The sequence below is a fragment of the Anopheles bellator genome, chromosome 2 (assembly GCF_943735745.2).
Source record: "Anopheles bellator chromosome 2, idAnoBellAS_SP24_06.2, whole genome shotgun sequence".
NCBI classification, from domain to species: Eukaryota; Metazoa; Arthropoda; class Insecta; order Diptera; family Culicidae; genus Anopheles; species Anopheles bellator.
The window spans coordinates 80060545-80130786 of NC_071286.1; the positions used below are offsets into that span (position 1 = coordinate 80060545).

Genomic DNA, 70242 nt, shown 5'->3' on the forward strand with positions numbered 1-70242 from the left:
ACTGGTTCGCCCGAGAAAGAGGTATTTTTTATGGCGTGAAATCAGACACCCTCCCACGGGGTGTCGGGACAAAGAATCGGGACCGAGAACATCAATGAAATTCTTTGGTTTTTGTCCTCCCCGTATTTATTGTGTCACCGCCGGGCAGGAAATCGATCCGGTTTTATCGATCAAACATAAAGACATCATTAAGATTATCGGCCCAAAAAAGGAGCGAGGCTCACCCTTTTGTTTATTGTCTCTTTTGTGTTATAAAATTCTTGATAGAGCGGGCGTTTTAAACGCATTTTTTAAGCGGTTAGATTATTTAGATATTCCAACCTTTTGATACCATCGAATGTGTCTGTGTTGAAATATTTAAATTCTAGTGAAGAATGTTCCTTCACCTTAGATTTATTCGATGAACTAGATTAATCTTTGGGACTCATTTTAGATTCCTTTGAAGTCGATTTTCTTAGTTCCGACCAGTAAAGTGGTCGGAACTCCAGAGCTCCAGAACCTAACGCGCAACGCCAACAACTGACCGGCTTCGCCAGGGTACAAGCAAAGTAGAGCAGCTATCAAACGAAATTCAACTAAGTTCCGGAAGAACCGAAAATGACTTGGCAGTTCACCAGCAACGGTCGAGGAAATCGATTCCGCAGCCTGCGCGGGCCGCGTTCCGAAACCTGCAATCCGCTAGATCAAATTTCAGACGCCAACGGTTTATCGATCCACCATTAGGGTGGCCCGGAAAAGCAGTGCCCGAGAAAAGCTCCACAGTGGCCCCATCTGGCTCAGTTCTATTGCTTCCGCTCGAGGCCGCGAGCAACTCGATTAAGGTGGCCAGGGTTGAGGTCCAGCCCGTTTCGCCCATGTTACAGATTGGATCAGACCATACGACGCAACCTCACCGGCCCAGGCCGGGTGCATCGGCCACCTGAGACCTCAGATGGCGGTTGGCTTCCGGGTTTTCGTTTGGCCAGCGAGCGACCCGGGCTTACATCGCCCCGGAGCATGCGGTCGCCGATGGTCGTCACGAATTTCTTCACCCCGTGCGACGTGCGACATTAATTGTGTTGACGACGTGTGGCTCTTAATTGCCGCCATTTGCGGCGTGACAAATCGGTGGACGCTGGTCGAAGGTGGAGTGGGGAATGTCCCCCCTGCCCCACACAGGCAAAACCGTTGCTGCGAGCGTAGTTTGCTTTGATTTTACGACTACTAAGTATGGCAACCTCGGTGCCGGTGCGTTGTAAACTCATTTCGAGCTCGGCTCTACAACTCTTCACTTTATTTACATCGAAGCGTGTCCCTCCCCAACGAAATGTGCGACACTTACCCTGGGTTCCTCGGGTGGAAGGGGGAGGAATGAGGGGGACCGATGACTTCCCACCACCACCACCACCACCGGCCGGGAAGCCATTGGCCGATAAGGAGAGCGCGGGCAAGGAGAGCAACCTTACGTAAACGGCGACGACGGCACCACCGGCGACCCTTCCGCGGTGCGGCTTCGCAATCGTAACGGATTCGCCACACGACCACCGTGTCGGCTCGTTTTGCCATTTTTTTACAATTCGTTTCATTATGTGTCCTTCGCGTTTGGGCGATGTTTTATGTTTTTGTTTAGAAAATTGAACGATCGGAGTGTTGCACGGTTGAGGTTTGGCAGCGACGGGCGTTCAACTTTGCGTCTCTGGGTGACGTGTTCGCATCACCGCGATTCGCGGTTGACGAATGGGGAGTTTGCCGACACCAAATAAGGTCACTTATTTCACGCAAACCGATGCACCGAGCCTGGCGCTCGCCTTCCTAATTTGGTGGGCCCGTAAGCAAATGGTCTAGATGGTGCTGTGGTTGCCTTTTTTCCTCTGTCCCCATCACTATCAATTGACTCATCAACCTGCGGTGACATCCGGTCCGGTCTCATACGGATTGAGCCGGAAGCCCGAAGCTAATTCAATGAACATTCTTTTGATCGCATTTGGATGTGGTCACAGCAGTTAGCTTCCTGATTAGAAGATCCAGATGCTGGCGGTTTACGTAAGACACGTAATGTGACGACGAATAAGGGTTCGAAGCATTTAATTATTATTTAATTTGTGTAATTATTATCTAATAATTTAATTATTAGTTAATTTGGGTATTTAATTTGTCCGTTAAAAGATTTTATGGGTTAGCTCTTTATAAGGTCTTCCCATTTTAGCCTTATTTTGAGAATGCTGTTGCAGAACTCCACTGGGTTTTATTCCCTTTATCTGAGAAGTCACCAGTTTCTCCCTCTCCCGGCAGTCGGAATGTAATGCGCTCGGAATGTAAAGCGTCCCAGGCCCAGGTTGGATCCGCTTCTAGCGGGCGAAACATCACCGTGATCGCATATATTAAATTCATATGCATCCTGCGTGGCGTGCGTGGCGTCTGTGAGATGCAGCATAGAAAACTAAAGTGCATCCCGCCGGCACCCATGTCCCTAGAACGATGTCGAGTGTGTCCATAAATTCGAAACATTATTATTATTCCACACCACGGCCGATTGCCGATACCGAAGGGCCCACGCGATGGGATTGATCGTCACCGACGGGGTTGACAAACGCCAGTCCGTCCTTCGTCCCGATGTCGCGCGAACGCATAATCGTAATTTTATGTAAAGCATCGCGTAGCACAATGGGTTGACTCCGACGCCGGAGAGCAGCATAAAAGTTGGCGAACCGAGGACTACAACCGAGAGAGCGGGCGCTGCCAATGTAGGCCATCATGTCCCGGTGCGTGTCGAGCATCTTCACTCCCACACAGCACCCGGTGATTCCCGGTACCGTTAGGGCAATTGTGCCCCGAAGATAACGTCTCCCCGGAGACCCGTGAAAACCAAACACCAGCCGAAACCAGTGAAAAAGCTTCACCTCCAGCTGCTCGCCGGTCACGGTCCGGTGCGACGTTTTGTGCGTGGTTTTTGATTATTTTCATTCTCCGCCGTTGAATAGCGATGCCTGGGCAATAAATTTGATTTACACATCTGACAGCCCCGCGTGGCCGATTGGGCACCGCTCTTTCGATTCATTGACAAAAATTGGACTCGACGGCCGCCCAGAACGCGGAACGAACTGAACGGGACCTTCATTGACGATCGTCCCGATCCCCCCCCGGAAGCATCGCGGCCATCTGCTGGAATTCCACGCCGTGGAGCTTCTTTGACGGAACGCAAATAAGGCGTCATCTGTTATGATTATCACCGCCACCGCCGTCGGCTTCCACCAAGCCGCGGCCAAGCACCAGACGCAAACGCCAGATAGGCGGCCGTTTTATGATGTGCCGTTGCCGAACCCGAGCCTTTCGGGGTTTTTATTTTTCCGCCGTGATTTGACTGGCGGGTCAACGGTTTGTGACCGGAATTCGCTTCCCGACGGGCCACGGAACCTGTTCCTTTCTTAATGGCACCACCGCACACGGCCCTTTGGCCGGCTGCCCTGTGTCCGATAAAGCTTCATCTTTTGGGAGGTGTTCCTGCCCCAGCACCCATTCAGCTTCACGGTCCGGGGAGCCTTTTGAAGCCACCCCCTCCGAAAAGGGAGGTATCAATCTTGTGGCCCGCGATACGATCTTCATCTCTCGCTCTCTCCCTGGCGGTGTGATGCCAGCACATCCTTCACCGTGGGCCCATTCTGGGGCAGCGATAAATTTAATTAATTTCTCTTGTCCGCGCACCGCGATCCGATAATCGCCATGCCGTCCGGCGTCCGGTCGGAAAGTAAGGGTTGATCAAGATGCACACCACCGGCGTGGTTCATCATTAATGTCCGCCAACAAAGGCCCGCCAGGTTCCGGCAGCAGTAAGAAAACCTCGTCCCCGCGGCCGGGTTGGAGTGAAAAATGAGCATAAGTAGCATGCTGTTTTGGGTAGGTCTGATTCGGGGGATCTCTCTCTCTCTCTCTGTCTTCGTTCGGTTTACCCAATTGTAGAATACTTTTTGTTGGTCTGACCCCAAAACGTCACGTTACGGTTGAAGGCCGATTTATTGTGACTGCCTTATCACAATGCTCTTTCTCTCTTTTAATCGCTTGCATAATCCATATTTTTGAGTAACCATTTTTATGCAAATCAATATTCATCCCATAGCTTTCCTTAGTGATCCGTATTTATTGATATTGTTGTCACTTTAAGTATTTCAGAAATCTTCCTTTTTTCGTTAAAATTATATAATTGGTCCTAAAATATTGGGTCCAGAAACCGGGACACACCTTCTGGCAAGCGAGAGTGCAGCAATTAACATAGGAATAAAAAAGGCAGTCGGATTCTTCCGTGGCCGCAGGACTTTGAACGAAACAGATTACCGTAATTTGGGTTCAATGGAATTTTATTGCCGCCAACAGAATAAAAACGAAAAACGAGTTCTGACTGACGGCGGACAACTTAATTTGTCCGTGCCGTGGCCCCCCCCGGCCCAATCACTAAGCTGGACGTTTGGAAGGAACAGTAATGGGGCCCGTGGGTTCTAGAGAGTTGGATACCAAGAACGACCCGCCGGGCGAGGCGACCCATAAAACTACGCCCGCGGGATCGCCACCGAGGAAGAGCGGCCCCAAGCAGGTCCCGCAGATCGAATCGGAGATTTTAGAAAGCTGAGTCCATCGCCGTCGCCTCTAATGCGATTTGAATGACAATCAAAATCAGGGAAGCGCTAACCATAACCTAACTCACGCCGACCTTGGGCCGGGCGTAGCGAAGAAGCCTGCCTTCCTGGCGGGCCACATCGCCCTAATCTGGGCCGTATAATTGAGACTTTCCGAGAGCCAATCACTTTCACTTCCAGAACTGCCGGCCAACTGGTAGCCCATTTTGTTGGAGGGCGTCAATCAAGATTTGAATAGAATTTAGGTAATCGCATTGGCCCGATGGATCTAATTGGAAAGCCCTGAAGAGAACTAGAAACGGGCCGATGGCTCAGCATCATTTGGAGAACTAAAACTAAAGATGGCTTTCGAACATTGTGAACCCAAAGAGGATTAAGTTACGAGTCGCTGGCGCTGGACTTGGAAGCCAGAAAAGTAAAACACGTCCTCACGCAATCGATGTGACACAACCGACGATGGACGGACGCGTCTCTCTGCGATGAGCGTAATGATGATGATTAAAGAATTCTTTCACCGGGGCGGACGGGGTAAAAATAAACACATAAACACCCGACGTCACATAATCTGCACTCCGGCAGGCAATAAATTGGCGAGTGTAATTATGGCGGGCGTAGAGCACCAGCTGACGAGAGATCATAAAACAAAATAAAGATATGCCAACAATTCAGCAGACCCCGCGGAACGCAGCTTTCCCACAGCCAGGCCAGGCCAGGCCAGGCCGGCACGATGTGCGATATTATTACGCAGCACCATTCCACCATTTCCTTCCAGCGGAGCAGGTTTTTTAGGCGGAATCCCGGTGCCTTGCCCACACCCCCAGGTGTCTGGCGCGGGAATCCCACGTTGGCCCAGTGACTGACTGAACTGCGGCTGGGAAGAGAAATTGATGCGACCCTGCCGGGCCAGTTCAACTTCACCGACTGACACATCCATTGGGAAGCGGTGTAAAGTATGTTCGCATCCCGTCCGCATCCATTCACCGATCGGTGGCACCACCGCGAATGCATCATCATCTGGTGGCGTTCGGCCAACGGATAAGTTCCGAGGACGGCGTCGAGGCCAGATTCAATGTAATGCTGTGATGGCAATCTTCAACCCTAGCCTTCGGTAATACCAACTGCATTCCGTCCCGGGTGGGAACTTATCAACCCGTGCCGTATCACGAGGCTATCATTACAGCAGCAGCAGAAGCATTCGTGAGCGAGTGAGAAAAATATCAACCAACAATTCGACAACAAAAAAATCCTCCGCATTTATGTAGCTATGCAAATGACGATGGCATCCCCGTTGCCTTCCGCATCGGGCCACTCCGGGCGTCGAACGTAATGCTGCACGCTGTGGGCAACAGAAACGCTGTTTAAAGGGATTATTTTTCCCCTGTCGTAACGATGCCTGGCATCTTCGTTCGGCCACACCTACAGCCCTGGCCGTCCAACCTTCGGTCCGGAGACCGAATTTTGTGCATTTCATTTCTCGTCGGTGTAACACATTCGTCGATCGTTTTACGATACTATTTCGGTGTTTCCCTCCATTGGCCTTGCATTGGCATTGGTGACCCGCCGATGTGTGTTAACGATCGGCGGTACAATCGGAATGTTGGCTGGGGGACACCGGGACGTTGAAAGTGCAGCGACCAAGAAGATGCAGCCATCGAAAGTGGAACAGCGTGTTTTAGTGGCTAGAAAAATGCCAATGTGTCTCGGTCGATTTGCGTCAAGGAAACAATCGTCTCGCGAGTGTGCGAAAGCGTGGTCAACGAATGACATCAATCGTGGTTCACTGCGTCTTGTTGTCAACCCGGCGATCAGAGAAAGATTCAGAAAGATACCACCAACCGAGCGGTTTGTGACATTTTTCTCGATATCGTCTATTTTCGGGCTGAACGCAACATATGCTCGAGGCGTTTCAGATTCTCTCCCCGTTCGCGTTCCCATTTATTGATCGCTTCGAACTGCTGATGGTATCGCGCCTTGATCGGTCCGGTTGAGAATAGCATTTTTGGCCGTTGTTTTTTTTCCCTCACCCATCGGGAGTCTCTCGAAAGCTCCAAACTGGTTCCAGTGGTAACACTTTTGGTGGTTTTGTTTGTTTAGCCACCGCGGGCGCGGGCTTAAGTATGCTTCGCAACATCACCTCTCGCCGCGCAGCACTAAGCGATCGAGGACACTTTCGGCGTAACACCTCGGTCCGATCCGAGTCGAGTTACGTCAGCGCCGTCCCGGTGAAAGATGGCTGCCCTGGCGAGATAGGCCGTGGGATGTAACCTGAACGAAACTCACCCTCGATCGATCACGACGGGTTAAAGTTTGGGTGGCGCTCCCCAAAACCCTGTGGCCGGAGGCCGGAGGCCGGAGGCCGTCGAGCGAGATTTATGGATTATGCGCTTGTTTATTAGCCCATCGGTTGGCGATTGTGTGTGACCCACTAATGACCGCGGCCCGTTTCGGCCATCGGCTTACGAGGACAGCGGTCACGCGATAGCTCACACGACAGGTGTAAACTGACCCCGAAACCGGCCGCGAAACGAAAGACTGCGGCCACACAAGACACGAACCCCGCTTCACTTGACTCGGCTTGATCGGTGACAATCTGGACCGACGCATTTCACAACCCCAAACGATGGTGCATCGTTTATGGCGATGGCCCGCCCCGGGTCCGTGAAGGAGAAGCGATGAATTCCAGCAAACGATGCAGTTTCGAGTGTGTCCGAGAGCCGGCCGACGCCTACGATCGCGGTGAAAAGTGCACTGTCATTTCTGATTGATTAGCAAAGGTGAGACGGTGGAATGTCAGAAAATTAACCTGCTTTCCAAGAACCTGAGCGAGCGGATGGAAAGGCGGTCGTCCCGGTGAAGGGCCAGGGCCAGGGCAGCGCAATGTTCGGTCACCGGCCAAGACCCTGCGAGTACGGGGCAGGGAAAGAAAACAAAAACGAACATGGCGTTAGTGGATGAAAAGGAACGAGCCTCAGGACCCGCAGGCCGCCGACCTACAACGAACCGAAGCAAATGCATAATCGGTGGCCCTCTGCGTGTGTTGGGCCCATTTTCCCGACCCGACCCGGTGAAATGCAGCGCTTGTCGACAACGCATCCAAACGCAATGGAAAGCAGTGTAGTTGCAGTGCAAACACTGCACTTAACTGGAGCGAAACGGCAATGACAATTTGCTTCACAAAGCGAGCGACATCATTTGTCGCGCACGGAGCACATTTGGCGCTACCAGCGTTGAGGCGCGAGGACCGCGAACGCGAAAGCTTATTGGCGGTGGAAAATTAATTTTCATGCCACACAACAATCACGGTAAATATGTGTCGTGGGCCAACTAACGAGCACAATTGGCGTATTAAGGAAAACGTTGGACAAATTGGGATCACTGGGAAGGAGGTTTCAAGAGTGAAACACAGAGAGAGTTGGTAGCGTTGGCCCATAGCCCTGAATCGAAAGGTTATTTTTGGTGGTGCCGTGAATCCAATGCTCCGCTGGCACGCCGGTGGGGCCAATGCTCGCCAAGAACAAAGACTATCAATCAATCAGGGCCGGAATTCCGTTCCGCGGGCCCCCGGGGGGAGGTCGGAACGAAAGCGAAACGCGTAGGAAAAGTGAAATGACCTGCCGACGGGACGGGAAGTCGGGCCAAGAACCCAGGCCCGCAATCGGACGATGACGGTGGCAAGATACGGCCGTCGAAGAAAGAAATCTTGACGGTCACAGGACGTCATAGAACCACCGGCAGATTGATCGAAAACTGCTGCTGCTGCGCAGACGGCCGACGTGGAGCAAAGTGTTCCGAAAATGGGGCAGATAATTAAGTGGGCCCCCCTAACGATGGGCGCGGTTGCCTCCGGCGATGAATGGTTCAAACCCCGCGCAAAGGCTCGACATTTTAAGGGCTTTGCTTTGGTAGAGCGAATTAATATCCTGTTGACTCCACACATCACGAATGTGGACTGCACCGCGCGCAAACGCGCAACATTTACGTTGCGCAAGCGCATTCTGTTTGTTTGTTTGAATTTAAAAACTGTCACATTGTTGACGAAAGGAAACTGAAAATAATAATTATTAAAACTGGCAGCCAAGCAGCCAGACCTTAGCGCGATTGCCTCCCTTAAAACGCGGGCTGTTAATCTTTGGCCTGACGTGCCCTCTCCCAAGACATTGGAGGCATTGTGCTAATCAATGGAAGCGTAACAGATTTCCTATCGCTCACCCGTTCCTGCTCGACAAAGCCCCGGTGTGCGAGCGCAAAAAGCCGAGCGCCGCCGTTGCACAAACCGACACCAAATGCACCGGTTCACTGTTGTTGGCTCACAGTAAGCCAACGTGCCCAATGGGAATCTTGATTGTTTTTCTGTTTCGTTCGTCTGGCGGAGAAAAATAGAAAATTGCCTCTGCCGCGTCTGCTCCGTCATCTTCATTATCAGCGTTTGTTATCGCCCGAACCGGTTGATAGCCAAACCGCATCGATGCTCACGCTCGTGAGACACGCCACGCACGCACGCCCCTGTTGCAGCATATTGCACCACGGAACGCCAAGTGGCCAAGTCGGAACAAGTTTCACAAAAGGTTCACAAACGAAAGTGAACCCCGTTTTCGGGCCGATGCACTCCGATGGCTGTTGTAGGCCCAGGCCCGACTTTGCCGATCGATCGTGATGATGAGCGGCCCGGGGCCCCGGAGCGGAGATGCCTTCTCGCTGTCGTAACCATCGGCGGCGGCGTAATGTGGGAAACAAACCCGGCGCGGTACGAAGATGGTACACTTCCGAGTGCATTATGTGTGTTTGTGTTTTATTTTTTGTGTACGTTTGGGGCCACATCTTGGATAATGCACTCACGGAGGGTGAAATTGTGCAACTACGGCACGAATTTACATATGAGTTTCATTGTGTAGTCTGGCGGCATGCGTCGAAAAAGCGACAATTTCTGTCCATTATGAAACGTTAAATTCAACGAGAAACCACGAAACCTGGTGGAATCAGTCAGCTCGAGAAAACTAGGATTAAAAATATAAACACTTCAATTATCGTGCAGACGGTACTTAGAAGGCAAAGGAACGGAACAGGAATCCACCACCCAATTTCGGGGTTCGCTGTTTGTCGGCCTTCCTTGCTTGCCGGCTTCGGAATCTGACCGCCCCTGGTTTGAGCAGCGCGCCGATGTTTGAAGTTCATCTCTGGAATGATGCATCACACCCAAAGGAAAAGGTCCTTATCCAATTATGCTTTTTTATTCTCCTACACAAACGCCCACGTTCATCGAACAGGCTTGAAGAGGAACCCATTCATTTTCTCCGGAAACTAGGTTTCGTTCCGATCGAGTAAAGTCAAGCATCGGGGTATTCTCGCCATAGGCTTAGGTTCGTCGTTTCATCTTCGGTGCATTTGTAGTCGTTTTGTTGTTTATCTCTGACACGCTCAACAATATAAACGAACAAGAATGTACTCAATAAAATTTAAATTTTGTTCGGCAAAGACGCACAACCGAAGCTTATGTTTGCTAAACGATTCGGAACGTGCCGTTTCTGTTTTTCCTTGTGATGCAAGGTAATAAAACAAAACCACAGATGCATTTCGAAATTCTCAGTAGTAAATGCCTTTTTATTTTGTGACGAAAGAAATAGTTATTGAATAATTCGAAAAACTACATCATTGAATCATCTGGCCATTCAATACTTTTGACTGCGCTTGCAGAGAACTGCCTCGTAATTTATGATGGCCCCCGAGGCTTGGGACCAATTAAGATCTCCGATTCAATGTTCCCATCCTGACGATCGCGTACCGTCACAACACGCTTGCGGACATTCTTTCTCCGAACGCAGCAATGCACGATGAATTTCAATTATCATTCCGTACAACAATGTATGGTAAAACCACTAGCATCCTACACATATAAAAGAGCTATTCGGCATCGGAACGGATCAGGATCAAACCTGTTCTCTTGGCTTCCTTTCTTCCCCGATCTTCCCTTCTCCCGGGGACCCTTTGTTCCACGCCACGCCATCCTTTGCGGCCCGTTACGTAACGCTCGGGTTTTCTGTGAAGGATCCTTAATCACCTCACATATTCTGGTGGCCCATCCTGGTCCGGCTAATAAGGGTCCGCCCTGGGACTGGAAAAGGGAAAGGAATAAATCGATCAAGCAAAACGCAATCGTACGGTTGGAAACGAGAGCCCGAAAGGAACCAGAAAAAAGGCAGGTCTAATAATTCCCATGAAATTCCTCAAGGTGTTAGAGGGACCGTCGTACGGAGGACCTTGGACCCGGCCGGCCCAAAATGCACCCTCGCACGCTGCGAAGTGCATCTTTTTCTCACTTGTCTCAGACCCAAACACGGCACCCCACACGGGAACGAAAAAAACCCCAAAACTGTGAACCGCTTCGTTGACCTCAAGGGGCGACCGGAAACGCGAATCAAAAGTGGCACGGCAAAAGACGTGAATGTGGAAGAAATTAAAATAAAACGCCTCGCTACCTACCAGGGCTTTGGGTTGGGCGTTTGTTTTATTGGTTTTTACTATCACACGCTGTGTTCCGCGCGGGAAGCGCAAGAACTGAAGTGCCATCACGATTCCCCGAACTCCGCACGGGATCAAGGAAAGGGTCCAACGGTGTCCAACGTAACCCCAAACCGTACCGCGGAGGAAACGATAAAAACGACACACCTTATTATGTTGTCGGGACGTCTCCGAAGCGCAGAGAACGGGGCCGATGATCGGAGCTCCCCGCCAAGGGTCACGCGGTAGAACTTTTTGGGACAGCTCCGTTTCCCCTCAGTTGGTTTTTGCAGGCTGCGGGGTTTATCGGCCCCCCGAAATCTTGAGCCTTGAGCCTTGAGCGAAATAAATGGATCCATATCATTGTCATTAAAATAATTTGTGACAATCTCGACCCATCTCGGATTCTGCCGGTGGTTGTTTTATGGTGCTGCTAGCGGTCCACCCTCGGGTGCAGAAGAATTTAAATTGGGCTTTCGCTTATGTTTCACCCAAATATGCACGGCCGATTGGCGCACGGAGCTAATAAAGTTTGCAAAATAGCCGAGACAACGTATTGATCAACGTCCTCAGATCGAGCGCCATCAAATGCGCCATTAGGCGGTCACAGCTTTTGGGACAGATTTATTCTATTGTGATAAAATGACCATTAATTTTCTTTCGTTTTCCATTCCCCTATCGCAGGCTCGCTAAGCCCAAGACCCCCTACACGTGTCTATTTGGGGGGTGCTAAAATTAATCCGCTTTGCCTTGTTTAAAGCTATAATCAAATTTGGGGCTAGAATGCCCCGCAGGACGTTCCTATTTTTCGACTTTACTGCCAAACGGTCGTAAAATTAATACCAATATGACACTAGCCTCCGGTCGTGCTGCTTTCGCGGAGACACGATACGCGATTCCGGGAGAAAAAAAATGCCCCCACATCGCACGGTGAGCCATAAATAAGGCACACTATTTTTAAACTGAAACCCTTACCGATGGCGACTTTCGAAATGGTGGCTCCTTTCTTCGGCCCGTCCTTGAGGTGGCCAAATTTTTTCTGTAAGCCGCCGCAACCACGCCGCCGCGTTGGACATTCGCCGCCGCCCAACTGTTGCTCGGCCCTCCGAGGCCCGGTTCGAACAACTTTCGAAAACAGACAAATAAATTCGTCCCATTTCTTAGTATCCGCACAGACACACGTACGGGAGGTGGGCTGAGACTTTCGCATGTCCTTCCGCGGTGAAAAGTACGTCCGGGGATTGTTACCTCGTAGATTTGGTAGAGGAAAGCCCGGCGCCGGCTGCATCAAGAGTGCACTTGCAGTTCCGTGCGTGCTGCGCGTGCGTGCCTGTCCATGAGGGCCCCGCTTGCCCGCTTGACTAATGCGTTTTGACGCACACTAAATGGGCGAGGAAAGTGCAGAGAAGAAAAAACAATAAAATAAAAGCCATGAAAATGACAGCAATAGACACACGCAGTTAATAATGGGCACGGTGTGATTGAGGCACTGATTGAGGTCTCGCCAGTTTGAGCAGTCCCGTTAATGGGCTAGGCGCACGAAATGCGCTTGCCATTCACGTGCAAACCCTTGCTTGGGCGTGCAGCCACCGTTTCGTGTCGTACCATCGCGTTCGAATGCCAGGAATGGTGAGAGCGTACAAATTAGTTTAGCGCCAGGACTCACGAGTAACACGGTGGTTCGGTTCGGTTGTTGGATTAGGGCCCATTGTGGGATGATAAAAATAAAATCAAAGATATTTGAAAGATGTTTTGCGAAAAGCTAATAAATATGAGATGCTATTCGTACCTAAACATTAATTTCTTTTAACTATGCCAAACCCCCTTATACTCAATCGAACCGTAGCCACAGAAATGGATGGCTTGACGATACAACTTTCAAACCGCGATCGTCGCGCGCTAGCGGCGGAAGCACCGGAGAGTGGATCGGCCATAATGATGACCCCTAGGCTGTAAAATGCGAAAAACACCCTAAATTAATCCCCCATCCCCGACGCTCATCAAGGATCATCCATTGATCGAAGCGGATCATAAAAAATCAATTCCACAAGTCGGCCAACAACGATCGGGGGTCGGGTCGGCGCAAAGCGCTGTAAATGTTCGAACAGCAAGCAAGCGGGCCGCAAACGATTCGCTTCCGGTTCGTGTTGATGGAATTTGTGCGCGGGAACGGCGAGAGCAGTGGCACCGGACCGCGCAACATTATGCTGCGCTGATCGCTCGGGTCCGGGTGGACCGGAAAATCGCGTGGCGGGAGCCGCGATGGATCTGGCCTGAATTTTACGCCGCGCTTGAAGGCCCCCCCTCCTGGTAAACGATACCGACCACCGTCCGTGAGACTCGACGGCGGACGGCGATTAATATTGATTTTTGACCCGAAAACAAAACACCATCCGCGGGTGCGTGGTCAGGTGTGGTCGCTTCCCCCTAGAGGCGTTGTGCTGGGGAAGGCGAAGTTTATTGTTACTGAAATTATTAAGCATGATTGAACTCCTTTCTGTTTATTTTATGTTCAAGAACTTCTTTTAAATTGAGGAATAAATTATACTTTAATAGTCGTGCCTTTCTTCAAAAATAGCAAGCATTTTTGGAACATTTTTGCAGTAACTAAATTCGTTAAAAACATTGTTTAAAGATTGAAATTATCTCACATCTCGTAAAGTACTATCGTCTCACCCAGCTGTGAGCAATGTGACGCCAAATTGGTAAGACAAAACAGCCTCAGGCGAAGCCGTCCACACCCAAGCCTAATCGATGCGAAGCCTCACAAATTTCACAGTGACCCATATCGAAATACAATACTTTCCCCCACGTTCGGTGAGTATCCACTTAGCAGCATTCAAACCCCTGGCCACAACATCGCCAACAACGACAACCAGCAAAAAACAGCCCATCGGCTGAGGCTGATCAATTTCATTGCCCCATTCACCCAATAAACGAACCGCCCCAGAATTATTACCACGATACGCGCATCGGATACGGGAAGGCGGATCGCTCCCGAACTAATTGATATATGATGTTGGCAAAGGATCGAGTGGCGATCGATGGCCGTGTTGAAAGGGGAACCTAGTTTTGTGTTTTTTTGGTTTCGAACAGAGAAGTTCGGTTGGTTATGAAATGTGCACCTTGTTTTCCAGAGCACCAGAGCATACCTTGGCAGCGCTAGGAGTTGATAATTTTTCAAATAAAATTTTTTATTTCTCTTACGCAACACGGCAAAAGCTCAGCGGATCGCGATGCATCAGATAATCAGCAGAGCGCGCCAAAAAGAATAACGCAACACTCGGGCAACGGCAAGATCCACCATTGACATTCATCGGAGGGCTTTCAACACTTTCTTCAAACGGTTAGGTGGTGTGCCCTGTGTGTGGTCACGGAAGATCTCTTCACTTTCCAACTGCCATCCGCCACCGGTGGAGTGTTGCTCCACTTTATGGGTGCAGCAACCAGACATAAAAAAGCGTTCGTGTTAATTTTCGCTCCACCTACATGGTTCTCCTAATTGAACGTAATTATGGTTGCGAAAACGCGATCCGATCCGCGTAAGTACCGGAGGCAGATTCACTAATTGATCGATAAAAACGTTCAGGTGATCGCAGTTCGGGATGGTCACGTTGCGTCGTGTGTGGTAAGGACCCTGAAGATGCGATTTTACCCGTTGGCTATGGGAAACACACCGAAAAGGTCAGCTTCCTTTAATATAATAAGAAAAGGCGGCGCAATAATATTATGTTGTGAAATTGTGAAATTAATGCAAAATTGTTTCAAACAAGTTTCCATTTCAATTTGGCCCAGCAATGGTAAACTCAGAGAGCTCAAATGTGGGCAATAAAATTGACACACCCGACAGGTTGACTTCTCCTCTAATCTTCTCTAATCGAGGCAATCCTGCTCCGGGGACGGGGAGGTCCTAATACTTCACCCACCGAAAGCCACCGGCCGGTCTTAACATTCCACACCAACCACTGCCACGGGCCCGGTGCCTGATTGGTGCCACCGGCGGGGCCATTCGATCGTAATTGATTATCCGACGCACGCCACGCCATGCAATCCTCTGAAAGCCGTTGCAACGAATAGCCAAGTCGCCGCGAACTTGGCAATACCGCGGGGCCATTCCCTGGCACCGACCTGTCCGTAAACTAGCCGTTCCCTTGCGCGGCACACGCCAAACGGTCTTTGACACTGTGCTGTGCGTGGCCAAATCAAGAAAGCAAGAGAGAGAGAGAGAGAAAGCGAATAACGCGATCTCCTTAACCTCCGGCTTCGATGGAGCAGCGAAATTAGCATAATTTTTCCATAAAAAAATTCTTTCACCCGTTGCCCCCCACACAAGTGCGCCATGGCCGCCAACCGGGCACCGGGCCCATCAAATGGAGTGCCATTTTACTATGCTTGCACCATCCCCGCGGGCCCTGCGTGGACCCGGGCGGGCCTTCGGGCGGGCGTTGAATGGAATATTAATCCGCACACCCCGAGGGACCAATCTTAATCCTACGATCTAGCGGGCTCCGTCAGAGAGTTCTAGCTGCCGGCAGGCTTCAGGCGATCACGCAAGATTCTGGGGCGGGTCTGTCCGCGGGTCCCTGCATTCCACGAACGAACGGGATCGCTTCACGGGATGTGACAAGCCGCGGCTATGAGGGCTAGCCTCCCGGATCCGCGAAGCGACAATCGATAAAAGATTACGATCGGACCGCACGATGCCTGGTTCGATGCGGGAGCAATAAATTTCCGAAATTTACGAGAGCTCCTAGTGCGCCAAATTGGAGAATTGGGCATTTTTCGCTACAACCGCCAAAGACCTCAGTAATTCTTCCATTTTTCGCATTTCAATTTATGTCTTGGTTTTTGGCGGAAAGTTTATCGGCTTCATTGGCCGTTTAGTCGGCTAGAAGGCCGCGCTGACGAGTCGGGAAGAACGATCCTGGTCTTTTAAAGCTCTGCATGATTTCCTGTGTGTTCTGTGTTTTAATGTGCCTTAGTTATGTTGATCAATAAAATTTCGTTTTGCATAATCTACGAGACAAGCGCCAGCGGAGAAGACTGTACCCCGATCCTAGATCATCAGTTTTCTGTTGTTGATCACAGAGCTGCCGTTCCTTGATTGAACAAACATTCAACAGGTAGATGGGAAATTTCTCAATAATTTTATTGCTTACAGAGTCGAACTGGAACTAAGAAAATGAGATATTTCTTGTGCACATTGTTTTCGGTTTCATTCCACTTTGAGCCCGGCCCATTACTCATGTATCTAAAGTAGTTTTCTTTGTGTAACTTTGTCCCCAAAGAGGCCTTGGAGCAGCACAGCGTAAAGTCTTCGGTTGGTTGGCTTTTCCGGGTCTCTGGAGGATTCACAACGACACCGCGCTCCGGAGCGGCGCAACCTACATTCATCGGGTTAGAAGAGCGCAAAACCCGAAAGACCCACCAACGATGTGGCGGTGGCGCATAGAACAAGTAGAGCATAATGTGCTATTATATTGCTCGACATAAAAACCTGCCGCCCATCCGAGGTGTGCTCGGTGAGTAATGAAACAGATTAAGCGAACCAGCGCGCCCTGGCACGATGACGGAGTCCCGGATTCAACCGGTAGATGAACCACAAAGAAAGATCTTCTTTGGCATCTCGTTATGATGGATCCTCTTCCCTTGTGGCCCGGTGGCGGGCCCCACTATTCCCGTGTCCCGTTGTTTAATTACTCGTTTCCTTTCTGCATCCCGAAGCCGTCGCGAACTGAGCGAAAGATGAGAAAGGATTGTGGAACACAGACACATGACGCGAAGCACTTTCTTCGCGGCAACCGCATGACAGATGGCCACACCGCATAGAACAGATGCCTTGCGTTGCCGACACCCTGCCATTATGCACCGGCCTGCACCGTGGTTTGTGGGACAGGTCCCAGTTGGTCAGTTTGTTGGTTAATTTTGTTTAGCCCTCTCCTCCGGAAGGATCTTCAAACCGATGATGGCACAAGGCTATTCTACCGCTGAATCCACTGATAAAATGCGAGTCATTAGTGTAAAAATGTGGTTCCTCCACTGGAACGGTCAGTGGCCCATAGTGCAGTCGTTTGGGCCACACCGCATCTTGCGCATCTTTTGTCCGCTGGACAGTGTTCTAAATTGTGGAATGGAAGAATGCATGTTATCAGCGCGTTGATGTAATTACTGCAGACACGCCGTCCGGCCGCGGTACACCTGACCCGAGTCGCTCAGTCCCCGCTGGCCTTCCGATGGTGCGTCAAAGTGGGTCACATTCCAACGGGATTCTACGGTTCGCGATGTGTGCGATCGATAGCGTGTCCATTAGAAGTGAAGACCCCAAAGCGGGAGCCCTTCGGTAGAATGACGCACCTGGACGCAGCATGGCCCCGTGGCCGGCACCACTGCAGCAGTAACGGTGCACGGGCGAACAAAGTCTGTCGATCATAAATTTATCATAACACTCCTGGTCTCCCGAAAACAGCGGAGCCGAGCCCCTACAGCAGCAGCATCCAGCTACGTCGTACCGTACCCCGGGGGCCATTCTTCTTGGGTGGCCTTGAGGATCGCTATCGATGGCGCCCATCGAAATTAATTAAACATCAGATTAAGGTTCGAACACCCGCCACCCTACCATTTGGGCACCAGTGGCCGGCTTTTCGACCAGATTCCGGCGTGGATTACGCTGGGTGGCCTACACCCAGGGAAAGCGAAGGTCGGGTTGGGGCCATTTCCCAACCTGCGGCTAAACGGCCCAGCAACTAATTACAATCCCATCGGGTGGTATTTAATAAGGTGGCTTTCTCATTATCATAACGGCTCAAAATCATACAAATGGCAATTGAATAGATGTTTGAATGGTCGAAAGTGGCCAAAAGATAGAATAAATACTGCACGACCTGATTACAATCAACGATGCTCATTGTCCAATATCGTTAATGCAAACGAAAACGTTTTATTCCCATTTCTACTTTATGTTATTTTAATTCGCAAGACCAGAAAATAAGTAGCGGAAACAGATATACAATTTTAGAATTCAGTCACGCCACACCGGCTTCGCTAGCTGCGTATTGTTCTATTGCCTGTTCAACCTAAATCTCTTACTTTAAACATTGTAGCTTCTTTATCTTCGCAATATTGTGAGGCGAACTAATCGCATTGCACTTTGTACACTTTCTGTTATTACACGAAGCACGCACCAAAGTCTAAATGCTCTAGTTTATGAAAAAGCGCAAAAAACCTAAACATACTTCCTGAAATTTACATTTGGAATGCATAAATAAATGAGCTCATCTTATTGAAAAAAAATACACCGAAATTCCATTAAAACCCTTCTTTGTCTCGTTGGCTCATAGTCCGTCATAGTCCGTGGCCTTTAACGGTTCATTCCCTTTTGCTCCATTAACTGAGATCATCGGAGCGCCATTCTCACTTTGAACACGGACCCCCGGTTAGTTTACATGATGCTCACTTTTCAGATGTTCGTTCATCCGTTCGACGAAGAACGGTCGGGTCGGACCGTACTGGGTCTGTCCGTTCGGCTTCCGATTGGTCTCACCGTGCGCTGAAGTAGAGTTGCTCCGGAGATCCCGCACCAGTCTGCTCCTGTCGGCCGTGCTTCGGTTCGTTCGTCCAGCCGACTCCCTCGTCGCATTCCGACCCTTCGCCGCAGTGCCTGCCTGCGGTCGTAGGTCACCCGGAATCACCTTCTCGCGAATTTGTATTACGGAAGTGTTCATCACTTCGCAATCGATCTGCATCAACGTTATCTTGTCCGAGCTCCGCGAACCGTTCGCCATCGACTCGCCACCGGCAACGGTCGGCAACATGAGGGACATGCGTGGCCGGCTGGTCTTGTTGTACGCCAGTGCCGGTAGCAACAGATGCTCTTCGCTGAACGACACCAGATAGAAGGTGTCATCCCGACGACCGATTTCTTCGAAAAACTCCGCATACTTTCTGCTCGCGGACGGGTAGTACAGATCCAGATCGTGCGCCTTGTGAACATTGCCACGGTATGGGGTCACTTCTCGCCCCACATCGTCGCTTCGGTGAAGTTTCAGTTGCCTTTTCTTACCGGCCAGTGCCAGCTTGTGTTGTTTTTCGTACGACTTCATCTGCACACTTATGTCCTTCATCTGGCGGTACATGGAATCGATCGTATCCTTCAGGTGGAACATTTTTGCAAACGTATCGATGCTCATGTCTCCCCCGGTGCCCTTATTGTCTGTCAAATTTTTGTAGCCATTTACCCCGATCCAACGCCGCAGTTCGCTCGCGAGCCGTATGTTTTCGGTCTGATTCACGTAAAATGGACACTCGATCGGTAGCGTTTCCACAGTGGCCAGATCGTCGAGAGCCGTAAGATTGAGGTTAAATGCTGCGTGCGTTCGGTTGGCCAGGGAGTTAATGGAATCGTTAGTCCACAGCAGCCCACGGGAGTGATGGTGCGAGAGAACATACGGTTCCGCTTGTTCGAAGTCTCCACCGTTCGAATTGGTTAGCAGGTTTCTGTGAGAAACAGAACGAAATGCTTGACATTTTGCCTTTTCGGTATGCAGCTAACGAGATGACCTACCCAATGGGACCGAAGTTTAGCGAGACCATGAACAGCATCGCCAGCACGAGGGCAGCATTTTTGCGGACGGTTGGTGACACTTGCTTGGCCGACGACTGCACAATGAGCAGACTGTTCGTAGCACACGTGCACCGTACCGTTAGCCGTTGCAGTAAACTCGCATTTTCCTGCAACAAAACGGTCACAATGAACCACGCGTCCCCAACCGCGCTGAAACGATGTCAGACTTACCAGCCGTAGCTGCGCGTTTTCATTGGTAAGCTCCTGGATGCGATCTTCCAGCGAGGTGACGTACTCCTTCTTTTTTACTCGCGACTGATACGCCGCCTGACGGTTTTTGATCATCCTCTGGTGCCTTTTGAGCGTCTTCTCGTTAATGGTCTGTTCCGAAATGCTCGTTCCGGACGCCAATATAGTGGGGATCGTACGCGAACCACTATCGGAGGGAGGATCTTCCGGTGCGATTCGGTTTGTGTTGCTTTTATCCTGTGAGCCAATGCGAACGGATGGTGATTGCTTCGGTGGAACCGGTGTCGCTGCGGAAGTTTTCCACGCACTGTGCGGCAGCACGCTCTGGAGATTCTTGATCGGCTTTGCCTTCAGCAAGATCGTATTGTTCGACGGTTGCCGCTCCATGTTAGCCATAAGCGCTTTGTAATCCTTTGCCGAGAGTACGATCGTTTTCTTCGTGATCGTTTTCGTGGCACTCGAAGTGGTGTTCTTGGGGAGGACTTTAGTGCGACGTGCTGCTGTCGGTGGTTTAGCCTCAACGACATTGTTTGACTGTTTAAATAGCACTTGAGGCACCAGAAGTGCTGTGGTTGTTTGCGTGGGACTAATTGCTCCTGGTGGTGAAATTGGTGGACTGTCCAAGTGCATCGGTACCACGGGGCATCCATCGAACCCACCGGAAGAAGGTACCGACTCTATGCTTTGCTGACTTCCGGAAGGGGACGGTGTGTAGCGGTTTGATGGTGACGATCCCTCGCTTGACTCGGGCTCCGATTTAAGGACGTCATTTAAAAAGTCGTCCGGATTGATAAATTCGCCGTACTGCGCGGATTCGAAGGTCTGCATTGCGAATCCATTTAGCATCTCGCAGAATGTTGGTTCCGGAGGCTGGAGCAAAAGATTGCCCGCACCATACTCGCCGAAGCGTGTCACAAGGCGATCGGGGTCGTACATCTCCGGCCCCAAGTACTCATTCTCGAGCGAAAGGTCAAATACTTTCATTTCTATTTGGTGGAGATAAGAACACATTAGAACCCGATAGTGGCTATGCGATACCGTCCGAAGAATAACGTTCCGAAAACCTACCTTCGAAGGATGACTCCATTTTGCGTGAGCTACACCGTCGAACTCATCGAACTTTGAATATACGAAAAAATGCCGAAAATATAGCAAAAGAAGACTTTTCTTTTTCGGTACCGATTTGTGTTTGTTTTGGTGGACTATTTTGCAATTGAAGTCGGCATATGACGAAGACTGAAATTGCTGCGCCCTTACTTTTGACATTCTGCTGCACACGTTTCGTATCAAACATGGCGACTGTTGTAGGGTTCTGTCAAGTTGGGCTGAGAAACCGATTTTGGAAATGTTTCTGTTGGTTAGTATTCACTTATTAATTACCTTTCTCATTGCTTACACTACCCTTTCATAATTATGTTTCGTTTACCGTTTCGTTTGAAGTAAGAAATTATGTTAAGTTTCTTTCGCATGACCCTCGTTAACTCTACGCCACTGACCGTTCCAGTCCAACGAGATGACAACTTTCCCAGAAAAAAACGTCGAAGGCGAGAAACGTCAAAATAAACCGAATTCGGGTGTGTAAGCAAAATCGCGTAAAAATCTAGCTCATCACTATTTTTCCACGCTCTAGTGCCATTTTCGGAGCGCCCGGTTCTTCTATTCTGTCGCACCTTTTGAAGCTACTCCTGATAGTGCTAATAACCTGCAAACGGGCTGCGTTACTTAGGCGTACAAACCGTGCCAGCGGCCATCGGCAACATCCGGCTAGGGTTGTGTGTTTACGAATTGCTCTAAAGCTTACGGCGGGTTTTCCGAGCGGTATCGGCATCATGCGGCCTCAGAGCAACGACCGGAAGCAAACGCCGGCAACAACAGAGCCCGAAAAGGCGACACGCTCACCATGAAGGTTAAACTTAGATAATCCCGAACGGCAGACGGTGTCCCGGTGTGAACGCATGCCGCAAGCGCGTTTCGATTTCATTTGTCTTCCAACGACGGTTTGGCGCTCGCCCAAGTGGCACCCGAAACAGCGGCAAGGTACGGCGATTGACCCCGTTGCGGTTGCGGGTTGTTCAACCGGAAGCGGAGATCACTTTGCTCATTCTTGTCCCATTAACTTTGCAGAATGGCCACATACAACAATGCCCACTGGTTGCTGTCGCACATACGAAATTCGTTCATCTCCACCGACGACACCGGCGTGAGCGAGACGGTCATGGCGACGGAGGACATTCCGCAGCAGTACGCGGCTCTGCAGCGTCAAACGGCGCAGCAAATGGAAGCGGAAGGCAATGCCTACGAGCCCCGGCTAACCAGTTCGACTGGCCCCGCGAGCGACGATGCCAAGCGTGAACCGGATCCACGGTTCGGGGTCGATTACCAGTACTTTCACTGCTACCCGGGGCTGGATGACACAGACGAAGAGGATGCGGACGGGTTATCGCAGTCGTACGAAATTCAGATGGACCAAGAGAGTGGCTTTCACCGGGCACGCTCAAACACGGCGCAAAAGCTGGAAAAGATGGAAATCGCGCGACGTAAAGCGGCCCTCGTCAAGACCGTGAAGCAGGTCGATAGTTTACCCCGACCGACGGACGACAAGGAAAAGGCAGCCGAGGACGATCGATTGTTTTGTCGCCGTTCAGTGTCGTCGGTGCCGGGTGCAGCCATGGGGTCGCTGCTCAGTGAGCAGATCCGAAAGTGCCCGAAGTTACCGCAGAGCAAATTTCTAGAGTACGCCAAATTCGACGGCACCGGGCACATGGAGGTGCCGACGCGTACGTTTAAGATATTTCTCACCATCCTCCCGGAGGAGCTGCGTGCCTTTCCGTTGCAAATTTGCGTACAAGCCACGGCCAAGATACAAGAGTTTATTGGGCTGATCTGTTACAAGTGTACGGTCACTCATCCGGAGATCCCCCTGCGCTCGGTGCGCCACTACGGTCTGTTCATGACGGAGGAGGACGGCGAGGTCGATATGGACTTTCCACCGCTCGATGCGAACGAACCGTGTGCCAAGTTTCGGTTCACGCACCTCGCCCTTGCCGAGCGACGACTCTCCACCACTCATCAGGCGATTCCGTTGGTGTCCGCTCTGCAACCGTTGCGCTTTGAACCGTCCACCACCGATGGGCGCCGCTCTAGTCTCACGGCGAAAGGGGCGTCAGGTTCGGCATCGACATCAAAACCGGAAACTTCCAGCCTCTCGGCTCCCCTGCGATCACTAACTGGTGTCACCCGAAAACTGTCACTCACCGCCACGAGCGCCCAGCGGGTTAGCATGCAGCAGCAGGAGGATCTGGAGCGCATCAAGGGTCACACGTCGAAGATCGAAGCCCCGCTGTACCGGTGTTTTCAGGTGCACGTGTTGCAGAAATCACGCCTCAAAACGGAAGTGCAGCTCGGCATATCGGGCGATCGGTTCGAGATCGATCCCGTGCCGCAGCGGGCGAGTAAATTCTGGAGCCGCCAAAAGTCGACCAACCAGTCGAGTCCGATGGATGCGGTGGCGGCGTGCACGATAATCGATCGGCGCGCCACCAAAGCGATCGTGCGGCTCGTGTACAGTGCGTCGAACGTGGCGCTGCTGTCGAGCAGCGAGGGTAGAGTTGAAGCACCGGTTAGTTTCAAGCACGTCGACATCGAAACCGACCCCAAGACGGCGGACGAGATCGTCGAGAAGGTGAACAACATCCTGGAGGTGCGCCTCAGTCCGATACGGCGCGAGTACATGCGAAGGCGCGGCACTCTCAAGACCCAAAGCAGCACGTAGTAGCGGCGGGACGCAGAAGTAACCACGAAAGTAGGAAGCTAAGGAAGCGGGAAGTCATGCTCCACAACTGCCATTTCACGCCCATTACACACTCGATCATTCACAACATTACAATAGGTAAAACGGAAAGCAGCTATTTATTTTATTGTCCATTCCCCCATCAGAATGGCCCGGTGGGCGGATGGCACGTGTACGAACGGTTCGATTGGCTTGCAAAATGGGGCCACCTAAGCTTTAATATTTATTTACATACACTATCGTACTGCAAGCACCGCGCGCCGCATCTTCTCGGGAAATGCGTTCAAAAGGACGGGTGCCACGCTAGATCCTAACCGTGTCGCCGTGTTCTTGTGCTGCGACCAGTTCGGTGGAGCATTGCGATGTAATGTTTTTAATCCAGTTTTTGTTTTTCATTGTAAAAATCGTTAACGAGTAATGCCTGCAGCGTGCGCGGACGCGGACTGCCTTAACTCAGACCACACCACAAGACAAGACTCGATGTAACTTATGATACGCAGCCAACCACAGCCACAGCCAACATTCATATAAACCAATAGCATAAGCCATAGCATTAGGCAGCGGACCCCTTCGCGGAGCTGTTCGCCGATAGATAGTGCAATTAAGATTATTTTCTCTCTTCCGGACGTTGATCCTGGATCCGTCGTTCAAAGATTTACACACTAGAGGGAGGCAAGCCTGCAAGTTTCCTATTGCAACCACTGTGTTCGGTTCGGAGGAACGACGCCAATCATAAACCGTAATCCACGTGTTCAACCGAGGGAGAGCCACCAAATGGCGGAACTAGGGCTGCAAAGTAACTTCTCCTAGGTTTAGTAGTTTTTGGCCGTTTTTTTCTGTTCGTTTCGTGCCGTCGAGCAGGGAAGTAGGTTATTTGAAACAATGTGTTCCTTTAGAGACTAGCCAGACGTAAGAGGTTAACCGGCACAGTAGGGCTCGATTTCGACGTTACTGTCCTCTGCAGCTTTTATTTATCCTTCCGATTGTAGCCGCGTGGCGTCGTCGATAGTTCCTCATCGCGCGACAATGTAAGGGGACGCATGTTGTACGCTTTTCAAGTTAACGTTTTTACTCTGCCCGAATTGTTTATTCCAGGGCACCCCGTTAGGCTAAGTGCAGCGGTATTTTGGTGGCGTTTAATTATTTGCACTGGCCGAGGGAACATATCAAGGTCCGTGTGCGAAACACCCCCAAACGGGTGGGTGAACTCGGGTCAGTGTCCCTCTGTGTGGAGTGTGTAAAGTTTGATGTTTTATTTCGAACGAGGCAAAAGAAGGTGCTGGGCGCTGGGCACACCGTGCGCCAAACTAACACTTTCCTATTGTTTACCAGTAAAATGCAATAATGAAGTAGCTGGTGCTAACGCTGCAATCGGCCACTGTTAAGGGCGGTTTACACGCTGCGATCTGGCAATGCAATATCGCTTGAAGTGACATCTCCGGAGACGTCATAAATGTCACTGCCGCGGGTGGAAATCTGAAGACTCGACAAGCAATTTGTGAACAAATTTCAAAACAGGGTCAGTTTGTCGGTTGGACATGTTGGAATCAGCCATGGAAACAACACTGTGTTGGTTTGCCTTACCATTGTGCTTTTCGGTTAAAAAGCGAAAAAAGAACGTGCGAAGAGGTTACAGTGTCGAGGAAATTGCTTTTAAATGGCATCGTATGCCTCCGCCTTTTTATTCCGATCACTATATTTTTTATTTTTTAGTTGCCAAAGACATGGCAGACTTTCGTAAATTTTTATAAATTCAGTTACACACTTTCGCGAACGTTAACGAAGCGTCCAAAATATAAATAAGAGGCCAAAACAAAACATCAACAAGTCAACCGACAAACTGACCCTGTTTTGAAATTTGTTCACAAATTGCACGTCGAGTCTTCAGATTTCCACCCGCGGCAGTGACATTTATGACGTCTCCGGAGATGTCACTTCGAGCGATATTGCATTGCCAGATCGCAGCGTGTAAACCGCCCTTTAGAAGGGCGGACGTTCAAGTGTAAATATTACCGTTGTAAGTAAACGTTTAGTGCGGGTGGGAGTCAAACTAAATAAAATTACCTTTTTCCCTATACCACGTTGTGTTTGTGCAGCTTCAGTGTGATCTGGTTCAGCATACAAAGCAGGAAAAACTCACAATAATTTTGTTGGTAGACTGCCAATAAATGTTTAAAACAATTGTCCAAATTCTACAACAAAATTCCAAATTTAAACGTTTTTTCGAAGTGCACTCGTGGGGCACCCCTCGCGTGGTGCACTATGGGAAAAATGTGGTCATAAACCACCTTTAAAAAGTAAAGATTGTGGTAATATTTTTCTAAAATACATTAAAAATAGATTAATAAGTACTCTATCAAGCGTTTAATTAACCGTTCAACGGTTGGATACTTCGGATGGTAATAATTACTTGTTTCGAAATACACCCATACACTCATTCTCAATAGATGGCTCATTTCACTGAAAAATTCAGTTACAGTAGGTATCAAAAATCCAAATTCCTAAAACAGAATTTGTCCACGTGTCTCATTCAAATTTCCCACAGTGCGCTTGGCAGATCCGGCAGAGAAACGAGAGAGACAAACCCCCCTATTAAGAAACTCGAACTCAAAACTCGAACGGTCATTTGAGTTCATTTTGCTGTAGCTTTCTCTTTCTGCCTTCTTTCTTGTTGTATTCTACTGTCTCTTTCACTGTGTTCACTTGAACGAACGAGTTCTCGATTCGAGTTTCATAATAGGGGGGATGAAATGAGAGCGAGAGAGAAAAGTTTCTTTCTGCGAGAGTTCTGCGTTCCTAGTCTCTGTTCCTTCCTCTGCGTTCCTAGTCTCTGCTATCAAATCTCCTGTCTCATTCGCTGTACAAGAAGAAGTTTCAGGCTCAAAATGTAAAAATTAATAATTTTTTTGAATGTGAACGTGAACGGGTGAACGGGTTGTTTGCGCGTTGCTGCTAGATTTGTGTCGACCCGCGGACGCCGTGATAAGAGTTATACCGCGAGCTGATTTTATTTTATCGCGGACTAAATTGTTGCATTTCTCTCGCTCTCTCGCTCACTCTCTCTGGGGGAGCATTGCCCCATCGCGTGTCACCTTGTCCTTGAATCCGGCAGATTACAAAGAAATTGATTGAAAAAATAAAATTGATTACAAAGAAATTACACCCGAATCCGGCCAACCCTTTCCTGCGTTGGAAGGATTTCGCGGCTCGAGTGTGTAAAGGTCCAATCTCGGTCGTGTGTTTTTTCGAGAAGAGTAATAATCGTGTAATTGTCCAGCCGCGGTGCAATCTCGCGTGAGGGGTTTTGTGTGTAATCATAGTGCCCATCGCGTGACACAAACTGTGATGATGGATGGCGACAGTGTGCAGTCGATGAGCGACTTTAAACAACAAGTGGCCGCCGTTCCGCCGTACGGATTAAAGCTCAAGTTTGACCATGTCTTCACCGACACCCGCAACCAGAACCTGCGCCCTTCGATCCGCCAGTTGCTGCCCATTGTCCCGATGGCGCTTCGGTGAGTTTCAACCTTGGTGTCCACTAATGGTCATTTCCCACCCATTTCCCCCTTCGAGGCACTCTCGGTGATGAAATCATCATCTAACGCCCGAGGGGTGGAACCGTTGGGCCACATTGGGCTCCAGAAAGAAGGTGGTGAGGGGCGTAAAAAATTTGAAAAGGAACCTGTCCCGCTGACCGATGCTGGTATCGGTGCGACTTTCGGATGACGGCCGCCCGCCTTTTTTTGGTGCTCGTCGCTATGTTACAAATCTATGCTAAGGCCATTGGATAGAAGAATGCCTTTAACGAGCCACGGAGGGTGATAAATGTGATCCATTTGCCGGCCAAAACAGAAAGCGTTGCCTTGGGTCGTCGAAACATTGCGTAAAAAAGATCGCCGAAAGTTTGGTCCGGTGGGCTTCGTTTCCACGGTGCAGAAGATTGCCCAATTCGGCCCCGCACGCTGTAGTGAGACCGCCTGGCGGCCTTAATCTCTTTTCCGGACGTGGAACAGCGGATGACGACAGTGTGGGGGCAGATGTCTGGTTTGTTTGTTTCCATCCTTGGTGCGCACCGGAAGGTCTTGCCGCCCGATAGCGGCTGACGGCGGCCAGGATTATCGATTTTCTCTCTCCCCGACAGGCTCGAGAAATCGTGCGAATGCGAAACTCAAAATTGTGCAACATCTCCCCGCTGCTTTGTCTCAGATCCGACTCGCGAGACCCCAGCATCGAGCAAAAGCCGGTGGTCCCGTCGTCGGCGGCGGTTATGTCAAACGGTATAAAACAGATTTTACATTGCGCTACACAAATCATCGCCCACTTCAAAGCTCCTTTCACCATGACGACGAGACACGCTCAGGAAATGGCACGAACATCGTCAAATCGGGCAAAGGCCCCACGCTGAAAGGTCCGTGTTTGGGGTTAATAATTATGTCGATTACGTCCGACAAAGGCCAACCTCATTTCGGTGTTTTCGGTTTCGCGGATTGGGCCGCAAGCTTTGAATTGTATTATGGGTCCATTAGTTAATGTTTGCTGTTTGATTCGATCTCCGCCTAATGGAGAAACATCAATGAATCAGGCTTCAAAGGACCTCTATCCTGGGTTTGAAACTGTTGTTTTTGATGGATAACATTAAATGATATTCTTCACTGTTATCTTCACATTTTACGCAAACGCTGACTGGGTTAAGAACGCCACGTAATAATAAATTGATGGGTTCACCAGCAAAAAAGTATCTTTCGCACCCAGGCCGGAATTATGGATCATCTTTTATGCCATACCGCAACACGGGGTGGGCACACGCCATGCAACATGAGCCCCGCGCACCGTGGTTAACGCACTTTCTTTCGCTTGCCAATTATGTGGACCCCAGACCCCTTCAAGTCGATCCTTCAAACGTTGCTATCTAAATTGCCGGCGTGGGTTTTCTCTGTTCGGTGGAGGATACATTCACTGATACTATCGTTATGGATCGGCCACTTTCCACGTTTGAGCGAGCTGCGGGCAAAGGAGAACCCATCAAACGTTTTATCAACTACGCGGCTACCGAGGCGATAACGAGCAAAGTTGTGCTCTTATGTTGCTGGGGTCAACAACAGCGCACGGTGCCTTCACTTATGGTTAATTAACACAGCCGGGCGCCGAGAAAGTAGATGCAGGTCAAAGTTGTGGTTCGTTTATGGGTTTTCTCAATTGAGATTCAATTGTTAAGCTCCGCCGGATAGCCTTGCATTGCCGTTCTGATAGAGCAGTGCCCGGAATATCACATTTCTTGGCCATTGGTTTCTAACGTCGATGAGACTGTAAACAACTTTTCCCACTCGGCGATGCATTGTTTCAAAACATTTCTCTAGAGAATCCCCTTACGGCCACCCAACTGCATCATGCACAGTGGGGGGTGTCGTCGAAAGAGTGTTGTTTTTGGCTACAAAATACATCGGATCGGGCTCGGCACACATATCGCGGAGATGACCTTCTCCAGGCCACGGTACTCCAGCTGGGGCCATCTGGCCGTGTGGTGCTTATGATGCCGATGCTCGAAAATATCTTGCCCCATCATAAGCCACTGTCGTCGTACCAAATGTGGGGTGTGGCATCCCGGACACGGAAACAAAACACCGCTCAAGTGGTGCTCTCGTCCAACGTGTGGTACGGCCCTCCTGCTACGAGCAGGGGGCTAAATTTAGGTTTCGACGCCGGCACGGCGACTCTCGAGCTCGAGCTTCCCCGTCGGTTGGAATCGATTACGCTCGGCGGAGGTCTCGGGAGCGCTTTGCCTTTTGACGATGATGCCACCTCTACCGTATGCAGACACAAGTTGCAGCGTCCACTGAGTGGACCACCAAACGCCACAGCATCCGGCCAGAGATTGAGCAGTAAACATACATACCCCCCATCCGGGCGGGGCGAATCAAATATTGATCATTGCGGCGGCGCTCGATCATACGAAGGCCGACAGTAGCCGGAAACGCCGCGTGTCCACCGAGTCCAATCGGAGGTTGAAACCTGCCAATCAATACGCCCGGCCACGAAATGTTTACTTTCAAAACGGACCGCCAGATCGCCCCCCCGGGGGCCGCAGTACCATAAATCAGAGAAAGATACCATAAATAACAATCCACCGAAGTGGGTCTAAATGGCGAAATAGTATCACTTCCAATCAAATATGAATGCGGCCACTGTGACGTGGTGTGGAAGGAAGAAATGTAAACTCGAGAAACTCCGGCCGGCATCGGGTTTCACGGCGACCGGCGGTCGGTTCGGGAGATGCTGACTGATTGGATGTGACTCGGCACAGAGTCACTCTCCAACATTCAGTGACCCGTGCCCCGGTTTGACATCGGATACATCAGCTTAATTGAATGTTGTACGCCACCAACACGCAACTTTCTTCCAACCTTTCCTGGGTTCTTAAAATAATCCCGAACCACGAACTGGGCTGTGCTTTGGAGGCTTAAATTAAGTTCACAGTTAATTGAGAATTACTTGAGTCAACGTGGCTGTCACGAAATGAGTCCCGCCAGATGAAACGCGTTCCCAATTTAATGCTCCACCGAATGCTCATTCGGTTTGTACCGTTTAATTGACACCCGGGGGTTTCTGGGTCGATTTTTTCCTGTGGATCTCCCCGTTAGGTGCTACGCAAATCTGAACTCCGTCACCTGTTAATAAGTGGTGGACATCGAAAAAGGAACCAACCGGCCTCACTCTCTCTCTCTCTGTCTGTCTGTTTTGTAGGTACATTCCGTACTACTGGAAGGTATCGCGGGAAGGGCGCCAGGTGCTGATGGACTATCTGTACACGGAGAACGCGAAGCAGATCTACGGGGCCCCGCTCGGTGGCATCGGTGCCGGCACCATTGGCCGTGGGTTCGCCGGCGAGTTCTGCCGCTATCAGCTCCGGCCCGGACTGTACGAGTACAACACCGTGCACGCCAACCAGTTCATCGTGACCATTAAGGACGAAGCTGGCGCCACCATATTCCAGAGTCTGCTGTCGACCTACAGGTGAGAGTGCGACCTGCGGGGTCGTCGGGCCGCGTTACACCGCCGCCCCCCATCATCATCATCATCATCAGCTCCGTCATCGTCGCCGTTTAGCCATTTTGGTTTAGTTTGGCGCTGACCCTTTCCCGTAAATGTGTGTTGATTGCATGCTACCGTCCGGTGTCCGTATTCCTGTCGTGCATGTTTGATAAGTGTGTCCAATGGAGCCCGAAGTTTTCCGATTCCCTTATCGGAAAATATAATTTCACTAAACATACTAATGGAAGCTGGCAAACTTGGCAATCAGTGCGCTTTGGGAAATTGACTTTTCCAAATAACATTTTTCGAAAACATACACCTCACACCGATGGATTAGATTTATGCGTCCCATCGCACGTCATTAGTTTTACGAAACATTCCACCATTCTAGACACTTTTCTACGCGCGCACTTTTCGTTTCGGAAAATTTACGGCATTTTGAATGTAATTTTATTCCGTGACCGCCGCCGCCGCCGGGGGATCTGGCGGTCGGGGACGGGTGGCCCGGGTGGCCACAAAACCATCGTCGCCTGCCAAAGCCAAAAGCTCCCCGGGAGCGCCCGCTAGTGTATGTTTTCGCCGCCCTGTAGACCCCACTCGGCGGCGGCTAATTGAATATCCTTTTGCTTCGGCTACGAGTAGTAGGCGCGTCTGCGAGTGCCAAAGGTTGGCAAGTGGCCATCCAGCCGGCGGGTTTCGTTTTTTCCACTCCTTCCCCGCCCAGGCGAACGGAGCCAGGATGCGAAAGTACGCCGAGCGGGTTCTACGTGGCCCGTTAGACTTTTTGCGTCGGCATCGGGATCTTGGATGTGTTGGTGATGACGTAAGGTGCCGGTGCCGTCTGCGAATGTCGTGTCGTGAATGTCGTTTTGTGTCTGGTAGCATGGCTGACTGAGATTTGTCGAAAACACGGCCACCGCTGACAGATACTGGTGCTGAAGGAAAGTACATTGCTCGAGCTCCATGCCATGGTAAGGACCCCCGGACCCAGGATCCTGGGGGGCCGAATATGTTTTGACTGTCGAACTGGTGACCTTTGCGAAAAACAATGTTGCAAAAATATGAATGGATCGCCAATTTCCGTAGCATCCTGCAGGCATGGCATGCTTCTCCTTTCCATACGCATGGTAACGTTTCCGCTGATATGTGGGGTTCTGATTTAGTACCGACATCAATCTGTTTACGACGGCCATCTTTTTATTGGTTTGGCCATCATCCTTTCCCGCTGTAACAGTGATAAGTAAACATTATCGGCGCGGACTGATTTATTTTGTTCTCCTCTGCAGGAAGTAGAGGAGAGTTCCGAACGAACATTTGCTGATGACGCTGTACACAATCCCTCATCCCTTTATGGGCTTGGTCCTTTTGGTGGAAATTTAAACGCGGACTCCCCTCAACGGAACAAATCGAACAAATCCCTTCTGCAGCTTAAAAGGTATTTCAATGGTTCGCCCAAAGTGGGCTGACGGTGTACCTCTCTTAATGCACTTTAACGGTGCTGCACTTTGGGGGTTGAGTCCATTCGGGAGCATTCATTTAATTCGCCTTTGTTTCGCGAGTTTCCCGCCTTCCATTCCGTTTTCCAGTCCGATTAATTTTTCCGAACAATCGTCCTTTCGCTTTCTGCACTGTGCAGATTACCACCGGTACAGTGCGACGCGCGCTCAGCTGGAATCCGGTCTGTTCTCTCTCTCCGTCTCTCGGATGGTGAATTGGATTGCGCGATTGCGTTACTGGCCGGCGGCGGCGGTGGTTCCGGACTCGCCCGCCAATGTGTTGCCAGCCAGTCTGGCCGATTCCTCGCCCCCTGCGAACCCCCGAGGGAGCCCCATTAACGGTGCACCATCGATTGCGTGCGCTCGGGGTCGCCTTTTCTTTTGTTTCCTTCTCTACTTCCCGCTGCTGCTCTCTTTCTACTTCCGTCGCCTGCCGGCCGTTGCAGCGACGGCGCGCTTTTCCGGCCTCGGCACGATTGTGTCACGGGAGTGTGTGGTCTGTAGCGCAAAAACGGCACTTGAAGACATTTTGGAAAGAACTAACCTCGTTCGCGACTGGATCGCGAAGGAGAGAGCCTCGAGGTTGGTGAAAGGAGAAAATCGATCGATCGTTTGGCGAACTGTTTGTCTCCCATCCTTGGCGCACCGCTAAAACACTTCGGCCGGTGCCGGTGTCATCGATATTGGGCTCGTTTTTTCTAACCCGCCAGTGTGTCTTTCCATAAATAACCTAACAACTCATCTCTCGGGCCTGGAGGTGGTGGCGCGTGCTCAAAACCAACGGAAGCTTGCGTTTCATGCTGGTGGCCCCTTTGTTGAGGACGGGGTGGGAAAGGGGTCCTTGATCGGTGCAGATAGGTTGTTCGGGATATAGGGTTTCAGTTTTATGTTGTTGCGGCCAGCGTCCCAACAAAAAGTTTTGTGGTTCACAACGAAAGGGTCTAATTGTTTTCACCTCAGTCTCTTTGTGGTTTTACCGCTCGGTTTAAGGCGCTTGATGGTGTATCTGCTGTTCCCTGATTTGTGATGCATGCCAAACCGTTGTCCAGTTGTGGTTGAAAGAAAATTAATGGAGACCATGAAAATTTCAAATTCCGAATCAGAGACACCTCGCTGGGCACCATCAGCTAGTCCGCGCTAATGAGCATCGATTAACCCATTATCCGGATTGTTGCACACACCTTCCTTCCTCGCGTCGTCATCGTCATCGGATCGCTTCGCTTCTCGAGGCTGGCGGGTGGCCACCGGCTGGAAGATGGAAGATCCAAACAAACATGGAACCGGTGCCAAACCCTGCTCGGTCCGGGCGGTTGTGAAACACCCTCTTAATCACGCCGCTGCACCCGTTATTTACTCGTTTCCCAGAGGGGTTATGAGTGCGTGCCAAGTTACGTGAATCGTGCTCTCAAACCCAACGACCCCCACGGTTGGCCACGGTTGGTAGAAAACCCTGCAAGAAGACCCATATCGGCGGTGCAACGTATGCACTTGAGTCTGCCGTGGCCGCGAATGGCGTGGCGTAATTTCAAGGGGAGCGTCCTGTTTGCTCTCTGTGCTCTCTCCGTGAGCCCCTTCGGAAGGATGTTGGGATGTTTGATGCCAATATTTAAAAACCCTTTGCACTCCAGGAGAAATAATTGGAAGCGGAGGACAATCATGTTTTTTTGAAACCATTACCTACGGAACGTTGGTTTGTTGGACGCGTAGACGAACGACCAGAAATGCCGCGAATCCTAATACATAACGGCGTGTGACATTTTTACGGACGAAATAAACCATTTTCGCGTACTTCACGGCGCGCTATGAGTTTTGCACGCTTCGGTAAAAAAGAGTTATTGCCACCCCTCGTAACGTCGTTTTATGGAACCTTCCCGAATAAACGACGACGGCCCGGTAATGAGCAGAAAAATCCTATACTCCATTTATTGGCCACTCTACCCAACCCAACACGGATCTGATAGCGCTGGTGGGCAGAATATTATACTGATTTATATGCTTCTTAATTTTATGCTGCTTGGAGTGGTTTTTTGTTGCACTCCCAAATATTGCTGCTGATCCGCTTACAGCATAACTCGTTTCATGTTATTAACCCACTTACCGTTCGCTTGTGCAAGTGTGACTAACGCTTCTCCGTCTCACGCTAACCCGCTTTCCAATTTTCCATTAACGGTGCTGGCCGCTCTACTAAAAAACCTTGCTTGGCCCTGCTCGGAATGTCTCGATCGCGCTCTTCGCACATGCTTTTGCTTACTGCACCGCGCCCGTGATACGGTCTCGTCACACGTTTAACCCCACTCTGCTCATCATCATCATCATGATCACCTTACCCTTCGCCGAACTTCGATCGGCCTCGGTCAGCCAGCGGACTAACTCTTCGACCCGTTCTGCCGCGAAACCGCGTCGTTCCAGTCGCCCAAAGACGCCACTCGGCAGCTGGGAGAGTGGCCTGGATGCGTCGCGCTGTTCCTACACGGCGCTGTATCCGCGCGCCTGGTCCGAGTACGACCTCAGCGAGTACGGGGTGCGGCTGGTGCAGCGCCAGGTATCGCCGATCATCCCGCACGACTACAAGGAGAGCTCGCTGCCGTGCGGGGTGTTCGTGTGGACGGTCGAGAATGTGTGCGATCGCGATCGGCAGGTAACGATCACGTTCACGTTCCGGAACGGAACCGGCACGAAGAAGCAGGACGCGGAGGGCGCCGCCGAGACGGGTGCTTTCTCGCAGGGATCGGCACGGGGCGTCAGCATCCGGCAAACGATCGCCAACATGCAGTGCACGTACTGCGTGAGCTGCCGCAGCTCGTCGGAGATCAATCTGACCCGATGCGAGCGGTTCGACCCGAGCGGCAACGGTGAACGCCTGTGGAACGACCTGAAGGAACGTGGCCACCTGTCGGAGCAGTCGGTGGACGAAACCGTGAAGAGTACGAGACGGTAGACCGGGATCGGTAGCGAGCGGTGGCGCAGTACAGCTTTGTTTTACTTTTCCAGCGAAAGATGTGGCCGTTGCGGTCAGTGGACAGATTCTGGTGCAACCGGGCACCACGTCCGAGCTCCAGTTTGCCCTCGTCTGGGACATGCCGAAGGTGCACTTTCAGAAGCGCGGCAAAGAGTACTACCGCTACTACACGAAGTACTTCGGCAAGACGGGCGACGCCGGCCCGATGCTGTCGGACTATGCGCTCAGTAACTACGGCAAGTGGGAGCGTCTGATCGACGAGTGGCAGCGACCAATCCTGGACGATGCGTAAGTGTCTCGCGGGGTGACTTTTACTCGGAGCGGCTCCACAGGTTTGCCATACGTTTGCCATTTCAGAGATCTTCCCGATTGGTACAAGAGTGCCATCTTCAACGAGCTGTACTTCATAGCGGACGGTGGCAGCGTGTGGTTCACGGCGGACGACTCGGACCTCCCGTACGATGACCCGCGCCTGGCGTACGGCCGTTATTCGTACCTCGAGGGGCACGAGTACCGCATGTATACCACTTACGATGTTCATTTTTATGCGTCCCATGCGCTCGCCAGCTTGTGGCCTAATCTGCAGGTGTGTAGGGGTAACCGTCGTTATCCTTCCCAGGACGACTTGCTCATTGCGTTCCTGTTCCCGAATAGGTGAGCATCCAGTACGACTACAAGGATAGTATAGAGCGCGAAATCAGCGAGGGACGCAAACACCTGTACGATGGGAAAGTCATTCCGAGGAAGATCAAAAATTCGGTTCCCCACGACCTCGGTGATCCGGGTAGGAATTAACGTGTGGTCAAGGGGGGGGAGAGTTCGTCATGCGCTCATCAACGCTCATCTCGTCTTTCAGCTGAGGAACCTTTCGATCTGATTAACGCCTATCCGATCCACGACGTTTCGGAGTGGCGCGATCTGAACATCAAGTTCATCCTGCAGGTGTACCGTGACTACTACACGCTCAATCACTACGCCCAGCTGAACGCGGAGAACGCCAGCAAGTTCAGCTCGATCGAGTTCATCGACAAGGAAAGCATGTACGATACGTATATCCAGGACAATCGGCACCGGGCGTCCGCGGAGGCTGCGGAGAAGAAAGCGGCCAACCGTAAGTCGGCCTCGATGTACATCAATGAGACGAACGGCAAAGTTTACCTGATGGACGCGATGACGTACCTGAAGGCGATGTATCCCGCCTGCAAGCTGGTGCTGGAGCGGTCGCTCGAGTGGGACAAGGACGACGATGGGCTGATCGAGAATAGCCGGGCCCCTGACCAAACGTACGACAGTTGGGTGATGGACGGCCCCAGTGCTTACTGCGGGGGACTGTGGCTTGCTGCACTGCACTGTATGGTGACGATGGCCAGTTTGCTCGACCAAACCGAGGACGGCGCACGGTATCAGACGATCCTCGAGAAGGGTCGAACGTCGTTCGAGGAGAAACTGTGGAACGGAACGTACTACAAGTTTGATGCGCAGAGTGCCTCGAAGAACAGCATCATGTCGGACCAGCTGTGCGGCCACTGGTATCTGCGCTCGTGTGGCTTCGACTACGACGTGTTTCCGAAGGAGAACGTCCGGCTGGCGATGCGCACGATCTATGAGAACAACGTGATGCGTTTCTGTGGTGGCAATCTTGGCGCCGTGAACGGGTACGTGCCGAGTGCGCAACCGAACAAGGAGGGCCGACCGGACGTGTCCACCATTCAGGGCGAAGAGGTGTGGACGGGTGTAACGTATGCGCTGGCCGCGACCATGATCCACGAGGGAATGTTCGAGGAAGCGTTCCAGACGGCCGGGGGGCTGTACCGTTCCCTGTCGGAGAAGATTGGTATGAACTTTGAGACACCCGAGGCGGTCTACGCCGAACGGCACTACCGGGCGATCGGGTACATGCGCCCGCTAAGCATATGGTCCATGCAGACGGCGTGGGAATTGCGGAAGCTTCGTCGTGACTAAATTGAGACGTAGTGTTCGGCGGTGAAGAGGTATTTCTCAAGAGCAGGTTTCTCTAGTGTTGCGGGACGTAGAAGCTGCATTCAGCTGGGTACTATTCTCGAAGAACAAACGCGCGCGCTGCTCGTTACAAAACATAATGCTTAGCTTTGGCGGCCTTCCGGTAATAGTAGTGTCTGCTATGGAGCGGACGCGCCGATCATACGGAGAGATACTTTCCACAGCTGGTGATAACTTCACGGTTCTGGGTTAGGGACGTATGTCGTAAATGTTGACAATATTTCGAAAGGCTCACTACAAACTGTACCACTCCGTCGGTGGCATGTCTCTAGTCATTAGTCAATCGTGAGTGTCTCCGTTAGAGCACCATGGAACGAATGGGACAACCGATGTGAGCGTTCTCTAAGTCCTTCATTAACAGTATCGTAGCGTGCGCCAGCATCCTGTCCGACGGAAAGGCTTTGCGCCGTAGTGAGTCGGAAAGATCATGCAAGAAATGTGCACCTTAGCTCTTAATTTCCATTCTAATCGCTTAATTGGTGTGATCGATGTGTGTTTGTGTTTAAGCTGGCAAAGGTTTAGTGGAAATGGCGGGACAACCACGAGCCAGTAGAGGGTACGATCCGAGATTTTGTTATACCCCGTTTGGCGTCGGAAAAATGTTCAATTTTTATTAATGTAATGTTGGTACGCTACAAAATATACATGTTTTTTATTGTTTCGATCGTTCGCGCAAATTTAGTCACTCGCAGTAGAAACAAAAAAAACCTGAGCAAAGCTAATTATTGGCAAATAATTATGAACGTGCTAGTGAAAAACAGAATTCAGAAAATTTACATCGGAGAAGCCCTCGTAGCACTTGTGCGTGAATGTTGTACAAAATCAAACCTCGATGGTGATGCTATTAAACAATAGCAATACCTAATAAATAAATGATCCTAATAAATACTGTTCGTGCAGAAATTCAATGCCCCTTTGCCCGTTAATTTCTGCTGAATCCGTCCGTTGGTTTCGTTTTGAATGAATGAATAGAGGTAGCTTTTTCGACGGGCAGAGAGTAAAGCCCTACAACATTGCACACGATTTGCACAAACTTGTAGGGAAAGGTAACGAAATAGGTTGCGTGCAATGGGTTTGAAAATTGAATATTTTGGAAATTCGTTTTTCACAAATAGGAAAAAATCAAGAATTGGCGCAGAACTTCCTCACAAAACGGAGTAATGAAACATTTTCAAATTTAGCATCCAAGCCGTGCTATTCGCAGAACAGTAGTGTTCCACTTTGGACGGTTGTTTTATTCCTTCGTAGTTCTTTCCTTCAGTTTGATTTTCGTAGTGCGCTATTCCATCAACAGTTTCTGCTGAGGCTGCAGGATGTCTCCAGAAGCTGCGACGATTCTTCAAGGCCCGTGAGGACGGTGCTCAAATTGATGGGATTAAATTCTCGTTCTGCGGTAATTGACCGGCAATGCAGGGCCTGCGGTAGGCTCGGGATGAAGAACTATTTCCGAAAGCTGCGAGATATGTTGGAATGTTTAGCGAATGCTGCCTTGTTCGATGTGCTAGAATGTGACGGGTCCTGGCGACAGTATTGCAGGGAAACGAACCAACCAATAAGAAGTGTTCGCACTCGCAGCAATGCTATATAACTTTTCAAACAATATCGCTAACATTTTCGCTACACTAGTTCCGTGCAGTTCCACTTGATAACGTTACTACACGTATCGAGATGTAATCAAAGAAAGTCTGTCACGCGATCCATGCAAAAAGGTACAGCTGTTGCCAACAACCTCTCAATCGTATAAAGTGTGCTGCCACATACAGCTGGAACAGTTGAACGAAGGTGTTCAAGGGTCAATACACATCTTCCTTGAGCAGTATGAGAATTTTGGTTATCGTAAGCCTTTGCTTTGGCCAACAAGCTACGGCAATCCGAGTGATGTTTGAGAATTTCGAGCAAACTTTAGGGCAACAGTATTTACTGAGTGATGTTCGCGCCAGGAAGTTTAATCGAACAACAACAGTTCTGAACGGTACGATGCACATTCTGGAACAAGCGGACAACACGCTGATGGTATGCTCATGTTTTACGTGTGCCTATCTCGTTTAATTTGTTAAATGACCCTCTGCATGCACTTCCAGTTTAGCTTCGATTTATTCCACAGCCGATTGGGTAATCAACAGTTTAATCACTATCCAATGAAGCTGCCGACGAAAGGTGTTTGTGATTTCGTCAACAATATTCATGAACAATACCATGATTTGATAGTGCCTGTAGTAAACTTTCCTGCGCAAAATGAGTGCCCGATCACTACGCGGCAAATGCATATTCTCGACTTCGAGTTTCCTTCCGGATTACTCCCTCCTTATACACCAACTGGTTTGTGGAAGGTTCTGCTCCGTGCATGGATAAACGACACGGAACTGGTCAGCTACTACATATCTTGGAAAGTGATGGATTGGGCATAGAATCGTTGTTAGGATCGAGATCAAGCAATGTTCCCAATTCGTATCATAGTTTTTATGTGGTTTGGTTTGTTAGATGTTTTACTGAAAGATAGATTCATTGGAGGTTTACGACTGTCCACGCAGGGCTTTAGATTGATTATGCTAAAACAGTCAGATGAAACAAACAAAAGCAAAAAAAACGTTAAACACAAGCAATGTTACGATTGCAATGGTATTAAAAAAATGACGAGTCAACGACATTGTCGAGCCGTTGGAGTAAAATAAAGGTTTAATAAATAATGATCATCGCACTTTCTGTTTTTGAAAGTCTTCAATAATTTGTCTTAATCACATAACTTAATCAGTGAAATGTACCCTGTTTGCTGCCCCATTTCAAATGTGTGAAACCATGTTATCGTTCCATCTTTGTGTACCTCATACATTCCGAGTTGTGTTGAACATTTGATCAGTCGTTTTCGATAGCAAAACTTCCCATATAGAGTCAATGCAATGCTTCACGAAGAACATTCGGCCACCAAACGCCATGCATTCGCTTCCGTTAATCGCATTGTGGTTTGTGCAAGCATTCGCTGTTCACATGATGTTTGAGGACTTCGTGCAAACCTCAGGCCACGATCTGATGAAGTTTGACATCCGAGTGCGAAAGTTCAACCGAACAATGGCCGTACTGAACGGGACCGCTTACCTACGTGTACCAGCAGATGACTCGTACGTGGTGAGTTTATGCTGCTGGCAACGTTTTGGGCTTCCGCTGGATACGGAGAGTATTTAGCATGCGGATGGTTTCGCGAATTCAGTTTAGTGTTGACCTTTTTTACAGTCGCCTGGGCAATCAGCAGTTCAACCACTACCCGATGAAGCTTCCTACGGCTGGTATATGCACTTTCTTAGACAGCCTGTACACGAACTATCGTGAGCAAGTGGATAAAATTATCATCCCTTCGGTGGAAGGCCAATGTCCGGTTCTACCTCGTAGCTTTGACGTGCTGGACCTTACCTTTCCATCCGAAGTGCTCCCTCCGGTTATGCCGAAAGGATTGTGGAAAGGTATACTTACAGGCAGGCAAAACAACACCGAGCGTATTAGCTACTATTTGGTCTGGCGATCGTACCAATGGGCATGAATTCAGACATTACGAAACTTGGTAAACATTGTAACAACGAATGAATCGAATGCTTTATTGTGCAACAACCTGTAGTAAAGAATAAAATAAACAATCATAAGAAATACCGCAAAGCCGATGCAAAGTACATATTCTACTTAAAACCAATTTTGTTGAACATGTTCATTTGGAGAATATTGGAGCTAGCGCAACATGAAAGGATAAGACATGCACGTGTTGAAACCAAGTGTAAATGTAAGCCATTGCTATCGGTCCATCCAATTGAACACATTTTACTCCAGGAATGATATTCGCCAGACACGAATATCTGTCTACTCACGTGGATAGGCGTTCACGTGGCCACCTAAAGCCTCGTGGTTTTCGCTTGTAGTTATTCAAAATATTCACCAGAGTTAATTGCAGGTTTGCCTCATCTGCATTCTCTACTATCTAAGCGACGTTGCCGAGCATCTACTATATAAGAGGAGTGGCAGACCCAAGACGATCACTTAGTAGTGCCAACAAACGCAATGTATTTGAAATTTTTGTGGATCGCATTATTGTTCGCACAGGCGTCGGCAGTTCAAATAACGTTCGAGGATTTCGTGCAAACTTTGGGCCGGGATTATGTACTGCTGGATCTGCGCGTGAGGAAGTACAATCGAACATTGGCCGTACTGAACGGCACGGTGGATTTTCTCACGCCGCAGTATAACATTCTAAAGGTACGTGCACTCAAAATGACTCTCATACTGGCTGGATACACACGGAAGTACGCTTACCAAACCCGTCCCTTCCAGTTCCGTGTCGATATCTTTCACAGCAGATTGGGCAACCAGCAGTTCAACCACTACCCAATGAAGCTACCAACACAAGGTGTATGTGACTTTTTGGAGCTACTGTATGAGCGCTATTCGGAACAGATTGCCAAATTTGTAAACCCTCCAGTGCGAGGCGAGTGTCCGGTTGCTGCACGAAAGATGCACCTGTTCGACTTAGCTTTTCCTCACGAAGTAGTACCACCGGTTGTTCCTGTAGGATTGTGGAAAGGAGTTGTTACGGGTGCCATTAATAACACTGATGTTATTAGTTACAACTTGGTTTGGCGATCGTTTGACTGGTTATGAGTATAGCCGTTTATTGTGTACCAAAAAAATACTATGTTACAATGGCCACGTTGCAGTATCTTATTTTTTGAATAAAGAATCAATGTTCGCCTTCAGCACGATCGTGTTGCGAGACTTTTCGACGGTGTCCGATGGTTCGCTGATCTACATTTCCCAGAGTCCTTGCGACGTGATAGAATAAAGTACAGCCCATGGGAATATTGTTTCAAGAACAGATACTTCACGGGTTAGTTATTCATTTGATCTTTACCTCTTTGAGTACCTCAAGGTATAAACGATGCCTACACTCCGAGTGCTGTGGAACATTTGATCCTTATAAACGCCATGCATTTGCCACTGTGGATCGCATTGTAGTTCGTCCAAACGTACGCTGTGACCAAACGTTAACGTGACCACCTAAAGCCTCGTGGGTTTCGCTTGTTGTTATGTTTTGCCATGTATGTACGTTAATTACCGGTTTGCCTTATCTGCTTTCTCTACCATCTAAGCGACGTGGCCGAGAATCTACTATATAAGAGAAGTAGCAGACTCGAGACGATCATTTAGTAGTGCCTACAAACGTAATGTATTTGAAATTTTTATGGACCGCATTATTGTTCGCGCAGGCATTGGCCGTTCAAATGATGTTCGAGGATTTTGTGCAAACTTTGGGCCAGGAAGAAGTACTGTTTAATCTGCGTGTTAGGAAGTACAATCGGACATTGGCCGTACTGAACGGCACGGTGGATTTTCTCACGCCGAAGGAAAACTCTCTGATGGTACGCACATTCAAAATGACTCCCATATTGGCTGACATTGACACACGGAAGTTCGCTTACCAAACCCGTCCAGTTCCGTGCCGATTTCTTCCACAGTAGATTGGGCAACCAGCAATTCAATCATTACCCAATGAAGCTACCAACACAAGGTGTATGCGATTTTTGGGATCTTCTGTATGAACGCTACCCGGAACAGCTAGCTAAACTTGTGAACCCTCCACCGAAAGGCGAGTGTCCAGTTGCCCGACGACAGATGCACGTGCTGGACTTGGCTTTTCCTCCCGAAGTCATACCACCGGTGGTGCCTAAAGGATTGTGGAAAGCGGTTCTTACGGGATCCGTTAATAACACTGAGGTTATTAGTTACTACTTGGTTTGGCGGGCACTCGACTGGTTATGAACCGTTTGGTGTGTACGAAAAAAACCTTATAATCAACTGGCCACGTTGTAGCATTTAATGTTTTGAATAAAGAATCAATTTTCGCCTTCGGCACGATCGCGTTCAGTACTTTGCGACATTGCTGATCTACATTTCCTAGAGCGCTCGCGACGTGATAGAGTAGATGGGAATATTGTGTCCAGCATAGATACTTCGCGGGTTAGTGGTCGCCACAGTCCCTGTAAATAGTGCCTAGTGCAACTTTCGGCATATGCAACTCTATATGGACGTGCCTATTTAATTTGTGTAACTGTTTTTATTTGAGAAAGTGCTAAAGGATAACGACGGATCAATAGCAACGGAACAGCTAGCCACCAAACAGACCATCACGATATATTTTTAAAACAATATGAAATATTTCTCTTTCGACGTTGTCTATTGTCATATACATAACGGCCTTCCAGAGACCGTCCGGCACTATGGGTGGGAGAGCGTTAGCCGGAAACACTTTATTCAAAAGTGTCACGGTTAGGGGCATGATCGGGCATTCGTCTTTGCGCGGCAGGTTTATCATATCCGTGACATACTTGGAATAGTCGTCGTGGACGCGTTTCATGAACTGGCATGCCCCGGTCGGGGGCAACTTTGACGGGCGGAGATTAAACTGTTGATTGCCAAGGCTGCTGCGGAGAAAAGCCATTTTCGTCTGGTTGAAAGAAAAGCATTTTATACAGGCGTGGCATTTGATTTAGTCGATTTAAAAATTGCACTGCCAACACTACTTACCGTTAAGATGTTGTCGTCTATCATTCTTTTCAGTGTAATAGTTCCGTTAGCCACAGTAGTTGTACTGTTAAACTTGCGCACCCGCACAGTGCTTTCGAATAAATCAAATCCATCCACCTGTTCGATACTCTCAAACGTAGCTTGCAGTCCCCATATCGGTAGAACTAGGAATTGCAGCGTGAAAAGTACCTTCAGCATGGCGATGCGTTAGGGGAATACTGATGCCGGGCGGACTCTGCTGCAATTTATACCGCCATTCAAGGTCGATGTTGTAAGTGCACTTTTGCATGCACAACAGTTGTTTGGCCAGATTGCTTGTGATAGCGAGCCCTTTCTATCACTCTTCTGTTTCAGATAAATCAGATGCCATCCAATGCCCAAAGCGTGCTGTAAGGAAAATGTAGTGATCTCGCGGAAAATTCGTTCATACTTAAACCGACCAGGCATTCTAAAGCTCTGTTACATCACTCCATCGGCCTCGGCCGGTTCTCTTAATCGCATAGCCCGGATGAACGAAAGAAGAGCGAGAACGAAGAGAACCAACGAACGAAAGAGAACGAAACCTCTAATTTCCATTTATTTCCATTTATAGTATTTCCATTTAATTTATATTCTCGAAAAAAATACGTTCGGGAGAAAGTATCATGATTCATGATTTACTTGACATCAACTTTATCGCCACTAATAATCATCCTTGTAAAGTTTGATCACCAACTCGAATGTCGATATCTCCAAATCCTGCAGTTTCGTCGTGATCAGTATCTTCCACAGGCCAAGCGGTGCGTACGCAGAGAGCACCCCCGATGGGAAAACATAATCGAGAAACAACGTTTTCGTCGGCTTTGTCGGGCACTCGTAACCACTGGGGAAGTTGACTATACCCGATATGTACTGGTAGTACTCGTCGTGCAGGAACTTTAAGAACCTACAACCACCCATGGGCGGAATTTTCATCGGGTAGTAGTTGAACTGCTGATTGCCGAGCGGACTGTTGAAGTAAGCCGTCGACGCCTGATCGTTGGTGGGACACAAAGCAGGAATGGAGTCAGAGTTAGTACGCCTAGGGGCAGAGTTTCACGGTTTTAGTAGTGCACTACTTGCCAGGAAACTGTTGTTAAACTCTCGCTTCCATGAGAGTGTTCCGTTGAGAACCGACATCGTACGGTTGTATTTGCGCACCCGTAGTGTGCTTTCGTGAGAGCCATCACCGGAAAGCAGATTTACGCTTTCAAACATCCCTTTTATCGCCAGCGCCGGTAGAACTAGTGTAGCGAAAACTAAAAGTACGTTCATCGTGACGTTGTTCTGAGCGAACGAACGCTGAGTGGATACTGCCTCGGTTGGGCTTTATAGGAGCAACGAGAACGGAGCCCAATTTGGATACAAATCAGTACTCACATGCGTGTCGATCGTACGTCGGATCGTCGAACCGATAGTAGTTGACATGATGATTCAATGCAGTAATTCACTACGCAATAAACGTTTCAAAAAAAAAAATTTCACAAATTTCACGCAAAATTCACTACGTTTGAAACACGGTCATGCTTTGAACAACATGCGCACGGTCTGCGTAACGTACGGGAGAAAGAAAATATTTTATATTGAAAGTTATTTACTTGGGGCGTGTTGTTAATGTACGGACCGTAGTTGTCGTGGAGAATTTCCAAAAACGCACAAACTCCCGATGTGCGTAATTTGGCCGGGTGGTGGTCGAAATGCTGGTTTCCAAGTCTGCTGAGAAACAAATCGGTAGATGCCTGGCGTGGAAGCGTAGAGGCGTTTTCGTTAAGACAATGTGTGTTGTGAACGTTTCCATATTCGGATCCACTTTCACCTAGATTCTAGTTTGAAATACGTCGAACTCTGACAACTGTTCTAAACTGGGTATGGCCTAACGAAATACGCTATTTTTTCCTTAGATACACGATCAACAGCAGGAGGGCGCAGATCATGTCGCAAAACACCGAACATGTATGAAACGGGTATTGAAGTTGCATGTTTTACACAGTAGCGGAAACACGTGCCGTGTGTTAGGCCATAAGCCATAGTTAATTAATTTCGATTGATAAGATCAACCAACACGAGTAAGGCCATTTTCGGACCCTGTGGATACATTGTTGTGGATAATTTCTCTTTCAAAACAGTGCTTTTCCTGAAGAAAACTTCTTGCGCTGTTTCGATTTCTAATTAGTTCAGATTTAACTCACGTTTCGCAGTGCATGATTTCATGTAAAAGATAGGACACGTGTCGATGCACCATGTTTTGAAACGAAGCAGGAGCGATTCACGCAAACTCCGTGCGAGCGATACTCATCTACGGTAAGCTTTATATGATCAGGACGCGCTGCTGATCGGCGACATTTTTCGAAGCGATGTGCAACCGACAACATTGTGTCCTTCTGACCCTGCTGGCTTTCGGAGCTCAGGAGATGCTGGCGGTGGCGCATGGCAAGTTTGAGCTGTTCGAGCAATCCCTCGGCAAGCAGCTGATTGACATGGATCTTCGCGTCCGCAAGTACAACCGCACCGAGACCACGTTGAATGGTACCATCTTCATACGGCAAACGATGGATGATACGCTGATAGTAAGTGTTGGCACCTGCGACAGTCAGCCAGTGATTGTACGCTAAAGACTCTCTTCCCAACCTTTCCTGAACAGCTGAACACGGATGTGTTTTTCAGTGCGCTTGGCAATCAGCAGTTTCAGCACCTACCGATGCACCTTCCAACGTCCGGTTTCTGCCAGTTTATGACCCATTTGCACGATGAATACCCGAACGTCATCAAGGACATTGCCAACATTACGGAAGCGGAAGAGTGTCCCGTGTCCGAGCGTGCGATGATCATCTCCGATAAAACGTTCCCATCCGAAGTGCTGCCACCCAAGCTGACCAAGGGCCTGTGGAAAATGGTCGTTACCGGGACAATCGATGGCGAGGAAGTGCTGAAGTACTACATGGTTGCGCGCCTGTTCGAAGACAATCATTTTTAGCATTTTCCGGTGTATAATTTCACAATTTTAAAGACTTATTTAGCCCAAATACATGAAATAATCAGCCGCGGACCGCGGATTAAAGATAGAAAAGTATGTTGGGCGGAAAATTTGGTAAGTCATCACTGCTTGTTATTTAACCCCTCGTTGGAGCTTAAATTTATTCCACCTTGCGTCCTCATTGACTAAGGCCAACCAAAGCAAACAAGAGGGCGTCATTCAACCTGCCCTTCAGCTGACTTCGATTTTCGACGACGTGTGACTAACGGCCAATAAATCAAGTGTGATCCCTCTGTTTTCGTCCAACGATTCTCGGTCAACTATTAAGTTGAAGAGAAGAAACAATGAGAGCAAAACTACCGAGCCGCTGTAAGGTGGCTGCAATCGAAGACTTTTTGTGGAATGAATCGGTTTGCCCGATTTGCTTTCCATTCGTGTTTCTCCAACATCACCGTCACAGTTTATCGTCCATTTTCCATAAAAATATGTAGGTCGTTGGTAGCACTACTGCCGATGCTAGATGCCACTTGAAAACGATTTACAGCCTTCGCAGACGGGATAAACTGACTTTTTCCTAGGCCTCTTCACTTATTACCATATCCTGATGACGGGTAGTGTTAGAACATTTTCAGTAAATGCCATCGGTAACTTTGCCGATGGTGCGTTAAGCGAGTTGCATACCTTCAGGCGCTTTCGGGCTGTTCGGAAGCGCGAGTGGTCAGTTGAATCTGTCTAGTTTTCGGGATAACTCAAATACTCAACATTGCCTCAACTTAATTTCACAATTCATTTTAAAACAAGCACATGAAAATCCATTTCCCACCCAGCTTAGTGTGAGACGTTCTACCAGACGACCTCATCATTTATGGAGGCGAGAAAGATGTTAACCCAGCGACAGCGGCCCACGGTGAATGCGTGCACACAGCCTCTAAGAATGTTGCCAGCATTCCGATAAAAGCATAGATTATTTACTGACGGTGTGATTCTGGTGTCTCATAAACATTTGTACGGGTTGCACAATGTACGGCAGGGCAGGCCGTGCGACCTTCGCTACCACCCCGTGGCCTGCGTACGTCAACCAAGAAACCCGGACCGCAAAAAGAGTGCAAACTAAGGCCTTCGGTCTCTGGTGACCGTTTTTGGCGAATCAACCGCCCTTTTGCCGATCCTTTCTTCGCGGACGTGGATCCACTTCCAGCGGAGCCAAGGGCTTACGGCTTTCGCCTACCGATATCGACCCCCGCGAAAGCCCTTGGGAAGTTGATCGGGAAGAAAGTTTCCCGTTGGTCCCGATCGGAAAATGCGGCCCGAATAGGCCACGGGGTCGAGCTACTTTTGCCGATTAAATGGTTTTCACCGTTACCGGAGGTGTGGGTTTTTGTGCGTCGGCCGGAAAGTTTTCCCGCACCACCGTCGTCGTGGGGAAAGAAATTTTTCATAAGATTTCCATTTCTGCACGCTGCATAAATTGTTAATAAATTTTTAGCTTAGAGTCATGTTTTCCGTCCCCCGTTCACGAAGCGCTGCACTCTCCTAGCAGTTCTCGTGGGGTTCAGTCTGAGGCCACTCAGTGGCGGGTTCTTGGGTGACCGGAGGGCAGATAAATATTCTATCAATGAGGGAATCCGGAGCCTGACGGCGTAAGGGGTGAAGCGACGAAACCCGACCGAGGAGCACTCCGGACCGCCCGCGTCCGGTGACGCAGGAGCAGTAGAAGGGTTTCTGGGAAATAGTGAACCAAAAAATGATTTTCACCACCGAAAGCGAGGTGGCATCAGCATCAACGCCAGCATCAGCAGCGGCGGCAGCGGCAGCAGCGAAAGTTGTTTAAAATTTCATGAGCAAACGATTGTACCGGCGTAAGGCTTCGGCTCGGTACCACTTTGCCTATTCACTCTTGAAAATTAGTTTTAGGGGTTGCGGTGAAAACCGGAATTTTCATTCTATCCACGCGGCTCGGCCCCTCTTCGCGGCGGACCCACCCGCACGCCGCCTCCGGTGATGGCCCTCGTGGCCTTGTGCGTGAAGCAGATTCGATGCAAACGCAGACCGGAGCGGAAGCGCTCCGGGCGGGGGCCGCAAGCCTGGCGACGCTCCTCCGACGGCAACCTCGGCAGCAGCAATCCTTTCTGGTGAGGTTTTCCACCGGCCGACGTTGCAGGGCCTGTGTTCTGTGTCAGTGGTGTGTGCGGCGTGTGTACCCGGCGGCCACCACCGGTGTAAACACTGACACAGTTCGTCCTGGCACTCATCCACGCTCGGGTTCTTGCATCCTCGCCGTCGCTTGGCAACCTTGTGGGGCCTACTTTTTCGGGGTTGCTCCACTGTTTTCGGGCAGTGCTCCGGGAGTCGAGTACGGGGGCCAAGGGGTAAGTAATTGCACCGTAACGTGGCTCATTGCGGAGGGAATTGGGCTGCGGGCGTAAATGGGTCACCGGCGCGAGACGCCTTGTGGAGACTATTTGCAAATTACTTTACTGCCCTTCGGGGTTGGCGTCCTTTCAGGTGCCCCGTGCTGATCGATTAACGACGCAATGCAGCCACTCGCGGAGGAAGTTAAGCTGATTTCAAATTCAAATTGAGTTCCGAGCGATGGAAACGAATCGGCAACAATAGGCACGGAACGATGCCAACAAATTGGCCAACAATTCGGGCTCGGGGGTTCTTACAAAAAACGATTTTATTCATTAATACTCGCATTTTAACAGCCTTTTAACGTGCTTTCGACTAAGTAGTTTATATTCTGACGGCTGAACGTGCTTCCTGCGCTCTATTTCCGTAGTTGAGCCAGTTCAAGAATTACAACGTTCAAGAATGATTATTTATTCAAGTTAAGTGAATGGGTTATGAGACCTAGTTTATACTTAGCAAAAGGAAACCTTCAACGTTAGATACAAAGAGAAACCTTGTCGAGGACATGTCGAAGTTCAACGCAGACGATGCGTGACTGCTCTGGCAATGGTTTACTAATGTTTGAAAAATTTGATAATCAAATTAGGTCATCTTCTTTTTATGTTTAAAGTTATTATAACAAAATTCTTTTGTTAGTTAGATTCTTTGCATCTACCTTTTCGGAGCAACATCAAACCATTCGCTTTGTCTGTTTCTATGGTAAGAATACCATTCGAAAAATCAGTTCAAAATACCGGTTCGATAAATCAGTCCAGCCTTATAATCCTTTCCTGTTTGTTTACAAAACTTCGCAAAACCATTATCTGTTATCAAATGCAGTAAGTGGCAGTAATGTGATGATCATCGCTTTGGAGTCGTCCTAATGTTGGCGAAACATATCAGGTCCTAGTAATCGTCAGGTATTTTACGTTAACCTTGAGCCAAATTGTATTAAGGTGACATCAGAATGCATATTGCTTCACAACTAAAAAAGTAGGCCATCTGGAGCGGTCTGCTGATGTCCTCAGTACGACAAATCAAATGCATTGTTTTCAACAATAAATGAAATTGGAGACGAGCAATTTAAAATATCACTTCACGACCATAACAGCAAATACTGGCCAAATAATCGATTCGAATCTGGGGCCAGCGTACGGACCATTTACGGGACCCTTTCCGCCGGGACTGCAACAGCCGCAACACAGCTTCCCCATTTCGGGCGTGAACGACGACGCCGCCGCCGGAATCCGGGCATCCAGCCAGTTTTATTGCCGCACCTTGGGCCCCGACCCAAGAACATTCCAGACGATCCGAATTGTCGGAGCGGCTCCAGGGGGAAGCAGAGCTAGGTCCTTGGCAACGTGCTCGACCAACTAACCCGGACTCTCGTGTCACGGAGCGGGTAGAACGAAAGATCGGGGTGACCATCCATCCCCACTATTTTCTCCCGCTCTCTCTGAGGGCCGATCCAAAATAGGAGCTCCATCTCTCTCTCTCTCTCGAGGTGGACCAATAAATTGCTTCACTCCGCGCGGCACGGCAGGCTGCACCACCCCCGGGGGGCTAGCCACCCGCCCACCCGTTTATCTGTTGTTTGCTCAGCGAAATGTGTATGTTTCGTGAAATTTATAGCGCTCCGTGCACCCCCGTGTCCCGGCGACCATCGGGCGACCTACCGAACTACATCCAAACCTGCCGGCCAACCTGCACCAACAATAGAGAGCACCCCGGGAGCAACAACAACCCTCCCCCGGGGGGAGGGGTGGTGGGAAGGGACGCGTCCGAGGGGACGCGGGTGTCCCTCCTGCACCCGCTGCATAGACGGGGCACCTGCAGGAGCTCGGCCTCGGCCCCCGGTTCATACCATCCCTGCCGGTGTCCTTGTGCTGAGCTGGCAGCTTTCACCGTCGTTCATCAGCGTCCCCGGACCGGCGCACATACCCACACACACCATCACAACGCACGCAGAGCGGCCCCGAAAGTATATAAGCCACCACCACCGGGGGGAACGGAGCGGGTGGGCGAGAGCGGGGCCGAGCAGGAACTAGCGATCGAAAGTGAAAGCGTCTCTGCGCCTCGGGTTTGCAGTGTGTGCGTTTTTCTGTGTGCGGCGTAAGAAGCCTTCGGCCAAAGGGCTGGTGGCCGAAGGATGATGGTGGAGCACCGCCACCCCGAACCCGCCGACACCAGCCCCCCCCGACTGAACCGACACGGAACGTGAGAAAGTGAAAGTGAACTTTTTGGCGCCATCCATCGCCTAATGGCGGTGCAGAGCCGCCGTCGCCGGAGGTCGGAGCGGAAGGGGGGTCGGAAAAGCTCCCCCAAGTTTTCCGCCACCTTTCACTTTTCCGCACGCGCTCTCTCTCTCTCTCTCTCTCTCTCTCTCTCTCTCTCTCTCTCTGGCACGCACCCGGCAGGTCCGCGGGTTCGAGTGGCGTGAGAGCGCTGAAGCAGGAAATGAAAAATGTCCTTTCCATCTTTCCTTTTCCTTCGGTTCATTTCGGTGCCTTTCGACTTCCGGCCAAGACCCGATGCTGCCGATGCTGCTGCTGTTCCCAAGACGCTCGTTGTCTGGGGATGCGGCGCACAAAGTTCGCAAAGGTGAAGGCGGCGTGAAGATGACGGTGAAGACGACCAACTTTTCCCATCAAAAAATTGCACAAGACACGGCACTCGCTCTCTCTCTCGCGTACGCACGCTGTTCCGTTCCCACGTGAGCCCTGCCGCACGGGGGACGGTGGACTCCTTCGAGGGCGACGAAGAAGTTGGTCTTGCGCTTCGTCCTCTCGCAAGCTTACGGATGATTGTTATTGTTACGGATGCCGCGGAGCCGGAGCTCGATAAAACTGTCATCGTTTTTCGTCCGTTTGCGTCGTCTGCTGATGCTGCTGCTGGCTGGTGGACGTTGTTTCACTTTCACTACGGCACTATGGAAGCGAGTGTTTTCAGTGCTTAACGCCGAGAAAAATAATTTGATGTAAATCACAGGAGAGCCTAACCGATGAATGAGCCATGTGTTGCATACATTTCGGCGTAACACTGCAACTAGAGAACGGTGGCGATCGGATAGCATTTTGTAAGTCTATTTAGGTATTGGCAATCAAATAATGTAATAATTTATTGTTTGTGCATGATTATTATGCGTTTTGGGAAAAATTATTATTTGACAAAATGACGACGAAAATATACGCGCTTATGCAACCAATTCAAACAAGTAAAGTCTTCTCATACAAGCAACATGTTCGTGAATAGTTAAAATAGACTTAAAGCATTGGAGTAACAGTGGAAGTTACAAATCAGTCCACGAATCGAGAAAGTTCGAAAGTAAAATTATGGAAGACTTATGACCTCCCGTTATTTATTCTGATTTTCGTCGTTCAGTTCCAAAGACCAGTGTGCGGATGTCGCTGCTGCTGCTGCTGCTGCGTTCCCGAGGCCACCCACGGGCCCGGGGCGGTTCTGAGGAGCCACTCGAGACGATTCCGGCTACCCGATAACGGTGCAGAAGCCCAGCACCATCGCCAGCGGCTGGAGGTCGGCATTTCCTACTTTTCTCCAGCGATGCCACCAAGGATTTCGTTCGTCCCGCTTTCGATGCTGCATCCCTCGGTTGCCGGTGAACGATGCCGTCGCCGCCACCGGTCGGCAATTTGGGTCACGCGGGTGAGGCAACGCAGAACGCAGCAGCGGTGGCAGCAGCGGCCGGAAGGACGACAGGATGTGCGTTGTGTGAAGATGTCACTGTCCCCGGGAATGGGGGTTTGTAGGTGAGTAGGGAAAAAATGGATGAGAGCGACCCGGGGGCGAATGAGAGAGAGAGAGAGAGAGCGCGCATGAGCGTGTGAGAAAAGGAGAGACGGTGGGTTGGGAAATGGCTTCTTCGAAGCAGAAAGAAGGATGTTCGCTCCGGACCGGAACGGACCGGGTTCGCCTCTGGTCCGGCGAGGACGGTGCGAAACTTTACAGAGAAATCAACGCGCACATAACAACGCGGGCGGTGGCGGGTGACACTGACGTTTTCGGCAAGGAGCAGGGACGGACGAGCAAAAAGTATTGCATTAATCGTGATGGAAGTGGTTTTTCGGCGGAGTTGGATATTAAATTTAGTAAGCTGTCCATCTTCCGTACCGCCCGCCATGTTACGTTTCTCGTCCTCGTCTACTGTTTGTTCTGCCTGTTTTTTCCGAAAAAATGGTATCACTTTAGGAGTGCGCCCCAGACCGACAGGTTCCCAATCAGGGAAGTGGCCGTGTTGAAGGGGGTTTTAAATTTTTTACAAACCCCCTTTTCAGGACTCAGCCCCCCGTTGCAGCATCGAAAGAGCTGGCACCCTGCAATTCGCGGTGTGGCGGTCCGAAAGTAGTCCGCTCCCCGTGAGAGGACCTTCGCCGGGGCCGGTAACGAAATTAATCGAATTAATTTATTGAAACAGTACCCGTCGTTCCGTCATCTTAATCAACGCAACAACGCATCGATCGGGCGCAGCTCGTTTCACCCTTCCGACGGGAGTTCTTCGCGCCCGGAGGTCCATTTTTAATCTCCAATCGGGGCTCGGTGCGGGGTATATAATTTATTCGGTCACCGATGGCGAAACTATTGGACCCCATTTCCCCCCCCCCGGGGGGGGAACGGTCGCTCGGGGCCCGGCTGAGGTGGGTTTTAAAAACTACATAGCGGTTCCCCGAAGAGCCTCGATCTAGACACCCATTTACTTGGTTGCCATGGCTATCGCTCTCTCTCTCTCTCGCACGGTCGTGTCCTGTTATGTGTACACGACGGCGGCTGGCGGTAGGGCTTCGGGATTACGGGCAGCCCGGAGGACATGGACAGCAGGTACTAGACCTACGTACTGACCCTTTTTTTGGCGGGCGTCCGGGAAGCAGCATCCCGTAAAGGATGCACCTTTCCACCGCCTGGCCACGGCCACATCTCAATCACCGACAGTAGAGCAGCAATTTCTGTTTCGGGCACGCAATCCAGGGGTTGACCGAGTTCCGTGGAGGATCGTGGGCACCTCACACACAAGCACACACGCGGGATAGAAAATCACCTCTTATGGTACTTCAAAAATCATTAAATGTATATAACTACTATGCTGCGCCTTCGGAGGGCGAGGCGACGATCCGGGTGCTCTCGTCCCCTCCGCCACTCAGACAATAGCGCACAGCTCTCTCTCTCTCTCTTTCCCGCTCTCACGGACCAACTTTCACTTTTGCCGCCATCGCTCCAGCTGTTGCAGAATCCTTCCCCGGTGGGTGGCGGCGGACGAGACCAGACGAGCAGACGAGCGATGCACGAACGATAAGGACGATAAGGACCCGACCGACCGACGGAGAGCGCGGAGAAGCTCTCCCGCGGGTGCTCTCTCTCGCTCTCGGCCGGCACGTGTCCCGTCGCAGGACTGCAGCTCCTGTGTGGCAGGGCGGGAGCGAGCGAGATGCAAGAGCCGAAGATGCGCGGTGCATGGTGAGGTTGGCCGCTGGTTCCGCTTCACGTGAAGTGGTGATTAGAATCATGCTGAGCCGCGGGGGGGAGCTGAGCGTGTGGCGCTGGGGCGCGTTCGGTGAAAGTGAAACGATATATAATTACGAGAAGCCGGTGGCCCGGCACGGGGGGGGAGGGGGAGGACGGCACCGTGGGCGCGGTGGTGCTGTCTCTCCGGGGTGCAGGATGTTCAAATTACTTCTTGTACCCGGGTGCGTCGTGAATGTTTCAGTAATAGGAGCTACTTAAAGCCTTATGCTGCTGGCGTTGCCGACCCCGGAGCGTGGCGCGCATAAATCGAGGACGCTAGCGGAAGGCATTCGGAAGTTATTGAATGAGCATCTTTTATCAATAAAATGGTTGAATTATAAAATGATTTTTAACAATGCCCAAGCGTGGCGCTAGTCGCCTAAAGGATGAAATATAATAGCGAAACAGCAAAATTTAGCTCGTTTTGATGAGTAGAACTCTACCAGAGACGAACAGAACGAAGATCCGGGGATCTGGGTGGGTGTACCGCGTGCGGTTCGCGTTTAAGCCGTACCGGCTTTGGCGTCTTAAGTCGTTTCGTTTGCCTGCGAATGGGCGTGTGTTGAGTGTTTGCTAAGAAGGAAACAATCAATTCCTTCACCGGCACTCGTTCAATCTTTCGCCCGCAGCGCTCTCGGGTGGCACTTATCCGCCACATGGAGCCCCTGGGCTCTGCCCGGCATCCCGCCCAGTCTCTCGTATGCAAATCTGGGAGTGTAGTGCTTGACTCCAACAGCTTCAATGCTTGTTGCTTGCTCCCGACCGGGCGATAATAGATAGTCAAAGGAATTTTATAAGAATTGAATAATTTTTGAGCGTTTTTTTTGTATCAAAATAGCAACTCCAGTTAGACGGAACGGTGGTCGAATGCCGTACGCTAAATACAATCGGTTTGTCCTGGTTGCGCCACGCCACGGTTCGAAGCCAGCCGTTTCCGGTTGCCGGTGCCTGCGGAAGCGTATCGACACGATGCGATATTCATTGCGCGTCGAATTAGACACGCCACAAACCAAAGCAGAAAAAAGGCAGAAAAAAGGGGCCAAAGCAAATTAAAGGACGAGAAGCGACGGGACAGAGAAAAAGGATCCCAGGAAGCCCATTCAGCGAAATCATCATCCGCGATTCATTTGTTTCGTCGCTCTCCACATCGCTCCAGCGTAGCCGAGCCCAGGAAAAGGGATGCGAATCCCAGGCACCACTGGCCCGTCTGTTTGGTCCTTTGAACACATCGCAACGGAGCCGCTCGTTGGTTGCTCATGCCTTCGGTTTCGGTTCTCGCGATTGGCCTCATTGGCGCGGCGAAAGGGTGAACATGGCGGGCGGACGCCCGACCCAGGAGTGGAGATAATAATGGTCACGGTTGGTGAAACATGAAACGGATCCTCCACCAACACCACCAGCGAGCTCGGCCGGGAATGGCCAAAATGGATTAAAAAAGCCAAACAGAAAGCGCAAACCAAAAAACGCCAAATACGTCTCCCGATCGAATCCATATTCTTCCACGGCGCGGGGGGCTCAGCGACAGGACCCACTAATTCTTTGTTGTTTCCGCTGTGTTTGGTTTGCCGGTGGTGTGTCCGATTTATTTCGGTGGTTGTTGTTTTGGTCCGGCCTGGGTTGGTGGTTGTCCTGCGTTCCGATCACGCGAAACGCCGTCCGTGGTTTCCAGGTTCGATTGTTTCGCCTGCATTTCGGGTTAGTTTGGGGATTCGGAAGGATTTGCCGTTACACCGTTACGCACGCCATTCGTTCCGTCGGAGCAACAGCGGGTTAAGGGTGTTAAACGGTGTGGCAAGAATGTTTCGCGCCGTGTCTCCGGCTCGTTGGTGAGCCAAATTAGTCTTTTTTGAGACGCGTACGATCCAGAGATAGATTGATTGACGTGTTTCTATTAAATTGAATACACAAATCGCCATTAAATATTTTTTGATCGTTCATAAATCAACACCAAATAAAACATTAATGCTTATAATTGTGATGGTTCATTTTGGTTCGACTACGACGAAAGATAATCGATGAACGAAAAGCCATTAAAAATGGAAAATGTTAATCGATGTCTATTAAATTGCTAGACCAAGGGCCCAACCATGATCTCAATTTATAAAGGATATTCCCATTTTGGACCAATCTCAAAACTCTCGATCGCGAAACATTCTTTCCGCACTGTGCGCATTTGTTTGCCGCGCAATGAGAATCAGGATATGGATTTTCACATAATTTCCCCATCGCTCGCATTTCCTTTTATTGAATTTTAAACATCAAATCGCATTCTGTTTCATTATCGATTTGCATGAAAAAGAAAATGATTCCGTAGACACGTTCGGGGGCGAGGATCAAGCGGCCACATTGTTTGGTGTGGCAGGGAACATCACATCAAATAAATTATCGCTCCGGAACCATACGCACTTTCGGGCGCCGAGGTCCTCGAGTGTGTCGCTTAGCCGCTGCGGTCCAGTGACGGATCCTTTTTTTCCGTTTGTCCAATCCGTGCTGGCCGATGGGAAGACAAGTGGAACGGACATAATTGCTTGTTCCGACGAAAAAAAAACCCAACTCCAAAACCACGCAACGTTTCGCGGTTCCACGAATCGGCCGGATCCAATTTGATGCAGCGCTCTGATCGTGGATAGCTTTTGGATACCAGCATTGGTGGTCCGTAGTGCGTACCTCGTCCTGTGCAGGTATTTCGCGGGCTGCATTCAAGGATCGTTAGAAGAATAGATTTGTAATACCGAAAAAAAACCGACTAAGAATGTGTTATTACTTTCACCTGTGCTCCGCGGGTCCATTCTCACGCTGAGTGTGAAACAATACACGGGATCGGAATGAAGATCCTGTCGCTCCGAGACGATCCTTTTGTCGGCCTGCCGGTGGCCCGTGAGGGGTACGCATTTTTTGCGCTCATTTGCATTTGCATCCCTTTTGCCCTTAATTTGGTACATCCTTGAGAATCGCGGTAAGGACCGGCAACGGCACCGAGCTTCATTCGGTGCGAACCCTCGCGCGCCCGGTGGACCGTTGTCCAACAGCCAGACCGTACCCCCGTCGGATTCAACCACGGGACTTTCTCCTCTCCGGCCGTTGCCGTCGTTTCCGTTTCGTTTCGCGAAGCAGCAGAAGGATCGCCGGGGATGAAGGTCGTGAGAACGGGCGACCGTTGCGAAAGTGAAGATGAGTCGACAGACCGATTCGGCCCGATTTTCTTCCACCGCGGGACAGATTCCAACTCGAAGACTCCGCGGAACAGGTTTCGTTGTTCGGTTTTTGCGAACGGTGACTACGAGCTCTGGCGGGAAAGGGAATTTTGGGCACGTTGTATAAACATCAGTTTGCAACTGCACTTCACTAAACAGGTTTCGGAGTTTGATTAAAGCGATACATTGGTGCAGCTGGCACCCCATTTTCCCACCATTTGAAGAAGGGATGATCCTGCTGACGCTAGAGATAGGAACGGAACGCAAAAATATGATCATTTGGCATTTTTATAATAAAGTATTTTTATTCTTGACAGTGACCTAAATTAGCTAAATAGTATTTGAATGGATTTAGATTTCGAATATTAAAAATAAGAATGTAAATTATAGGTCAATCCGCTTTATGTGTACTGTTGCTTCGTTTATTACATACGTTCTCAGCTCGGCTATCGATTATCGTTAAGTTCTATTACTCCATCCGAGTAGCGTCCTATTCTTCAAATTAAAGTGTGTTTCTGCAACTGTGCTGTTGGCCATGTGATCCGGCGCCCCGATGACGTCCTTCCCGATCCGATCGCCATGATAACGCCCGTGTCACGGATGACGGCAGAAAAACGCGTTAATGTGGAAAGTTGCCGAAAGTTTGCCGACCCGGCTCCGGCTCCGATGCTCGCCGGGCAGTCAGTCGGTTGTTTAATGACATAATTTGGTACCGAAGCCTCGGAAGCCTCTCCCCTGCAGGCCCTGGAGCCTCCGGGATGAACGTAAATCGTTTCCAGCAATCGAAACGCCGCGACCCGTAAAGTGATGTACCGTGATTCCCGAGGTGAAAGTAGGCCTACGATGAAGTTCTGGGAATTGGCACGCTTCCATCATTGCTTCCCGGGAATCCGGGACACACCCGGGACACTCGCCGGGGAAAAAATTATGTTTAATTGAATTTTGTGACTCTGCGCCGTTTGCAGTGCACCGACGATGTAGCCCACACCCGTCGGAAGCTCATTATCCTTGAAGCTCGTAGAATGGCCTCCGGTCCGGCCCGGTTCGGAGTGCCGGTGTTAAATGAAGAATTATTCACCCGCCGGGCGAAGAAATCGGGGAAAGCGTTCTCGTGCGTTGAACGCTGTTAATAACCTCGGCTTGACACGCCACGTCGTGCCACCATTTGCATGCAGCTGCCAAGGACGACGCCATAATCACGGCACCACCGTTCGCGCTCATTCCCGCGGACGGATTGGAACACGAAGAAGCAATAAACCGAAACCGCGCCGTGTGTTCCGAGTGCCGTCTAAGGTGGGTGGCTCCCTATCAATCCTTCCCGGCAGCAACGGCAGCCACCTATCGCGAAAGAGGATCACTCAAGGACCCCCGTCTCTGGGTGGTACCATTCTGGGTCTTTTGGGGCGTGAAAATAAAAAGAAACACCCGCGTTGCGTTCTCTGTTAATGACCGGCCCGTTAATAGCACGGAGCACACACTTTGGATATGATTCGGATAAAATGCGTAACATGTCTCTAATAACAGTTAATTAAAGGTACATAAAAGAAAACTCCCGGCCCCGAACGGAGGCCCTCGTGACGGTGTGCAGCGGCACGCCCGATTAAGAAAGGTTTCCAAAGGACAGACAGGCCACATGCCACACTTCCTGCGAAAACTTTGCCATGCATTTGATTGGTATTTATTGAAACACTTTGAGTGCGACACAGTTTGCTTCACTTAAAAACCGCGAAAGAAAATGGCCACACGAAACCCGGAGTGAACGTGGAGCACCGACCGTCGTCGAGTCAATTTGCGACAGCCTGCGATTACCGTGGGCCTCGCCGCAGGCCCCGCAAGGATCATGTACCAAGAGGGCAACATGCAAACCGTGCCCGGGCCGCCCGAAGCTCCCGGGCGGGAATGCGCTCCATAAATCCTGTTAAATGGTTGTACGAAATTCATAATTAAAGCACGCGTGGTGAGACATTAATTCGCGGGCGGGTGGCGCACCACGCTGCAACATGTTTGCATAAATGAGCATAATGTTCGAAATGGTGGTCGAAATTTACTATCGAATTAGGTGTACAAAAGGGCGCTGCGCGTTGCCAGTTTGCAGCGATTGGAAGACAAAATGTCTTTCGTCCGTGGGCAATGCCGGGAACATTCCAGGTCGCTTCCCCGGTGGCTGGCCCTGTAGAAAGCCGTCGACCAGGCTCGACAGTTTAACGACGACGTTCATCTACTGCCAACCGGTGGCGGCCGGGGCATGTGTTTCTGTTCTTGTGTGCGGATCGCTCTGTAAATTAGCAACGACGCTAGAGCAGGTTCTCGTCTATTACCGACCGACCGCGAAAGCGCAGCCGGCAACCGCTGGGCGCCGCCAGGAATCTGTTGCAGAAATTAATTTATTCCAAAAAACAACACGACCTCGGTGAGGCTCGGTGATTGTAATCTATCTTGTGCTGTCGGTCGAATTTGATGGGGCATCCCCGAGTGCGATGGGTCATTTGCTTCGCTGCCGTCGTCGACGGTTGAGGGCCAAAATTTGTTCGTCTTGCGTGGCCCGCCGCGAACAGTAGGGAGGCAGGCAGAAAAAAAAAACGAGATCCATGTGCCGGGGAGCATGTCCAGGGAGCGGCACGGGAGAGCAAATGAGAATCTAGCAAAAATAATGACCAACGACTAGAGCGGTGTTCTGGTGCGATGGGATCGCGTCAAGACCCGAGCCCGTCAAGCGACTCAAGAAAGGCAGCACATGTTGCGCCGGAGTGGGGCCGTAAGATGGCGGCAGGAGTCTGTAGGAAGGGTGCCCGTAGGAGTCTCTGGAGTTGCGATTGCCTTGCGTTGATTGGCAGTCTTGCATCACGTCGGAAAGAAACATATTGAAAGCGAGCAAAGACTAGCTAACTAGCTCAGCTGTAAGACCCCAGGTCCGAAGACCTCTAAGATATTGTAGCAAGGTATTGATTGCTAGAGTAGGTATCTAAATTGTTGTGATCCCGAATCTTGGCGTCAGTTGCTTGCTTATCGACCGACCGGCCAGCTGCCTTTAAATGGGCACTTTAAGCGGGTCTCACTTTGTGTTGACTAAACACAGTCCCCGATCCGCTCCAGCTAAAGCAAATACGCCAGATTTGAGGCACGCTGCAAACGCACCCAGCTTAGAGCGCATGCTAAATACCCATGACGCCGAGCGGGGAGTTGCCGGAACCCACCCAACCAGAAAAAAAAACATAGCCAAACTCATAAACAACAATATGACCAAAATAAAATGCCATCCCGTAGCCGTAGCTTCCCGCGAGCGAGTCGTTGACCCCGGGTCCGGATGAATGTGCGTTTTTTTTCCATTCTCTCTCCTTGTGGCGGTCGTGTTGTTGTTTTGCAAAGCAACTCTCGCTGCATGACTCGATGCTCTCTCTTTCTATCTCACTGGCTCGGAACCATTGGGGCTCCATCAAATGAGACGCGCCCATACGCGGGCCAAGATGAATTCCGTGTGTGAATCGCTCCATACACATGTATGTGCAATTGCAGGAGGCACCACGCTGTCGGCCGCCTTTTTTTGCATTTCTTGGGCCGCGAGCTCTTCTCACGCTCACGGATTCCGGTCCGATCCGGATCGGTGTTACATCATTTACGACTGGCACCCACGTGGCCACAGACGCAAGCACGCCACGTTTCGCGCGCCCCCCCGCTAGAATGTGTCACAAGAAGAGGAAACGGAACCTTCCCTTCCTGGTTCCGGGGGGCCATTGGGTATCGTAGTTATTGGGTGAGAAAAAGGGACAGAAAGGGATTTAAAATTTTGAACAAACCCCAAACTGTCAGCTGGCAGCGTTCGTAAGAAGACTGAGATGGTTTAAGATTTATGAGACTTAAACCCGATCCCGAACCAGGCTAATCAATTAACGGTCAGAACGAACCAAAGTTCAAAGTGAACGGCGAACACATTTGGGAAGCGGAAACAGTTAGGCCACACCGCGCCAAACCCCCAGTTCGTGCTTATCTTTCGGCCCGGGGTCCCCTGGTGCTGCACTCGAGTGGGAACGAAATGGCGAAAGCGAAATTAGAACCGCGTTAGGCGCTATGCTGCTCTTGGTGCTGCAAAAAACTTCAACTTTTGGTTGAACCGAACCGAAGAAGGCTTAGAGGATTTCCTTGGCGTCTCTCGCTCTCTCTTTGGCACACTCGTTATCTTTTGCCGTGTGCGCCGTTTCCTCTAAGCGGGCCATGCGTTTGTGCATATGTGTCGGTGCCTACTCGATGCCGCCCGCTGCTGGCACTGCACCCGCCAGGCGAACCCCCGAACTATGGGCCATTTTGGTATGAGCCTAAAATTTTTGACCAAAAATTCACTGCTGGCAAAGAGTATAAATAAAATAAACAACCACAGCAAACTAGTTGACAAGGTGAGCATTTATTGATTTATTATTATTAGAACGGGCACAGCCGTATGAGGTACCCTTCGGAAGATCGGATGATCTACGAACGAGCCACGACGTACAGTAGTGACTAATAAAATAGAAATTAAATTGATGAACTACAGGGTGGCAACGAGAAAGTGATACACTCATTCGAGTGCCCATCGTTTTAATTTTTACTGCTCTAGGTCCGATCTTTGTTTACTATTTGAAGAAGTGCTATTTTTACAGTTTATTCATACGTGATAAAGTCAGTGCTTGTGTTTCGTTCACCAGAAAATTGTAAAGAATTCTTAAAGAGAACTAATCTAGATCTTGAATCCTCAAAACCTCACAAACATTGAGATGTTGAGGAAGCTGTCACATTTAAATTTGTCGAGATTATTCATCCAATCTCTATGGCGGTAGTCTTAGAGGTAGCAAAATTTGCCATGTTTCATCAGTTCATCGTCTTCCGATTTGAACCCACTCGACTTCAGTGTCTGGGGATACATGCCAGGAAAGATAGGCCACCTAAAGCATATGAGTCTGGACACTTTTTAGAATCGTTAAAATTCTGATTTTTATGACATAATTTAAGTGTATACACTTTCACGTTTCCACCCTGTAAATCGAAGGATTGAAAGCCATAGACTAAGCAGAAGCGGAAAATGAAGGAAAAATGTTCTAAAACGGCACGGAAAAATTTCACAAAAATTAACAACCATCAAGAATCATTATAAATCCTAACAAATTATTGGCTAATGCAGCTCAACGTTTAAAGAACGAGAGTTGCTCAGCGTGCGTCCCATAGTGCATCGTGTTGTTGGTGGCTTCTTTCATTTCAGCCTCTCTCTCTCGCTCGCTCCCTGGCAGCAGTCGGTTTTCTAAACTTCCTATTCCTTGGGACCGGTGGCTTCCCCCCCCGGGCCGGCTATGTTGGATCGGTTGAATCGGTCGTTTTTTGCGGGCCGAATTTTTGCACTACGGCCACTGCACACACGCTTGCAACGTGCCCGAATGCGATCGCTTCGCTAGTGTGTGCAGCGGCGTACGATGCCTCTTGCGCCTGACGGATGTTCGGTTCAATGACCGTTGCGATGCGATGTAGCGTGATTTCTTCTAAGTTGTGTTTACGTTCGAGCGGCGGTTGCGTTTTTTTTTCTTGCACTGTGCTTCTTCGTTGCCTCACTTTCGGCAAATCGCTTCCTTAGGCCCCCGGCGAAGGCGACGTTTTGCATTAGATGCGCCGTGCGCGTGAGTTCGGTGCGATCGTTTTGGGGAAGCATTTTTTCGCTCTTCTTTCGCTCGCTCGGTTGTTAATTCATTGTTGTTTATTTATTCAATTTTGATACCCCGGCATCCGGCGCAGTGATGCAACCCGGAGCCTTTTCGGGGGAGCCAGCAGTTCTAAGCTGCCATCGGTGGTGGTGGTGATGGTGGTTGTGTAGGGTGCAAGTGGCGTCCGGTGTCATTGACCTTGCGCTCGCTTCCGAGAAGCTGTTGTTTCTGTTCGTTTTGGTCGGCTTGGGCGTTTGGGGCGCTCGTGACGTCTTCGCGCACCGGGGCGATGGAGCAGCCTGGTAGCTCGTGCAAGTGAAGAATGTTTAGATTTTTAAGAATTGCAAATGAAGAGATGATTATTTGAAACAAGATGATTATGGAATAAAAGAAGGTACAAATTTTTTAATACATTCGAGGCAGGCAGCTTTGTCCTCCATTTTGATGTGCGATTTTCAAAGGCCTCGTTTAGGTCCCACTTTAAATTCAAATTTTCCAATAGTCAACTTAGTTGTGGGACGCATTTTTCGTTTCGTTTCGGTTCCATTCAAAGACTGGGATAAATTGAATTCGCATCACCGTTCGGGTGCCTTGTTTTGCTCGATCATAAATCATTGCGTACGCTCCGGTGCGTTCGCCGGAAAAGCTCTGGTTATTCTTTTCGTGTTGCACATATTTTCCTCGACAGGGCGTTTCTTCGGGCTGATGGAAGTCTTGTTTTGTTCCTTTATCGATTTGTTCCTCGGCCCCGGTGCCGTGTTGCAACGTACCGGGCGGACCGGTAATTGAATGTGTGGCGTATGGCCAGGTGCCCGGCTGGGCGGTAGCAACGAATCAATCAACCTTCGTTCGCCAACGCAAGGTTTTACCGATCCGATGCGAATCCGGGGTCCATTGCAGAGTGCGGTTCGGTAGCGTCAAGTTGGTTGCGACAACCTGTCAAAGTGTACGCAACGCAAAAGTCATCCACCGTAAGGACTGGCGAAACCACCAATTTCATTGTTGCACTTCCGAAAAGGCCGATTCTGTAAACGGTTTTCCGAACGGGCCGTTGCAGTGCCGAGAGAAAGTGGGCAAGGAAAGGCAGGGAGTCCTTCGGTGTGCCCGGCTGGAAAGGGAAGCGCGCGTGCTGCCGACTTCAAAAAGCCGGCTGCAAAAGTGCGGCGACTCGAAACAACGGAGAAACATTAGTGCCGAAGACCAAATGGTGCCCGTACGCAATGGTGCTACGACATTGCGACAAACCGGGGTGGCCGGGAACAGCGGTTGTCACTCGTTGTCGTCGGGCCGGGCGTGCCGGGCGTGCCGGGCGTGCCTGGCGCGCGGAACAGGAAATTAAAAATGTCAATCACAGAATCCGCGTGCGTTTTGCGGGGCGGCCGCGTCCGTGAGTGAAGCAAGCAAAAAAGTAATGAAACGATGAAAAGGAACGCACAGGCAAAAGAGAGCAATTGGAAGGTACTTGAAATATGCCTAAAATTCGTTATGAAACATGAAGATGGCCGAACGGTCGTTCGGGAACACAGCAAGAGCACAAGAAAAACTGTCGCGATCTTTCGGTTCGGGATGGCGTTTAATGGATGAATTCAATCTCGTTCTGCTCTCGCGTCCCGGTGCAGCATCGCGGAGCAGAATGATGAATGGGGATGGCCAACGATCCAAAGCAAGTGCCGTGCCTGCAATTAGCGACTTTTAAAGCGATTTTTCATTTCAACAACTATTCATTAAACATTTTAATTTCAAAATCTGCACACCAAATTAATGACCCTGTTTTACGTTTGCCAGCCATGGTGAAGCGAAACTGAACTGAAAGATCGTTCCTTAGACTTGCCAGTTCTTTGATGTGTCTATTGAGTCAATAATTTATGCAGCAAAAGGCACTGCGATATGTGCCTATTAGAAAAAAAACCTTGAAATGTGGCTCAACGGCCCACATCAATTTGTCATGCAAAGACACACCAGTTTTGAAATATTTGCTGCCGGTGCTAACGGTACCTCGGCACCGAACCGTCTATGCTTTTTGTCGCATTCCTCCATATCGGTGCGATCGGAAATATTGATGAGCGATGAGGCTCCCTCATTTTGCTGCATGCTAATGAGGCGTGGGGCCTCCAAAGTAAAGGGCCTTTGGGGACGTACGGTACGGGGATAAGAATTGTGCATTGAGCAGGTTTTTTTTTTGCGAGGGCTCACCATTTTGTGATGGTCCCCGAATGCTACTGCGTTTTGCAGGCCTGAGGGTCAATCAACGGGTCAAGAAAGTCACAAGCACTTTCGAAGTTGCGGCCTCTTTCGCGCCCCAACACTCGCCGCTTTCGTATGCAAATGGCCAGCTTTATCCGACCTGCGAGGTGTGCCTAGTCACTTCGCTATTATGATCGCTCCCAGCGGCCCACCACGCGATGTAGAACCTTCCCCACAAAAAAAAAGCGGAAGGCCTGAAGTTGAGCAAACGAAAGTCGCCTCAACTTCTTCTTAAGGTTGGGCGCAACAACAAAAATCCGCCCAAAAGCGGCCCACAGGTCGATGGGCGTGCTGGATTGCTGAGGCAGCATCGCAGCATCGCGTTCAACACATTCGCGCCCGGCATTCGGTTCACGGCCTTTTCTCGCGAATTGCGCAATTTGGCGATGCGACCTGTTGTGAGGGGGTACCTAGCAAACTGGCGGCGGCGGCGGTGGCGTGAGGGCGGGGGTCTTTATCCACCCATCCGGCGAGGTCATTCACACTTGAACGCCGTCATCGCAACGTCGCCGCGATGTTTGACCGACGCGGAGACGCGCGATCCGCGTTTGTTTCGCGTTTGTCTATTTTCTATCGCTGCCCCGCTGCCCCACTGCATTCCGGGACCACCGTACCCGGCCCTCTGCGCCGCTTTTATGCGCTTTCCGCGCGATCTGATGCCCCCCGGGGGGCACGATCTGCAGAGTGCGCCGAGGGTGGATGACGGTGGTGATTTCGCTTGGGACGCGATCATCTCGCGAAGGCACGAAAAAGAGATTAGAACGCTGCGATCCCGCCCGGCCGGCTAACGACTCCGGCTCCCCGGGCGAAACGAGCGTCGAACGAAACTCTTGATTACCGCGGCCGATATGTTTCGCCCCGAGTCACTGGCACGGAGACGATAATTTGTAGCAAATACAGGCACTGTTGGGTCTCCAGCTCAGGAATATTAACGCTTATTTTCCAACACCCAAATCCAGTTAAATAAACACCTGGACGGGCCAACGCTAAAACACACTCGGGACAAACGTTTCGCGGAGGACATTAAAGGATCATAGACAACCGGCGGGCGGAATCGATGGCCGATCGCCGTCTATCGACTTACCGATTCACGCGAAAAGTCGTAAATCGGAAGTCGCGTTTGCGAAGCTTTTAAACCTTACAGGCAGCTCATTAGGCCGCCGGAATCATTTATGGAGATCGAAACCCTCTCGGAGTGGTCATTAAAATATGGAAAAACCGTGCCGTCGTCGTCGTCGTATTCCTTATGGTCGATTGATTCGAATCTTGCTGTTGGCGCCTGACGTTCCCATGAAATCGGCCTCAGATACTCCGGGATCATAGTTTCGGCTGGTTTCATTACCATCACAATAGAGTCCCAAAGAATCTTTTTGCCTTGGGCTCCAAAGATCGTCCGGTGATCGGTGGCTTGGAACCACAGAAGTGCACAGAAGTGTGATTGAGTGGCTAGAGCACCGCAGAGCACCGACCACAAGCGAGAAAAAGAATATGAAAATGCAAAATTGAAATAAATTTCCACATTCGTGCGATTGAAGGCGACGCAGCTTGATACGGAGAGCGAAGAGAAGGAACAGCACTGCGAAAGAAGTCACAGTTTGTCTCACGAAACACGCTAACGATCTCCGATCGCCGCCGGATGAAACCGCCCAGGCGGCCCAGGAATAGGAGGAATGCCGATAGGCAAATAGGCGAATAGAAAACTAGAAACGATGGAAGAAAACCGTCCGAAAGCTCCAGCTGCAGGTGGTAGCGCGAAGGTGCAGGAAGGTTGCGCTGTCAAGAAGTTGAAGCCAAAGTGAAAAATGGACACGCAAAAATGGTGAAGGATGAAGGCCCCAGCCGGAGGACCGCCAGGGGGTTCCGAGCTGCGAGTGCCTGGAAGGAGGCACTCGAAATGAGTCAAATGCCGAACCGCGCACCGCGAAGAGGCGAAGCAACGACATTCCGAAAAAGAAAACCCAGCGAAACAGGCGAACCTAGAAAATAGACAAACGACGACGCAACCAACGCAAATCGCAAAGCGCAGCGCAGCAACAGCGAAGCAACGCGCAACAACCGCAACGACGACGACGCCGATCGCAACTATTTTGCGCCGAAAAGGGAAGCGCAAGAAGTTGGCCGGGAAGAAGACGCGCAGCATAGCATTAGAATGATTTAATAATCTTCGGATTCCGGCCCCGTCCACGCGATTCGCCGCGGTCCGACCGCAACCAACGAACACAGACAGGGCGAAGATCATCGCGTCTTCGGGACACTTCAGGAGGCTAGGCCCTCGAGTGCGGGGCTAGTGTTGGTGCTGGGAGTGGCATTCGACTATTCAGCATTGCCATGTTAGGAGCGTGCTGATGAAGCCGGCCCTAGAGAGAAAGAGACAGCACTCGAGCGCTCATAGAACCGAAACCCGGTCCCGAGTTCCTGTTTTGCAGTGTGCGGCTAGAGCTGCTTCGTCATCTCCAGCGTCCGGAATGGTTCTCTAGGCCGCTGCAAAAAAATCGCAACTTCACTCTGCTGCACACCTAGACCGTTCCCGGGTGGTGGTGGCCGGCCCGGGTTTCTTCCCGGTGCCCCTCTCGCTGCCCGCCACACGAGGGGGGAGTTTTGCCAATTTTCTATTTCACTACCCACACAGTGCCAGGGTTTCGGTTTTTGTGGTGCGCTTTTTTGCACTGACACACTGCTGCTGGTTTCCTGGTGGCCCCTCCGCGAACCCCCCATTTGCACGGCTGGGGGGACCGGCGGTTCACCGGAACCACTGGGTGGCACTGGGTGGAAGAAGATTTGCCTCGCTGTGGGCCGCGGACGTTAAGTCATTTCGACCGTGGGCCGTTCGGTTCGTGGTTTGGTCCGCTGGCTGCTCTGCATCACCCATTTGACCTTCCCGTCAACTTTTCGTGGTCAGGGTTTTCGATTCGAGAGAGAGAGAGAGAGAGGGATGCGCTGGGCTTTTCGGCGTTTTCATAATACGATTTTGAGCTGCGTCGGTTCGGTGTTCAGTGGCTAGGCCCAACGAAAGACCATCAGCGGTCAGGCGTTGGTCTATTCGACAGTGATTAAGAGTCGATTTTATGTTTTTACTTTTATGCGCGCCGGTGTAACGTTATACGCCAAATTGGGTTTGCTGGGTTTTATAATTATGCTGCGGAATGTTGGCAGAATGCACGACTTCTATTTCCAGTCCTGAAGAGGTACAGTTTTGAAACACTGGAACACTGGAGGCACTGGCATCGCTGTGGAATAATAACTAATACATTTTTTTAAATATTTAAAATGCTTCTTTTTAGACAAAAATTTGCTTGATTGCATGAGAGTACAGAGATATTGCACATTGGGATTTGGCATTGGCAGCTATTTGGCAAGTCCAAGGTCTCAAAATGATGAGATTAAAATGTTTCGATTTAAATCTATTTAGATTATATGTTATTCCACGTGGAATTGGTTATTTTTTCTTACTTAACAACTTAACAACATCTTACAACTATTCAGCTTCAAAAGCTTCAGATAATTAGCTCTCGAATTGTCGGATGGATGGAATTATTGCATCTATCGATTAGGGCTTCTTTTAGTTTGTTAATTTCAAACGATAGTCTATGCGTGGCAGCGAGACTTAGGACAAGATTCGTAGAAGACCATGATAAATTTTGATTATCCTTAATGACATTTTGTCCAGGAAGGGGGAGAACTCGATTGCTGCATTTATATATAAACAATACATAATTAAGAATAAATAAATAGGAATAGTTTGAGTTCTTGATTTGATTCTGGGCAAAAACTTAAAGGTAAGTAAATTGTTTTCCATCAACTATGTTGATTTAAATCGATTATGAAACATAAATCAGTAGCATAAAGATAAATTATTTACTAAATTAAAACACAATTAATGTGTTTCCATAAATGCTGTAGTAATTGTATCCAAAAAAATTATGCGCCGTTGGTAATACTCTTCCGTCCTTTGCAAAGCAACATTTCCGCGAAGGAACTGTGTTTCGCTTGGGCAATTTCAATGTTTTGTGGCCCTCTGGCAGCAGGTGCCTGGCGTGACTGTCTCCGGAGGAATGGTTTAGAGATCAATTGGTCTCCAATACTACTTGAGAATCTGGCGTTTCAATCGAGGAAACTGATGACTTAATATGGAGACGTTCCCGAACGTGCGTTTGCCAAACTCGATCATCTCCCTGGAACATAATGAAAAAAATAGCACCTTAATTAGAATATTGCAACTGTCGAGTGAGCATAGATTGTGCCGACTACCAAGAACCTCCTAGAGTGCCTAGGACCTCCTCCATGGGAATGTGGTCCAAGGGGAACCTTTTTTTCGGTTGGTTGGGTGACAGCAGTTTGGGCAAACGGCGAGCTGGGGAATTAAAATTTCCTCCACTACGGCCTCTTCAACACTGTAGCATATTAGGGCGCACATCGGGCCAGCACTCGCAACACTAACAACAGCCGCAGCAGCAGCAGCAGCAGCAGCAGCATACATATTCA

The 70242-nt window shown here is 50.0% G+C and overlaps 5 protein-coding genes across 7 annotated transcripts; 4 read left to right on the top strand and 1 right to left on the bottom strand.

The window, feature by feature from the left end:
* Positions 1–18089: 18089 nt before the first annotated feature.
* Positions 18090–20739, bottom strand: LOC131208155 (cyclic AMP-dependent transcription factor ATF-6 alpha). The gene is made up of 3 exons (XM_058200804.1): positions 19894–20739; positions 19663–19829; positions 18090–19595 (listed from the first exon to the last, which is right to left on the bottom strand). The coding sequence occupies exons 1-3, from the start codon at positions 20737–20739 to the stop codon at positions 18536–18538; spliced, it is 2073 nt and encodes a 690-aa protein (XP_058056787.1). The 3' UTR covers positions 18090–18535.
* A 1297-nt stretch (positions 20740–22036) lies between these two features.
* On the top strand, positions 22037–23683 carry LOC131208156 (stress-activated map kinase-interacting protein 1). The gene has a single exon (XM_058200805.1). The coding sequence runs from the start codon at positions 22037–22039 to the stop codon at positions 23681–23683; it is 1647 nt and encodes a 548-aa protein (XP_058056788.1).
* Positions 23684–26956: 3273 nt separating this feature from the next.
* On the top strand, positions 26957–38029 carry LOC131208481 (non-lysosomal glucosylceramidase). 3 transcript variants are annotated; one of them, XM_058201254.1, is made up of 7 exons: positions 26957–27216; positions 30443–30712; positions 34585–35150; positions 35218–35473; positions 35543–35771; positions 35840–35969; positions 36042–38029. In XM_058201254.1, exons 1-7 carry the CDS (start codon positions 27047–27049, stop codon positions 37145–37147), a joined length of 2727 nt encoding a protein of 908 aa, XP_058057237.1. In that variant the 5' UTR covers positions 26957–27046; the 3' UTR covers positions 37148–38029. The 3 variants fall into 3 exon arrangements, with proteins under 3 accessions (XP_058057237.1, XP_058057238.1, XP_058057239.1); XM_058201255.1 differs by having other exon boundaries at positions 34636–35150; XM_058201256.1 differs by having other exon boundaries at positions 30443–30708; positions 34629–35150.
* A 2163-nt stretch (positions 38030–40192) lies between these two features.
* Positions 40193–43000, top strand: LOC131208157 (uncharacterized). Its single transcript, XM_058200806.1, has 5 exons — positions 40193–40327; positions 41288–41440; positions 41516–41650; positions 42448–42578; positions 42652–43000. The coding sequence occupies exons 1-5, from the start codon at positions 40193–40195 to the stop codon at positions 42998–43000; spliced, it is 903 nt and encodes a 300-aa protein (XP_058056789.1).
* Positions 43001–46194: 3194 nt separating this feature from the next.
* Positions 46195–46777, top strand: LOC131208158 (uncharacterized). The gene is made up of 2 exons (XM_058200807.1): positions 46195–46350; positions 46425–46777. Exons 1-2 carry the CDS (start codon positions 46195–46197, stop codon positions 46755–46757), a joined length of 489 nt encoding a protein of 162 aa, XP_058056790.1. The 3' UTR covers positions 46758–46777.
* Positions 46778–70242: the final 23465 nt, after the last annotated feature.

Bases quoted from the DNA above. Each gene is read 5' to 3' on its own strand.
- LOC131208155 (XM_058200804.1), bottom strand. From the start codon at position 20,739: ATGCAGACCTTCGAATCCGCGCAGTACGGCGAATTTATCAATCCGGAC. The intron at 19,830-19,893 runs GTAAGTCTGACA...GTTTTGTTGCAG, and splicing joins AAAACGCGCAGCTACGGCTG to GAAAATGCGAGTTTACTGCA. The intron at 19,596-19,662 runs GTAGGTCATCTC...TGTTTCTCACAG, and splicing joins CTAAACTTCGGTCCCATTGG to AAACCTGCTAACCAATTCGA.
- LOC131208156 (XM_058200805.1), top strand. From the start codon at position 22,037: ATGGCCACATACAACAATGCCCACTGGTTGCTGTCGCACATACGAAAT.
- LOC131208481 (XM_058201254.1), top strand. From the start codon at position 27,047: ATGATGGATGGCGACAGTGTGCAGTCGATGAGCGACTTTAAACAACAA. The intron at 35,151-35,217 runs GTACGAGACGGT...TTACTTTTCCAG, and splicing joins GGTGGACGAAACCGTGAAGA to CGAAAGATGTGGCCGTTGCG. The intron at 35,772-35,839 runs GTGTGTAGGGGT...GTTCCCGAATAG, and splicing joins GCTTGTGGCCTAATCTGCAG to GTGAGCATCCAGTACGACTA.
- LOC131208157 (XM_058200806.1), top strand. From the start codon at position 40,193: ATGTTTGAGGACTTCGTGCAAACCTCAGGCCACGATCTGATGAAGTTT. The intron at 41,441-41,515 runs GTACGTGCACTC...CGTCCCTTCCAG, and splicing joins CGCAGTATAACATTCTAAAG to TTCCGTGTCGATATCTTTCA. The intron at 42,579-42,651 runs GCCGAAGGAAAA...GACACACGGAAG, and splicing joins GGCACGGTGGATTTTCTCAC to TTCGCTTACCAAACCCGTCC.
- LOC131208158 (XM_058200807.1), top strand. From the start codon at position 46,195: ATGCTGGCGGTGGCGCATGGCAAGTTTGAGCTGTTCGAGCAATCCCTC. The intron at 46,351-46,424 runs GTAAGTGTTGGC...TTTCCTGAACAG, and splicing joins CGATGGATGATACGCTGATA to CTGAACACGGATGTGTTTTT.